Below are 72,089 nucleotides of genomic sequence, written 5' to 3' on the forward strand. Positions count from 1 at the left end.
CTCAAACACCCGGCTCAAACAGAGATGGATGCTATGTTAGCTAGCTGGCTATGGCTATCCAACACTGGAACTCTTCCAAGTCAAGGTAAGCTTTTGGTTTTATTAATTTATTGCCACCGTGGCCTGCCGGTATAACTGCTAAAGTGCTTGCTGACTGTACCCTGTACTGCATGATTGTAGCGGGTTTACTAATGGGTTAGTTCTATTAGCTATGTTGACTATGACGTTACATAATATGGTGAAAAGATGTAGGCTGTGTGTAGCGAGAAGGAATTACAACGAGCAAAGTGACCATGCTGTTTGTATGTGGCTGCTATGAAAGTGAACTGTGTTTGCGGTGATCAGAGGTGTATTCATTCCACTGATTCTGTTGAAAAATGTTTCTTAGAACGGAACGAAATGGGGATAAACACACCTGAATTTGTCCAATAGAAACTCTCATTTGCAACTGTTGGACTAATGATTACACCCTAGATCAGCTAGATGCAGGCAAGAGTGTGCAAGGCGGTATTGAATGTGTCACTGTCTGTAACCTTGATTACAAAACATTATCACGACCTGTGCAGCTACAGTATGTTGTAAACGTTCATTCATAGGCTAGATTGTAGCAACCTCATGATGGGTATAGGGAATTTCAAGTATCTTGTAGTAGCCCAAATCTATCGATGTTACATTGAGCTGGGTGAATGGAATATGAATGACAGTCATCAAATATGCTGTAATAGAAATAAGGCCATGCTTATTTTAAAAAATTGTCGGCCTCCCTCATCTTAAAACGGCACAGACTGCCACTGTAATGCACGGCCCCATGTCGCAAGGATTTGTACACAATTCCTGGAAGCTGAAAATGTGCCAGTTCTTCCATGGCCTGCATACTCACCAGATAAGTCACCCATTGAGCATGTTTGGAACGCTCTGGATCGACGTGTACCAGTTCCCGCAAATATCCAGAAACTTCGCACAGCCATTGAAGAGTGGGACAACATTCCACAGGCCACAATCAACAGCCTGATCAACTCTATGTGAAGGAGATGTGTCGCGCTGCATGAGGCAAATGGTGGTCACACCAGATACAGACTGGTTTTCTGATCCACGCCCTTGCCTTAAAAAAAAAAGGTATCTGTGACCAACTGATGCATATCTGTATTCCCAGTCAAGTGAAATCCATAGATTAAGGCCTATTGAATTTATTTAAATTGAATTATTTTCTTATGAACTGTAACTCAGTAAAATCTGAAATTGTTGCATGTTGCGTTTATATTTTTGTTTAGTGTTTCTTGGCCTACACTTTCTTGGTGACTTTGTAGATTTTCTTCAAGAAAATATAGGGCCTTCCTGTTGAATTTAGGCCAGTATTCAATTCGATCACGTTTTGTCAGCTACACAGCAAATTTGCAGGTGTTTAAAATCTTGGTGTCGAGGTAAAAAGTGTTATATTGGAGTGTTGATTCTAGTGGGGTTTACACCAGTGGGATTGAAATTGACACCACGTGCAGTAAATAAATGAAGTGTTAACCAGATGTAGGTGTTGTTACTCGACTGGTGAATTCATTTCCGTTAACTCTGAGTGAAAAATGCATGGGATGGGGCTCATCATATTTCCCAGCATGCTTTGCTGCAGGTTACTTTTTAGAATAGTTTGTATTAATATCTATGTTTCTGCATGCACATTGATTCATTCATTAATCTTATACTACACAAAGATAAATAACATTTTCTAAACTATCCAATTTACTTTATTTAACTAGGCAAGTCAGTTAAGAACAAATTCTTATTTACAATGACGGCCTACACCGGCCAAACCCGGACGACGCCTGGCCAATTGTGCGCCGCCCTATGGGACTCCCAATCACGGCCGGTTGTGATACAGCCTGGAATCGAACCAGGGAGTCTGTAGTGACGCCTCAAGCACTGAGATGCAGTGCCTTAGACCGCTGCGCCCCGATCTGTAAGTGGTTGGACTTATTTCACCTGTAATTGAGATGGTTATTCCAGTTCAGATAGTTTAGGTAGTCTCATTTATCAATCTTCCCTACCTTGGCAGTCATTCTAACTGCAGATTGCGGGTGATTAAAAGCTCAAATTTTGGGATATCCTAAATCTCGTTGGATTCCAATATGAATTATGTAACAATCTGCAAGCCAGCATAATATGACTTTGCCGATGTGGCAGACCACTGTGTTAGGGTAAAACTAGGCTGTCGAAGTATGGTATTGTCAAAAAAGTAATGTATTGTTATAAATTAAATGTTTATGATAAATTCACTTAGGCACTCTCTTGGTGAAGGGTACAGGACTGAAAGTCATCAAATGCAACAATCATGTCTATCACTAGCGAACAGTAAATGGGTGGTACAGGTACCCTTAGAATTCACTTGAAAGGCACCCTGGGAAATAAATATGCAAATAAGGCTCTACACCCTACAGTTAAAACGGCACCCAAAAACGAGTTACTGTAACACCAAAAGTGTTCATTTCCTAACACTGAGCAAGTGTAACAGCATCAGCTCTAATTAAGAATTTGTATCACCCATGGTGTTAGGGACCCAACACTCTTGCGGTGTTAGTTTAACAATATTTCGGTGGGTCACATATACACACTAAGAAAGTGTTACATTTAACACTATGGGTGTTAGAATTCTGATCAAAAATTTGCTGTGTAAGCACCTTTTAAAAGCAATATTCCCGCGTTCGCAGAGTTCGCATTCATTTGTCTCAAAGTCCGTTTTTATTACGTTATCTTTCCTCCTGACAGCCCAAAGTCTCTGCGCATGTGCGGGACCCTCCACTCCACGCAAAGTCTCCGCTCCACTCGCAGAGAACAGGCTACTCTGGAGAATGGTGCTTGTTTAATAAAAGTTAGATCAAAGCTGAATCAATGTTGCAAGATCACATAATGATAGTATTCTACATAACAGAACCGAAAATAATAGCATAGTATAACGTTACTGTAAGACATAAAACACCACCTTATTTCTTGAGATTTTAGGATGATTGTGCGATTGGTCACATTTCTCTCATGTGGCCAAAACTAAACGGCGCACAGCACTAGGCAAAATATGTGCTTTGATTGAAACTAAACACAGGTAGGCTATGCTACAGTTTGTAAACACCATCTGCTCTAAACTCGCTCAATGTACATAATTCAAAACAACACTGTAGGCTACTTCAAAACTGTAGCCTACGACTCAAGAAGATCTAAACGCATACAGTGCATTCGGAAAGTATTCAGACCCCTTGACTTTTTCCAAATATTTGTTACGTTATTCTTATTTTTAAATATATCTCATCAATCTACACACAATACCCCATAATGACAAAGCGAAAACAGGTTTAGACATTTTTGCAAATTACAAATCAAAAACAGAAATACCTTATTTACATAAGTATTCAGACGCTTTGCTGTGAGACTCGAAATTGCGCTCAGGTGCATCCTGTTTCCATTGACCATCCTTGATGTTTCTACAACTTGATTGCAGTCCACCTGTGGTAAATGTAATTGATTGGACATGATTTGGAAAGGCACACACCTGTCTATGTAAGGTCCTACAGTTGACAGTGCAAAAACCAAGCCATGAGGTCGAAGGAATTGTCCGTAGAGCTCCGAGACAGGATTGTGTCGAGGAACAGATCTGGGGAAGGGTACCAAAAAAATGTCTGCAGCATTGAAGGTCCCCAAGAACACAGTGGCCTTCATCATTCTTAAATGGAAGAAGTTTGGAACCACCACGACTCTTCCTAGAGCTGGCCGCCCGGCTAAACTGAGCAATCGGGGGAGAAGGGCCTTGGTCAGGGAGGTGACCAAGAACCCGATGGTCACTCTAACAGAGCTCCTCTGTGGAGATGGGAGAACCTTCCAGAAGAACAACCATCTCTGCAGCACTCCACCAATCAGGCCTTTATGGTGGAGTAGCCAGACGGAAGCCACTCCTCAGTAAAAGGCACGACGGCCCGCTTGGAGTTTGCCAAAAGGCACCTAAAAGGACTGTGACCATGAGAAACAAGATTCTCTGGTCTGATGAAACCAAGATTGAACTCTTTTGCCTGAATGCCAAGCGTCACGTCTGGAGGAAACCGGTCACCATTCCTACAATTAAGCATTGTGGTGGCAGTATCATGCTGTGGGGATGTTTTTCAGCGGCAGGGACTGGGAGACTAGTTAGGATCGAGGGAAAGATGAACGGAGCAAAGTACAGAGAGAGATCCTTGATGAAAACCTGCTCCAGGTTCACCTTCCAACAGGACAACGACCCTAAGCACATATCCAAGACATGCAGGAGTGGCTTCGGGACAAGTCTCTGAATGTCCTTGAGTGGCCCAGCCAGAGCCCGGACTTGAACCCGATCGAATATCTCTGGAGAGACCTTAAAATAACTGTGCAGCGACGCTCTCAATCCAACCTGACAGAGTTTGAGAGGATCTGCAGAGAAGAATGGGAGAAACTCCCGAAATACATGTGTGCCAAGCTTGTAGCGTCATACCTAAGAAGACTCGAGGCTGTAATCGCTGTCAAAGGTGCTTCAACAAAGTACTGAGTAAAGGGTCTGAATACTTATGTAATGTGATATTTCCGTTTTTTATTTTAAATAAATTTTGCTTTGTCATTATGGGGTATTGTGTTTAGATTGATGAGGATAATGTTTTTTTTTTAATCCATTTTAGAATAAGGCTGTAACGAAACAAAATGTTAAAAGTCAAGGGGTCTGAATACTTTCCGAATGCACTGTATCCCCATGAAACTGATTTGACACCCTATGGTTGGTATGCAGATGCAGCATGGACGTTTCACCGGTAAAATTTGACGTATTTTCATTCACGATTGACAGTGCGAAATGTTAAGGGAGGTTCTCAACGAGTAGAGCAGAGATTGTGCGCAAAGTACAGAATCCCCCACATGCGCAGATGCCACAGGACACCAGCCGCTGGAAAGCGGGGTCCAGAAAAGTTGGAACCGCAGCCTCGGTCTTATGTTATATCTCGGTTGTTCACACAATGATTGTCACATAAAGGGAAAACAATAAAATTATTGATTTGACATTTCACTCTTGAAGCTGACAGTTAAGTCCCATGTCACTTTCCAGCTTGTATGAAATTAGTGCGTTTTTATACACATAAAATGTACATATCTTACACCATTTTATTTATAGTCATTCAGATGACTTGCCTTTCTTCTAAAACGCCATTATTCAGGCTGGGATTCAATCAAAGGCGTGTTGTCAACAATCACATTTTCCCCGACGTTCGTAGAGAGATCGCATTCATGATAAATGCTGCAGATGATGTCTTAAGCGTAAATATAAAGTTGTAGTAATTTAAATGTGCAATACGCTCGATACCTTTGACTGAATTCCGGCTTTGGTCTTACTTATTTTAGCCCTGAGGCTTTCCCCTTACATATTGAGCCAATCTGACAACAAAAGAACGCCACATTGAAGAGAATGAGATTTCACACAATCCAGACAAAAACATCACAGGGTTTCAAAGATGAGAATGTTGCATGCCCATCGTAAGATGCACTGTTGTGATTAGTGTTATTGCATTTCTCCTTCTCCTCCTGAGCTACTATATACAGTGGGGAGAACAAGTATTTGATACACTGCCGATTTTGCAGGTTTTCCTACTTACAAAGCATGTAGAGGTCTGTAATTTTTATCATAGGTACACTTCAACTGTGAGAGACGGAATCTAAAACAAAAATCCAGAAAATCACATTGTATGATCTTTAAGTAATTAATTTGCATTTTATTGCATGACATAGGTATTTGATCACCTACCAACCAGTAAGAATTCCGGCTCTCACAGACCTGTTAGTTTTTCTTTAAGAAGCCCTCATGTTCTCCACTCATTACCTGTATTAACTGCACCTGTTTGAACTTGTTACCTGTATAAAAGACACCTGTCCACACACTCAATCAAACAGACTCCAACCTCTCCACAATGGCCAAGAACAGAGAGCTGTGTAAGGACATCAGGGATAAAATTGTAGACCTGCACAAGGCTGGGATGGGCTACAGGACAATAGGCAAGCAGCTTGGTGAGAAGGCAACAACTGTTGGCGCAATTATTAGAAAATGGAAGAAGTTCAAGATGACGGTCAATCACCCTCGGTCTGGGGCTCCATGCAAGATCTCACCTCGTGGGGCATCAATGATCATGAGGAAGGTGAGGGATCAGCCCAGAACTACACGGCAGGACCTGGTCAATGACCTGAAGAGAGCTGGGACCACAGTCTCAAAGAAAACCATTAGTAACACACTACGCCGTCATGGATTAAAATCCTGCAGCGCACGCAAAGTCCCCCTGCTCAAGCCAGCGCATGTCCAGGCCCGTCTGAAGTTTGCCAATGACCATCTGGATGATCCAGAGGAGGAATGGGAGAAGGTCATGTGGTCTGATGAGACAAAAATAGAGCTTTTGGTCTAAACTCCACTCGCCGTGTTTGGAGGAAGAAGAAGGATGAGTTCAACCCCAAGAACACCATCCCAACCGTGAAGCATGGAGGTGGGAAACGTAATTCTTTGGGGATGCTTTTTCTGCAAAGGGGACAGGACGACTGCACCGTATTGAGGGGAGGATGGATGGGGCCATGTATCGCGAGATCTTGGCCAACAACCTCCTTCCCTCAGTAAGAGCATTTTGAAGATGGAGTCGTGGCTGGGTCTTCCAGCATGACAACGACCCAAAACACACAGCCAGGGAAACTAAGCAGTGGCTCCGTAAGAAGCATCTCAAGGTCCTGGAGTGGCTAGCCAGTCTCCAGACCTGAACCCAATAGAAAATCTTTGGAGGGAGCTGAAAGTCCGTATTGCCCAGCGACAGCCCCGAAACCTGAAGGATCTGGAGAAGGTCTGTATGGAGGAGTGGGCCAAAATCCTGCTGCAGGTGTGTGCAAACCTGGTCAAGACCTACAGGAAACGTATGATCTCTGTAATTGCAAACAAAGGTTTCTGTACCAAATATTAAGTTCTGCTTTTCTGATGTATCAAATACTTATGTCATGCAATAAAATGCAAATTAATTACTTGAAAATCATACAATGTGATTTTCTGGATTTTTGTTTTAGATTCCGTCTCTCACAGTTGAAGTGTACCTATGATAAAAATTACAGACCTCTACATGCTTTGTAAGTAGGAAAACCTGCAAAATCGGCAGTGTATCAAATACTTGTTCTCCCCACTGTAAGCCATGTGCTCTGTATCTTGTGCTTACACGACCCATCTAATTTTGGTTCCTTTGCAAACACAGACAGGTTAAGAGAGATGGCTTGGGGTTGTGTTAAGATTAGTTTGGTTGATCCAGCCCGTCAGTCGGTCTCATTCTTGGGGGGCTTCGGTCTCAGTCTTGGGGGCATCGGTCTCAGTCTTGGGGGCTTCTGCTTCCGCCTTCTGTGCTTTCCTCCTGTTGCCCACCTCTTTCAGCCCCTCCCGGATCTGCTCTACTGCTTCTTCATCTCCTACGGACTGGGCCAGAGCCAGGGCCTCCTTGTACAGCTTCACAGACTCCTCAAACAGACCTGGACCAGGAGGAACACACAAGGATTGTGTTCATTCAACATGAAACGAAAGAAAAAGACTGAAACAGGAATTGGGTTTCTCCAATAAGAAACACTCCCTTTCGTTTTCTGTTACAAATACTTTAAACGTTTTCTGTTGCGCCTTAATGAACACGATAGAGATGTTCTCTGATATTAAGTGATAAGTCTTCACAGTACCTCCTTGAACTAAATGTTATCCATTAATGTTAATGCCTAAACAGTTACTTATGCAGCTGCACCGACTCATAAAACTGACCTGTGCCAGAAGGATAACATGCATAAAGAAACATATTATATGCCATTTAGACACTTTTATCCAAAGTGACTTAGTCATGCGTGCCACATTATTTACGTACGGGTGGTCCTGGGAATCAAACCCACTATCTTGACATTGCAAGAGCCATGCTCTACCAACTGAGCTACATTAATTTAGTAATTCCCAATAAAAGCTCATGTTATGAAATTGAAAACTCACTTATGTTGAGGATAGAGGAAACCAAGCCACTCCTAGAATTTCAGTCCTCATTTTTAGCCCTCCTTACCATTGTGCAGTAGGACGCCTGCCATGTTTCCCAACAACACGTGCTGGTCAGGGTGGCCGGCTTCTCTGCTCAGCTCCACTGCCTGCTTTACCAGGGGCAGGGCCTCATCGTGGCGGCCCTGCAGGTCCAGGATGGTGGCCAGGTCACTCAGCAGCACCAGCGACTGTAGAAGACCAAGAATAATATTACTTTCTTGTCAATTGTCTTTAACACCACAGTAGAGGTGATGGTAAGTCTTTAGGTCCCAACCCACTAGGTACCAACAGGTTGTATAAACAAGAATGACTAAACATTTAACAACTGGTACCTGTGGGTGGGTCTCTCCCTGCTCTTCCCGGCAAATCAGCAGGGCTCGCTTGTAGTCCAGTGCCGCCCGGCTCAGGCGGTGTGTGGCGGCCATGTAGCGAGCGTGGGAGTCCAAGGTCAGGCCCAGCAGGAGCCGGGTCTCCATCCGCAACTCCTCTGGAAAGAGGGAGAAACACAAGGAGGGATGCTGTCAGCAAGCAAGTTCAATATCAAAGGAAGGGTCACACAAGTTGAATGCACATTCGAAAGCAAGGTTACACAACTTTTCAGAGGATCACATCACACGAAGCAGACTAAATTCTTTGGTCCTTTAAAAATAAAAGCAGACGCTTTTATCCAAAGCGACTTACAGTCATGTGCGCATACATTTTTACGTATGGGTGGTCCCGGGGATCAAACCCACTACCCTGGCGTTACAAGCGCCATGCTCTACCAATTGAGCTACAGAGGACCACATAATGCAAATCCGTTGTCGGCAGGATTCGAACCTGCGCGGGAAAATCCCAATGGATTTCTAGTCCATCGCCTTAACCACTCGGCCATGACAACTATACAAAAAAAAAAAGTATTGTGTGCTATAGCTTGGAAAATAAATACATGTGACTCTGGATGACAACATAATGTTTGTTTCCAACATTAGGGCTGTTTTCCTAAAGATGTTAAATCTGCTTCGTGTTTCGTTTCCTTGCCACGATACTAACGAGTATTGCAATACTGGTATCGTCACAGCCCTACAACCTATGCCGCCACGGTAAATAATGTATGCCTGAGGCAGAAGCATTACCGCTAGACCAGCCAGGCCACGCACTCCATAGTTTCAAGCATGGTTGTGGCTGCATTGTGCACATGGGAATGCCAAGAGTGTGCAAAGCTGTCATCAAGGCTAAGGGTGGCTATTTGAAGAATGTCAAATATAAAATATATTTTGATGTGTTTAACACTTTTTTGGTTACTACAAGATATGTGTTATTTCATAGTTTAGATGTCTTCACTATTATTCTACACTGTAAAAAATTGTAAAAATAAAGAAAACCCTTGAATGAGTAGGTATGTCAAAACTTTTGACTGGTAGTGTATCTGCAGAGATGTGTGTCACCACCTGGGTGTCAGAAGGGGGGAAGGAGAAAAGTAGTTTATTTTTTTTAGTCATTTAGCATACGCTCTTATCCAGAGCGACTTACAGGAGCAATTAGGGTTAAGTGCCTTGCTCAAGGGCACACCGACAGATTTTTCACCTAGTTGGCTCAGGGATTAGAACCAGCGACCTTTCGGTTACTGGCACAACGCTCTTAACCACTAAGCTACCTGCCGCCCCTGAGTGTCATCCGCATAGCAATGATGGGAGAGACCATGTGAGGATATGATGGAGCAAAGTGACTTGGTGTATAGAGAGAAGAGGAGAGGGGGCCTAGAACCGAGCCTTGGGGGACACCATTAGTGACAGTATGTGGTGGAAACACAGATCCTCTTCACGTCACCTGGTAGGAGCGGCCTGCCAGTTAGGATGCAATCCAAGAATGTGCATATCCTGAGACGCCCAGCCCTGAGAGGGTGGAGAGGAGGATCTGATGGTTCACGGTGTCGAAGGCAGCGGACAGATCTAGGAGGATGAGAACAGAAGAGAGAGAGTCAGCTTTGGCAGTGCGGAGAGCCTCCATGACACAGAGGAGAGCAGTCTCGGTTGAGTGACCCGTCTTGAAGCCTGACTGGTTAGGGTCAAGAAGATCGTTGTGAGAGAGATCACAAGAAAGTTGATCAGAGACAGCACGCTCAAGTGTTTTGGAAAGAAAAGAAAGAAGGAATACAGGTCTATAGTTTGACGTCAGATGAGTCGAGTGTTGGTTTGAGGAGGGGAGCAACTCGGGCCATTTTGAAGTCAGAGGGGATGCAGCCAGTGGCCAGGGATGAGTTGATGAAGGAAGTGAGGAATGGGAGAAGGTCTCCAGAGATTGTCTGGAGAAGGGAGGAGGGGATGGGGTCCAGCGGGCAGGTTGTTGGGCAGCCAGACCTCACTAGATGGTCACAGGATGTCATCTGGAGAGAGAGGGAAGAAAGAGGTCAAGGCGTAGGGTAGTTCTGTGTGATTGAGACCAGTGGACTCAATAGGCTGAGTGAATGAGTGGCGAATGTCGTCAACCTTTTTTCAAAGTGGTTGACAAAGTCGTCCGCAGAGAGGGAAGAGGGGATGGAAGATTAAGGTGGGAGGAAAAGGTGGAAAAGAGTTTCCTAGGGCTAGAGGCAGAAGCTTGAAATGTAGTGGCTTTAGCAGCAGATACAGAGGAAGAGAAGGTAGAGAGGAGGAAATGAAAGGATGATAGGTCCTCCGGAAGTTTAGTTTCCTTCATTTTCGCTCAGCTGCCCGCAGCCCAGTTCTGTAAGGTCGCAATGAGTCACTCAGCCATGGAGCAGGAGGGGAGGGCCGAGCCCGCCGGGAGGAAAGGGGATAGTGCGAGTCATAGGCTGCGGAAAGGGAGACAGGAGGGAGAAGGATTTAGCAGAAAGGAGAGCTGATAGGATAGAAAAGGAGAGAGTAGTGGGAGAGAGAGAGAGCGAAGATTGCAATGGCACATGACCATCTGGGTAGGGGCTGAGTGGTTAGGGTTGGAGGGAAGGGAGACAGAAAAGAAAAGAAAACAAAGTAGTGATCAGAGACCTGGAGGGGGGTTGCAGTGAGATTAGTAGGCGAGCAGCCTCTAGTAAAGATGAGGTCAAGCGTGTTGCCTGCCTTGTGAGTTGGAGGGGATTGGGAAAGGTTGAGTTTAAAAGAGGCAAGGAGGGGAAAGAGAAAGTTGGAAAGAAATGAATCGAAGGCAGACGGCGGGAGGTTGAATTCGCCAAGTACGAAGAGCGGTGAGCCATCGTCAGGAAATGAGCTTATCAAGGTGTCAAGCTAATTGAGGAACTCTCCAAGGGCGCCTGGGGGGCGATAGATGTCAAGTGTTAAGCTTGAGTGGACAAGTGTCAGTGACAGCATGGAATTCAAATGAGGAGATTGACAGGTGAGGGAGAAAAGAGAAAATCTCCACTTAGGAGAAATCGCGATGACCAGATGCTCTCGGACTATGACAAAAAAAATATTCAGATGAAGAGCGAGCAGCTGGAGTAGCAGTGTTCTTTGGGGTGATCCATGTCTCCGTCAGGGCCAAAAAGTCAAGGGACTGAAGGGCAGCATAGGCAGAGATGAACTCGGCGTTCTTGACCGCAGATCGGCAGTTCCAAATGTTGCCAGAGACACGGAATTCCACATGGGTTGTGCGCAGGGTACAATAAATTAGAAGGGTTGCAGCCAAGGGTGCAACCCTTCTCTCCCTCTGTCAGAGAACATTTATTTGAGAACACGTTGTGATGGAGGAGCTAAGACAGCTGTTGGAGGAACGGATCAACCGCTTAGAAGATTTAGTCACCAGAGCGCTCCTCCGGTCGGACTGTGGGTCTTGTCTGGTAGGTGAATCAACAAATGCTAAGGCTAATATAGCAAAACAAGCTAACCTAAGGCTAGAGAGCTCTAAAGATGTCCCTATACTTGATAGAACGCAGTCAAAACTGGTGAACAGATCAGAGCAATTTCAGAGCGAATGGCTGAATGAAACGATAACACAGCTTGAAATACGTGAGAGTGAACAATTCATTGACTCTGTAGCAGCTACTCTAGTGGTCGAGCTACCAAACAGACACAGATTGGTATACAAGGGATTACTTCAAAGTTTGACCACATTGTCACAGACCTGGCTGACACTCTCCCCTGGACATGTGCTAATGCCACTGGATTAACCGCAGAGGCTTTTAAACCAGCCTTTCCCAATGACACATCTTACTGGCATAGCACCGGGGCTAGACCGAAGGCATCAACTCCAGCGGGGACTTGGTCTGATGTTGTGCGCCGCAGAGGCAAATCCAGCGAGAAATCAAATAAGAGAGCACCTACCCTCAATCCACCACCTGAACTTACACTGCAAAACAGGTACGAACCACTGACTCAGAACGAAATGTGTGTAAATGAACCTAGGGAAGCTAATCACAACACTAGCATTAGGGCTAATCAAAATCCAAGAAATAGCCCTAAAACCACTGATAGGATGAGGGAAAGAAGAAACTTTGCTAACTCCACGTTTGATATGCCAGATACTACATTGATTGGGGATGACATAACCAAGCATATCAGAATGGCAAAGACTGAAAATCTAACCATGGCTGACACATCGGTCAGAGAGCTACCAGAAATGTTGCCAGTTATTCTCTCTACACATCCAAGCAACATGCAGATTATTATCCACACTGGGTCTTTTGACATTCTACAAAGGAAAACTGGCTCTGAGATCCTGAAAAAGATTTTTCTATGCTACTGAAGAAAATAAACAACTTGTTTTCATCTCAGGCCCCATTCCAACCTTGGGGAAAGGAATTGAATCTTTTAGCAGACTAATTGGGCTGATTACATGGCTGACATCGGCATGCCTCAATCATGGGATAAGGTTTATTGACAATTTCAATATTTTTTGGAACTGTAAAGACCGCTTTAGACCTGATGGGGTTCATCCAAACATCATGGGATACCGGCTGCTTGGTGCCAACATACGTCATGCTCTTGAATGCCATTCACAAACAAGATCAGCATGAAGGACAGTACTCACAGGCAGAGTATCCACCCCCCCTCTCTTGTCCCTTTAACTAAAATCACCCAGTGCTTTCAGAAGTTGTCCTTGTCCCAAACAGGGGCACAACAACTCCCACCCCCCCCTCCACCACACTCCCCCTCTCCCTCTCTACCACACTTACCGTCTCCCCCTCCACCACACTCACCAATCAGGGAGCTAGTTCTAACCAAAGAGAGCAGAGCTCATCTTTCCCTTTGTCCCATTCCTCCCCTCTGTGTAAAACGAATGCTTAGACAACTGCCACATCGTCAACAACCTTGTTCTTTATTTCCACAGAGCACAGAATATACTCGGTGATGTGTTTCGGGTCCCTGCTATTGTGAAAATAGCAATGCCGACTGTTTTGAGTACAAGCTAGGAGCCAGTATCTCTATTCCTGTGTTGATTAGAAATAGAAGGAATCGTGAGCATGCACCCTATAAAGTAAACTTGTATAATCTGTTAACTGTAACACGTCAACCTACTAGTCCAGGAACCCCTATTATATCTATTAAGCTGGCTTTACTTAATATCAGATCTCTCGCCAACAAATCAAATCAAATCAAAATGTATTGGTCACATGCGCCGAATACAACAGGTGCAGACATTAGTGAAATGCTTACTTACAGCCCTTAACCAACAGTGCATTTATTTTAAAAATAAAACAACAACAAAAAATGTGTTGAGAAAAAAAAGAGCAGAAGTAAAATAAAGTGACAGTAGGGAGGCTATATATACAGGGGGGTACCGTTGCAGAGTCAATGTGCGGGGGCACCGGCTAGTTGAGGTAGTTGAGGTAATATGTACATGTGGGTAGAGTTAAAGTGACTATGCATAAATACTTAACAGAGTAGCAGCAGCGTAAAAGGATGGGGTGGGGGGGCAGTGCAAATAGTCCGGGTAGCCATGATTAGCTGTTCAGGAGTCTTATGGCTTGGGGGTAGAAGCTGTTGAGAAGTCTTTTGGACCTAGACTTGGCACTCCGGTACCGCTTGCCGTGCGGTAGCAGAGAGAACAGTCTATGACTAAGGTGGCTGGAGTCTTTGACAATTTTGAGGGCCTTCCTCTGACACCGCCTGGTATAGAGGTCCTGGATGGCAGGAAGCTTTCCCCCAGTGATGTACTGGGCCGTACGCACTACCCTCTGTAGTGCCTTGCGGTCGGAGGCCAAGCAGTTGCCATACCAGGCGGTGATGCAACCAGTCAGGATGCTCTCGATGGTGCAGCTGTAGAATTTTTGAGGATCTGAGGACCCATGCCAAATCTTTTTAGTCTCCTGAGGGGGAATAGGCTTTGTCGTGCCCTCTTCACGACTGTCTTGGTGTGTTTGGACCATGATAGTTCGTTGGTGATGTGGGCACCAAGGAACTTGAAGCTCTCAACCTGTTCCACTACAGCCCCGTCGATGAGAATGGGGGCGTGCTCAGTCCTATTTTTTTTCCTGTAGTCCACAATCATCTCCTTTGTCTTGGTCACGTTGAGGGAGAGGTTGTTGTGGTAGGAAAGGAGGAGGAGTGGCTGCCCTATTCAAAGATACATTCCAGTGCAAAGAAAATACACTAGGTAATTTTATTTCTTTTGAATACCTGTTTTACATTGAAGGGTACCCCCAAAATGTTGTTTTTAACCATTTACAGACCTCCACGATATTCTGCAAATTTTATTGATGATTTTGCTGAACTACTCTGTTATATCAGTTGATTATAACTTGTTTATTATTACAGGGGATTTTAACATCCACATAGATAATAGTACAGACAATAATGCCAAATAACTTTTTGCACTACTTGACACTTTTGATCTCACTCAACATGTGAAAGAGCGCACACACACTCAAGGCCACATTTTAGATCTGGTTATCTCTAAAGGTCTCGATATTTCCTCTGTCATGGTTAAAGACATGGCCCTGTCTGATAATTTCTTTGTCTTTTTTTAATCACTTATCACCCCGAATGTTCCAGTAAACTCAGTTTCTGTTAAGAAAAGGTACATTAATGAGAGTACCAATGCTCAGTTTATGGAAGCCATAACCATCTCTCCAATAATAAGTGCTGAGTAAGTTGATGTATTCCTGGATAATTTTAATGCCAAAATATTGAATGTCATGGATCGTGTTGCACCGGTAAAGGTAAAGAAAACTATGCGCAAACAGAAAACACCATGGAGAACCACCATGATGGTAAGTGCCCTGAAAAGAGAATGTAGGAAAGCGGAACTTCAAATTCACTATGACATCTATAAACAAAGCCTTGGTAGCTTCAACAATGAGTTACGCAGGGCCAGACAGCAACATTTAATCGGGAATGATCAACAAGAATATCAAAAATACCCGCACTCTATTTGTCATGGTCGACAAGCTTACAAACCCAATAAAGCAGATACCATCAGAACTCATGTCCACTGTGAAATGTAATGAATTTGCGTGTTTCTTTAGTGAAAAAAGTATAAGACCGACCATCAAAACTGCTCAGTCTAAAAAGGACTCTGTACCGTCACCACAACCACCAAGACATAACTTGGTTATTATGTCGCATTTTAATACAATTGATAAAAAATCCCTAGAAGAAACAGTTCGACATCTTAAAGCTTCCACTTGCTGTCTCGACACACTGCCATCAGATTTATTTCAAACAATTTTTAACTCTATAACAATGGACCTACAGCAAATAGTTAATAGCTCTCTGCAATCAGGCATTTTCCCAAAGTCTCTAAAAACAGCTGCCATTAAGCCTCTATTAAAAAAGAGAACACTGGATGCATCTATAATGAACAACTATAGACCTGTGTCAAATCTCCCTTTTATAGCAAAGATCATTGAGAAGGTTGTCTTCAATCAACTCAGCAATTTTGTGACCTCATGCGGTCTCTTAGACAAATTTCAGTCAGGTTTCCGACCTCACCACAGTACTGAAACGGCCCTGATTAAAGTTTTAAATGATATACGGCTGAATACTGATTCTGATAAAGTAAAAGTTCTGGTTCTATTAGATCTCAGTGCAGCATTTGACACTGTCGATCATGGAACACTTATAGATAGGCTGAAAAAGTGGGTAGGAATCTCTGGGACAGTCCTTGATTGGTTCAGATCTTATCTAGATGGCCGGAGTTACTTTGTCACCATTGGTAATAATGAATCTGATAGGGTGGCTATGACATGCGGAGTTCAACAGGGATCAGTTCTCGGACCGATTCTGTTCAATCTCTATATGCTACCTCTGGGCCAAATTGTACAGAACAACAACATTAACTACCACAGCTATGCTGATGATACTCAAATATACAGTGGAGAGAACAAGTATTTAATACACTGCTGATTTTGCAGGTTTTCCTACTTACAAAGCATGTAGAGGTCTGTCATTTTTATCATAGGTACACTTCAACTGTGAGAGACGGAATCTAAAACAAAAATCCAGAAAATCACGTATGATTTTTAAGTAATTAATTTGCATTTTATTGCATGACATAAGTATTTCATCACCTACCAACCAGTAAGAATTCCGGCTCTCACAGACCTGTTTTTCTTTAAAAAGCCCTCCTGTTCTCCACTCATTACCTGTATTAACTGCACCTGTTTGAACTATTGTATAAAAGACACCTGTCCACACACTCAATCAAAGAGACTCCAATCTCTCCACAATGGCCAAGACCAGAGAGCTGTGTAAGGACATCAGGGATAAAATTGTAGACCTGCACAAGGCTGGGATGGGCTACAGGACAATAGGCAAGCAGCTTGGTGAGAAGGCAACAACTGTTGGCGCAATTATTAGAAAATGGAAGAAGTTCAAGATGACGGTCAATCACCATCGGTCTGGGGTTCCATGCAAGATCTCACCTCGTGGGGCATCAATGATCATGAGGAAGGTGAGGGATCAGCCCAGAACTACACGGCAGGACCTGGTCAATGACCTGAAGAGAGCTGGGACCACAGTCTCAAATAAAACCATTAGTAACACACTACGCCGTCACAGATTAAAATCCTGCAGCGCACGCAAGGTGCCCCTGCTCAAGCCAGCGCATGTCCAGGCCCGTCTGAAGTTTGCCAATGACCATCTGGATGATCCAGAGGAGGAATGGGAGAAGGTCATGTGGTCTGATGAGACAAAAATATAGCTTTTTGGTCTAAACTCCACTCGCCGTGTTTGGAGGAAGAAGAAGGATGAGTACAACCCCAAGAACACCATCCCAACCATGAAGCATGGCGGTGGAAACATCATTCTTTGGGGATGCTTTTCTGCAAAGGGGACAGGACGACTGCACCGTATTGAGGGGAGGATGGATGGGGCCATGTATCGCGAGATCTTGGCCAACAACCTCCTTCCCTCAGTAAGAGCATTGAAGATGGGTCTTCAATGACAACGACCCAAAACACACAGCCAGGGCAACTAAGGAGTGGCTCCATAAGAAGCATCTCAAGGTCCTGGAGTGGCCTAGCCAGTCTCCAGACCTGAACCCAATAGAAAATCTTTGGAGGGAGCTGAAAGTCCGTATTGCCCAGCGACAGCCCCGAAACCTGAAGGATCTGGAGAAGGTCTGTATGGAGAAGTGGGCCAAAATCCCTGCTGCAGTGTGTGCAAACCTGGTCAAGACCTACAGGAAACGTATGATCTCTGTAATTGCAAACAAAGGTTTCTGTACCAAATATTAAGTTCTGCTTTTCTGATGTATCAAATACTTATGTCATGCAATAAAATGCAAATTAATTACTTAAAAATCATACAATGTGATTTTCTGGATTTTTGTTTTAGATTCCATCTCTCACAGTTGAAGTGTACCTAGAATAAAAATTACAGACCTCTACATGCTTTGTAAGTAGGAAAACCTGCAAAATCGGCCGTGTATCAAATACTTGTTCTCTCCACTGTATATGGCTCTCGAACCATATGACAACAGCTCAATAGACTCTGTGTCACTGTATAGAGCACATAAATACCTGGATGAACCAAAATTGTCTACAATTAAACCAAGATAAAACTGAGATTATTGTGTTTGGCAACAAAAATAAAAGAACAAGTATTAGTAAAGAGCTGGATTCTTGGGTCCTTAAAACCAGCGATCAAGTGCGTAATCTTGGTGTTCTGATAGACCTCACATTTAACAGTCATATCAAAGCGGTCCCCAAAACAGCATTCTATCATCAAAAAAATATAGCCAGAATCAAAGGCTTGGTGTCCCAAAAAGATCAAGAGAAGCTCATCCATGTTTTTATCTCTAGTAGGGTTGACTACTGTAATGGCCTCTTAACAGGACTCCCGAAAAAGCCTGTAAAACAGCTGCAGCTCATTCAGAATGCAGCTGCTAGAATGTTAACCAGGACCAAGAGAACGGAGCACATCACTCCGGTTCTTAAATCTTTACATTGGCTTCCAGTCAGTTACAGAATTGGTTTCAAAGTGGTGCTTTTAGTTTATAAATCTTGGAATGGTTTAGGACCCGAGTACATGTCTGATATGTTTGAAGAATATAAACCGAGCAGGGCTCTTAGATCCATGAACACAGGTTAGCTAGTAGAGCCCAGAGCCCAAACTAAACATGGAGAAGCTGCGTTTAGCACTTATGCTGTACACAACTGTAATAAACTACCAGAAGATCTTAGATGTGCCCCAAACGTATCCATTTTTAAATCCAGGTTAAAAAACACTTCTCTTTTCACGTGCCTACGACTGAGCCCTTAAACTTAACCACACTGTTTAGCATTATAGCTTCCTATGTTTTTATCCCATTTTTAATTTATACATTTTAATCTTTATATGTTATTATTTTTATTTTTTATTATTATGTTTTCATTATTTTTGATAAACATCTTTGTAAAGCACTTTGAATTGCTTCGATGTATGAATTGTGCTATATAAATAAACTTGCTTGCTACATCACTATGGAAGAGTGGAGTAGTTTCCATCAGGACGACTAGCGTTTTGGTGAGGAGGTGGGCCTGCTACAGCAGCAAGACAGAGTTTAGGAAAGTATGCAGACTACTGATGAGACATACTACTCAAATTCCAGTTCTTCATGAAATGCATGAGGAGCAATGGAGAGACAGGAAGAGAGAAGGGGTATGAGAGGCTGGGGAAGCCAGTGAGAAGGAAGATTGGAGAGAAGATGACAAAGAATCAATGGAAGAATGAAGAGGAGTTGGCAAAGAGGGAGAAAGAGGAGAGATGGAGGGAGGAGGCGATGATAAAGCAGAAAAAGAGATGGGAGGTTGAGAGAGAGAGATAAGGTTGGGGGATATGAGTGAGCCATCAAGAGAGAGAAGTGGCGAAGGAGACAATAGCGAAACTGATGTCGAACCACAGGAGTAGAAATGAGCTTCACATCATGGAGAGATCAGAAGGAGAAAGAGGGAAGAGTTGTGGAGGCAGGCAGGGGAGAGGATAGAGGGAAAGAAGAGAAAGATGCAGAGAAAGGAACTCAGTCTGCAGGAGCTAAAGAGTAATGAAAAGAGAAAAGAGAGGGATGATGGGAAAGAGAATGTATACCTTGAAAAAGTAATTGTACAAAGACTGAAGTAAGGGAAAGGATCAAGAGAGCTCAAATCAAATCAAATTTTATTGGTCACATACACGTGTTTACCAGATGTTATTGCGGGTGTAGCGAAATGTTTGTGCTTCTATCTCCGACAGTGCAGTAATATCTAACAATTTCAGGTTGAAGAGGCTCTGTTGCGCCTTCTTCACCACACTGTCTGTGTGGGTGGTCAATTTCAGTAGGTCAGTGATGTGTACGCCAAGGAACTTGAAGCTTTCTACCTTCTTCACCCCGGTCCCGTTGATGTGGATAAGGGGGTGCACCCTCTGCTGTTTCCTGAAGTCCACGATCATCTCCTTTGTTTTGTTGATGTTGAGTGAGAGGTTATTTTACTGGCACCACACTCCCAGAGCCCTCACCTCCTCCCTGTAGGCTGTCTTGTCATTGTTGGTAATCAAGCCTACTACTGTTCTGTCGTCTGCAGACTTGATGATTGAGTTGGAGGCGTGCTTGGCTACGCAGTCATGGGTGAACAGGGAGTACAGAGGGGGCTGAGCATGCACCCTTGTGGGGCCCCAGTGTTGAGGATCAGCGAAGTGGAGATGTTGTTTCCTACCTTCACCACCTGTGGGCGGCCAGTCAGGAAGTCTAGGACCCAGTTGCACAGGGCGGGGTTCAGACCCAGGGCCTCGAGCTTAATGATGAGCTTGGAGGGTACTATGGTGTTGAACGCTGAGCTATAGTCAATGAACAGCATTCGTTCCTCTTGTCCAGATGGGATAGGGCAGTGTGCAGAGTGATGGCGATTGCATCGTCTGTGGATCTATTGGGGCGGTAAGCAAATTCAAGTGGGTCTAGGGTGGCAGGTAAGGTAGAGGTGATATGATCCTTGACTAGTCTCTCAAAGCACTTCATGATGTCAGAGTTGAGTGTTACGGGGCGATAGTCGTTTAGTTAAGTTACCTTTGCTTTCTTGGGTACAGGAACAATGGTGGCCATCTTGAAGCATGTGGGGACAGCAGACTTGGATAGGGAGAGATTGAATATGTCCGTTAACACACCAGCCAGCTGGTCTGCGCATGCTCTGAGGACGCAGCTAGGGATGCCGTCTGGGCTGGCAGCCTTGCTAGGGTTAACACGTTTAAATGTTTCACTCACGTTGGCCACGGAGAAGGAGAACCCTTGGTAGCGGGCCGCGTCAGGGGCCCCCATGGGTGGGCGAAGGGGTTTAGCTTGTCTGGAAGGAAGACGGTCTCTGCGATGTGGCTGGTTTTCCTTTTGTAGTCCGTGATTGTCTGTAGACCCTGCCACATACGTCTCGTGTCTGAGCCGTTAAATTGTGACTCCACTTTGTCTCTATACTGACGTTTTGCTTGTTTGATTGCCTTGCAGAGTGAATAACTACACTGTTTGTATTCTGCCATTTCCTAGTCACCTTGCCATGGGTAAATACGGTGGTTTGCCCTTTCAGTTTTGCGCGAATGCTGCCATCTATCCATGGTTTCTGGTTAGGGTAGGTTTTAAATAGTCACAGTGGGTACGACATCTCCTATACACTTCCTGATATACTCAGTTACGGTATATTCGTCTAAATTACTTTCGCAAGCTACCCGGAACATATCCCAGTCCGTGTGATCAAAACAATCCGTGAATTCCGATTGGTCAGACCAGCATTGAATATCCTTAGCCCAGATACTTCCTGTTTGAGTTTCTGCCTATAGGAAGGGAGAAGCAAAATGGAGTCGTGGTCAGATTTGCTGAAAGGAGGGCGGGGGAGGGCCTTGTAAACATTGCGGAAGTTTGAATAACAGTGGTTTAGTGTTTTAGCAGCGCGGGTACTACAGTCAACATGTTGATAGAACTTCGGCAGCCTAGTCCTCAAATTTGCTTTGTTAAAAATCCCCAGCTACAATTAATGCAGCCTCAGGATATGTGGTTTCCAGTTTGCATAAAGTCCAGTGAAGTTCTTTGAGGGCCGTCGTGGTATCGGCTTGAGGGGGGATATAAACGGCCGTGGCTATAACGGAAGAAATGTATCTTGGGAGATAATACGGTAGGCATTTGATTGTGAGGTATTCTATGACGGGTGAACAAAAGTACTTGAGTTTCTGTATGTTACTATAATTACACCATAAGTCGTTAATCATGAAACACACACTTCCGCCCTTCTGCTTCCCGGAGAGATATTTATTCCTATCTGCGCGATGAACTGAGAATCCCTCTGGCTGGACCGATTCCAACAGAGTATCCCGAGAGAGCCATGTTTCCATGAAACAAAGTATGTTACAGGCCCTGATCGAAAGAAATCCTTGCCCTGAGCTCATCAACTTTGTTATCCAAAGACTGAACATTAGTGAGTAGTATACTTGGAAGCGGTGGGTGGTGTGCGCGCCTCCTACGTCGAACCATCAGGCCACCTTGAGTGCCTCTCCTCCGCCGGCGATGTTTTGGGTCGGCCTCTGGAATCAGTTCAATTGCTCTGGGGAGAGCGAACAAAGGATCTGCTTCTGGGAAGTCATATTCCTGGTCATAATGCTGGTAGTTCTGGTGAGTTCCCACCGCTCTGACATCCAATAGTTTTTCCCAGCTGTATGTAACAATGACAAAATATTTCCTGAGCTAATAATATAAAAAATATTATACATAAAAATAAAAAAATACCGCAAAGTTTCCTAAGAGCTAGTCACGAGGCTGCCATCTCCGTCGGCGCCATTGAGCAAAGAGTGCGAGCTGCAGAAAAGAGGGTGAGAATAGCCACAGAAAATGACAATGTCCAGACTGATGAAGAATGGACAGATCACGGTAACACGCAGACTGATAAAAGAAAAGATGGAGAGTATGTGAACGATGATCCGGAAATAAGAGAATACTCCACGAGGGGAAAGAGAGATGGGGATGAGCTAAAGAAAGGGGACCGCAAGAGTTTTTGGGAGAATGACAAGCGTGATGATGAATGGACAGACATTGATGATCGTGAGTTTTGAAGGGATAGTTCACCCAAATGTCGTAATTCTTGAATCTTCTTACCTGGGAAGTAATCTAAGGGTCAGGAGTGAATGCACCATACACTCCTTGTACCTTGCAGTCGCTCCTGGCTAATAGACCACTTCAAAACAGTAAGGAAAAAAAAGAAACAAAGAATTAGGAAATTTGGGTGAGCGGTTGCTTTAAAATAAAACAAAAAAAGGGAGAATTAAAAAAGAGGTCTTCCAAACTGATAAAGAATGGACCATATCTCAGACTGCCCATCTTAATATTTTATTTTTATTTTTATTGGCCAGTCTGAGATATGGCTTTTTCTATGCAACTCTGCCTAGAAGGTCAGCATCCTGGAGTCGCCTCTTCACTGTTGAGACTGGTGTTTGGCGGGTACTATTTAATGAAGCTGCCAGTTGAGGGCCTGTGAGGCGTCTGTTTCTCAAACTAGACACTAATTTATTTGTCCTCTTGCTCAGTTGTGCACCGGGGCCTCCCACTCCTCTTTCTATTCTGGTTAGAGCCAGTTTGCACTGTTCTGTGAAGGGAGTAGTACACAGCGTTGTACGAGTTTCAGAAGAAAGTTATTTGTTTCTGGCTATATTGAGCCTGTAATCAAACCCACAATTGCTGATCCTCCAGATACTCAACTAGTCTCAAGAAGGCCAGTTTTATTGCTTCTTTAATCAGCACAACAGTTTTCAGCTATGCTAACATAAATGCAAAAGGGTTTTCTTATGATTAATTAGCCTTTTAAAATGATAAACTTGGATTAGCAAACACAACGTGCCATTGGAATACAGGACTGATGGTTGCTGATAAAATGGGCCTCTGTACGCCTATGTAGATATTCCATTAAAAATCAGCCGTTTCCAGCTACAATAGCCATTTACAACATTAACAGTGTCTACACTGTATTTCTGAATGGACAAAAAAATTGCTTTTCTTTAGAAAACAAGGACATTTCTAAGTGACCCCAAACTTTTGAACGGTAGTGTATACACACACACGTGCGTTCGGAAATTATTCAGACCCCTTGACTTTTTCCACATTTTCTTACGTTACAGCCTTATTCTAAAATGGATTACATTTATTTATTTTCATCAATCTACACACAATACCCCATAATGACAAAGCGAAAACAGGTTATTAGAAATTGTTGCAAATATATTAAAAATAAAGAACAGGAATACATGATTTCCATAAGCATTCAGGCCCTTTGCTATGCTCAGGAGCATCATGTTTCCATTGATCATCCTTGAGAAGTTTCTACAACTTGATTGGAGTCCACCTGTGGTAAATTCAATTGATTGGACATGATTTGGAATGGCACACACACCTGTCTATATAAAGGTCCCACAGTTGACAGTGCATGTCAGAGAAAAAACCAAGTCATGAGGTCGAAGGAATTGTCTGTAGAGCTCCGAGACAGGATTGTGTCGAGGCATAGATCTGGGGAAGGGTACCAAAAGATGTCTGCAGCATTGAAGGTCCCCAAGAACACAGTGGCCTCCATCATTCTTAAACGGAAGATGTTTGGAACCACCAAGACTCTTCCTAGAGCTGGCAGTCCGGACAAACTGAGCAATCGGGGGAGAAGGGCTTTGGTCAGGGAAGTGACCAAGAACCTGATGGTCACTCTAACAGAGCTCTAGAGTTCCTATGTGGAGATGGGAGAATCTTCCAGGCCAACCATCTCTGCAGCACTCCACCAATCAGGCCTTTATGGTAGAGTGGCCAGACGGAAGCCACTCCTCAGTAAAAGGCACATGACAGCCCGCTTGGAGTTTGCCAAAAGGCACCTAAAGGACTCTCAGACAATGACAAACAAGATTCTCTGGTCTGATGAAATGAAGATTGAAATCTTTGGCCTGAATGCCAAGTGTCACGTCTGGAGGAAGCCTGGCACCATCCCTACAATGAAGCATGGTGGTGGCAGCATCATGCTGTGGGGATGTTTTTCAGTGGCAGGGACTGGGAGACCAGTCAGGGTCGAGGGAAAGATGAATGGAGCAGAGTACAGAGAGATCCTTGATGAAAACCTGCTCCAGAGTGCTCAGGACCTTAGACTGGGGCAAAGGTTCACCTTCCAACAGGACAACGACCCTAAGCATACAGCCAAGGCAACGCAGGAGTGGCTTCAGGACATGTCTCAATGTCCTTGAGTGAAAAAAGCAGTGCAGTGTCGCTCTCCATCTCACCTGACAGAAAGACTCGAGGCTGTACTCGCTGCCAAAGGTGCTTCAACAAAGTACTGAGTAAAGGGTCTGAATTCTTATGTAAATGTGATATTTCCGTTTTTTATTTTTAATACATTTGCACAGATTTCTAAAAACCTGTTTTTGCTTTGTCATTATGGGGTATTGTTTGTAGATTGATGAGATTATTATTATTTTTCATCCATTTTAGAATAAGGCTTTAACGTAACAAAATGTGGAAAAAGTCAAGGGGTCTGCATACTTTCCGAATGCACTGTATATGTATGTGAATTGTGTATACAGTATGGACACTATGTGAATAGAAAATGTCTGTATAGCAATAGTTATATAGGATGAGCCATGACTAGAATACAGTATATACACATAAAAGTGGGTAAAACGGTATGTTAACATTATTAAAGTGACCAGTGTTCAATGACTATGTACATAAGGCAGCATTCTCGAAGGTGCAGGGTAGGTTACCAGGTGGTAGCTGGCTAGTGACATTGTCTAAGGTTCAGGGCAGGGTACTGGGCGGAGGCTGGCTAGTGGTGACTGTTTAACAGTCTGGTGGCCTGGAGATAGATGTTTATCGGTCTCTCTGTCCCAGCTTTGATGCACCTGTACTGTCTCCGCCTTCTAGATGGTAGCGGGGTGAACAGGCCATGGCTCGGGTGGCTAAGGTCCTTTATGATCTTCTTGGCCTTCCTGTGATACCGGGTACTGTAGATGTCCTGGAGGGCAGGCAGTGTGCGATGATGCGTTGGGCTGACCGCGCTACCCTCTGGGGAGCCCTACGGTTGCAGGTGGTGCAATTGCCGTACCATGCGGTAATACAGCCCGACAGGATGCTCTCGATGGTGCATCTGTAGAAGTTTGTGAGCCAAATTTTCTTCAGTGTCCTGAGGTTGAAGAGGCGCTGTTGTGCCTTCTTCAACACGGTGTCGGTGTGAAGGGACCATTTCAGGTCCTCAGTAATGTGCACGCCGAGGAACTTGAAGCTTTTGTCCCTTTTCACTCCGGCCCCGTCGATGTGGATGGGGGGTGTGCTCCCTCTGCTGTCTCCTGAAGTCCATGATCAACTCCTTCATTTTGTTGACGTTGAAGGAGAGGTTATTTTCCTGGCACCACTCCGCCAGGGCTCTCACCACCTCCCTGTAGGCTGTCTCATCGTTGTTGGTAATCAGGCCTACCACTGTTGTGTTGTCAGCAAACTTGATGATTGCGTTGGAGACGTGGGTGAACAGGGAGTACAGGAGGGGGGCTGAGCACGCACCCCTGTGGGGCCCCCCTGTTGAGGATCAGTGTGGCGGAGGTGTTGTTGCCTACCTTCACCACCTGAAGTCGCCCCATCAGGAAGTTCTGCCACACACACCCACCCTCCCACACATCCACAAAACATACAATCTTATGCTATTACAGCAAAACAAATTATTTGAAGGTTTGGTCATTAGATACCTGACTGTTCCTCAGCAGGAAGTTCCTTGAATTTCTCCAACTTGGCTTCAAGGGATTCAGTGCAAAACTGGAAACCAGTCTCTGCCAAGTCATTCCTGAGAAGAAAGAAAAACATACATTTAATTTAAGGTTACACATCTTACATGGTGAACTGTGGTATGAAGAACTTGGGGGTGGTTCGTGAAATGTAGTCATATTATAATACTATACTACTACAGGACTATAACCAGGGATGGGCATGAATTACAATTACAAAATACAACTACAAAATACCAGAATGACCAATTTATCAAAATAAAATCATTTTGCAAAGTATTGTATTCATTTAAAATACATGTACCGTATTTTCCGCACTATAAGGCGCACTTAAAAGCCTTTAATTTTCTCCAAAAACGACAGTGCGCCTTATAATCCGGAGCGCCTTATATATGGATCAATTGGTTAATTGGTTGATCCATGCTGGTTGTACACGCCGCTCAAGGCGCTCTGTCAAAATGTTTCAGTATGAAAAACCAATAAAAACAATTTAATAATAATGAAATGTTTCAGTACGACTGGTACACTACACAGCCGCACCGCTTGCAGCATTACGGCTACCGTTGTCAGTAAACACTGGTACTGTGCTTACTCACAGTCCCACACCACTTGTCTGTGTATAAAGACCCCAAAATGGCAGCTTTCAAGAGACACGCTTACGACGCAGAGTTCAAGCTCAAGGCTGTCGGTCACGCAGTAGAATATATGAATAGAGCAGCAGCGAGAGAATTCAACATTAATGAATCAATGGGCTGATATATCAGTCTCAACTGTGGTCCAAGCTTTCACGAAGGCAGGAATAATCTCTAAACTGCAAGGCAACAGCAGCGACACTGACTCGGATAATGACGAGAGGGAGCCGGGCAGGTTGGATGCCGTAGTCGCCCAACTGTTCAATTCGGACACGGAAGAAGAAGAATTCGAGGGATTCGTGGACGGGGAATGAACTGAAAAAGTGAGCTTTACGTGTTATACGTAACTGAACAATGTTGAGTTATGCACTAACGTTTGATTTAGTGGTATCAGACTGTTTCTTTTACTATGTGTTTACTGAATCAGGGAAAAGTTCCCCTCCACGTTTGGGAGAAGAGTGAGCAAGGCTGGGAGATATTGTTAATATGCACATTAACGTTTGAACAACGTTACCATGGGAGTGAACGGAGTTGTCAGAACGCTTAATCCAGGCTCTGTCGTAGCTGGCCGCGACCGGGAGACCCATGGGGCGGCGCACAATTGACCAAGCGTCGTCCAGGGTAGGGGAGGGAATGGCCGGCAGGGATGTAGCTCAGTTGGTAGAGCATGGTGTTTGCAACACCAGGGCTGTGGGTTCAATTCCCACGGGGGGTATAAAAAATAATGTATGCACTAACTGTAAGTCGCTCTGGATAAGAGCGTCTGCTAAATGACTAAAATGTAAAATGTTAATGTTAATAAAGTTTGACTTTATCTGACTGTTTTGTTGACATTCCCCTTTAGCACAGCTCCATCTAGTGGATGCATAACGCAACCCCAGCCAATCGTTTGACTATCTTCTATTCTATGCGCCTTATAATCCGGTGCGTCCTATATATGAAAACAGTTCTAAAATAAGCCAGTCATTGAAGGTGCGCCTTATAATCCGGTGCGCCTTATAGTGCGGAAAATACGGGTATTTTGTATTTTAAAATACATTTGCAAATAGCCGGCCGAACAGCAACAACATTCTCAGTAACAGTTACAGAAACGGCTTACTTGCTATGACTGCGATATGTTGTCGTTTATCTACCTTAGTTGAATACACTGTCACTCTGGATAAGAGCGTCTGCTAAATGACACAAATGTAAATGTAAATACACTGTCACTCTGGATAAGAGTGTCTGCTAAATGACCAAAAAGTAAATGTATATGTGAAAATGAACAACCGCAAAGCACACGGTAAATGCTTCCTATGTCGCCACAAATGGAAATTACCTTCATTTGTAGTGCGCAATTTGCAACGCATCCGTGATACAGATTGGATAGAGCCCTTATATTTAGTTCATTTACCAGATGTGCTTATCACACCATCGTGCCATCATACTTTTGATACTAATGTAGGGTGAAAGGGGGCCACAAAATTGTGAACCGCTATTAAAAAAAGTATTTAGAAAATACAAATTACAGCTTTCGAAAGGATCTTGTTACAAAATACATTTGAGTGTAGTTCATCCCAGTGTAATACAACACACAAAATACTCAGAAGTAATTAAAATACGTATTTCAAATATAGAAATACTGCCCATCTCTGACTATAGCCAACCACAGAAAATTATTTCTCAACTTAAAAGCTTGGCTTTGGCTAGAAACCCTCTTTAATGGTGTAGCCTATCCAGAACCTATTTACATCTATTAAATGGAATTTGAAGCAAATGTGCCTCCTAATATTCAATTTTCCCTATCCAGCTGTTCCATTCTCTGTGTAGCCTGCTGCTAGAATAGACGGAGATGTATCGCTTAAGTCGCCACAAAATGGAATATAACGTTGCGAATAAAGTTTGGAATTACACAAATTCATATGTACCAGTGGAATACAGTGTTAATACTAATTGTAATGATTTAGCACTATAGCCTATTTATTGCCTTACCTCCATAACTTGCTACATTTGCACACACTGTATATATATTTTCTGTTGTATTTTTTTACTTTGTTTTTTTTACCCCATATGTAACTCTGTGTTGTTGTTTTTAATCGCACTGCTTTGCTTTATCTTGGCCAGGTCGCAGTTGTAAATTAGAACTTGTTCTCAACTGGCTTACCTGGTTAAATAAAGGTGAAATAAAATAAAAATAAATGTACAATATCTAAGGACTTGTATCACTATATGGAGAGCTTTTGCTTTTCTAAAAGGATGTATCTGGGTGTTTTTAGTGCCTTTTTTCATGTTTTTTTCAGAGCCCCCGTACTGCACAACAAAGGATGAGGAAGTGAATCACTGGTTGGTGTAAGTTTGTCAAAAACAAGTGAAATTGCCCAAAACAATTTCTGGACCCTTGCATAACACTCCATTTACATAAAAAAAGGACATTTGATTGTAAAAGAACAGAATTCTCCTTTAAACCTCAAGACTGATTCAATTGCTCCACTTTTGAAGTCCACTTACTTATTCTGGCCGGCATATATGGTAGCAAGCTTCAAGGACATCTCAATGACCCCATTGTCGTCCTTTGAACAGAAGGAGAAGGGAAAAAAACTGAAGTAGCAATAGCATTCAGTGTCTGGACAACAACGCACCATACGCCAAAACAATTCACCACCAATGGTTTCGGAATAGACTGAGCCAAAGCCTATTTATTCCAGACAGTCCTCCTTTGTTCAGATCGACAATAGACGGTAAAATGACAGATTATCCTCTTCATTTCAAAATCAGAAAGATGCTACAGTACCCAGTGACTCCGCTGTCCAGTTGTCACAACATTCCTCTACTATTAACCTCTTACTTAGACACATGACCAACCCTCACCTGTGGTGTTCCTCCGGACAACATGAAACTCATGGCCGCTTTGAACAGTTTCTCTGCCTGGAGGAGAAGAGCACAGGGGTCACTGGAAGTCAGCAAAACAGCTCAAAACACAATCTAGCATATTTACCTCTGCTCAATGGTCATTTCAATTAATGATATACTATTGATTCTTGAAGAATATACTTATGAATGCCTTATGAGTTTAGTAAAACTGAATGCCTTCACATCACTGGCTTTTTGTTCCACCGGTCCCAGTTCCTGGATAGATGTGGAAGGATGTGGGGACTGTGGTGTGAGGGAATGGCAGAGGCTCGCCTCATAGGGGACTGTTCCAGACTACTGTCGAGGTGTGGTGGTCTTTTCTGCCGCTTTTACAGTCGCCAAAGCATTACCCAGGTGGGTGCTACACTTTGATAGTGGATGATCAAGCCTACTTACGAAAGAGGAGACGAGGTGACTGATGAAGAGCTCTGAGCCTGTCTACCATTGTCTGACTGACGTTGTCTCCCTACCTGTCTGTATCATCGATGCTCCCTCCACTCAAGCTACTGCTACCGACTGCCTTACTGCCTTTCCGAACTGCCTAGACATTTGAAGCTGTGGAAAACCATCAACCTTGAACTGCCAGATCCCTACATTTGTTTTTGTTTTTAAAGCGACTTTGAGATTCTTGTTTGTAATGATAAGAGCTACACAGTGTATATAAAATAAAATGTATTATTACAGTAGACTCCGCAATATGACATCATCTTGACCTCCAGCTTACAGACATCAACAACAGGATTTTAAAAATGCCAAGACTTCCTCTATTGGCTCTTATCGTGCCCTCCTTTGAAGCATACATAGGGAAGCGCCAAGTGGCAGTCTTCTTGGCAGATTTAAACTTTGTTGTTGATTTCTATCAGCAGGAAGTAACCCCGCAGTGACTGACATTGTCATATTGCCGAGTGTACCTTTAAAAATAAATTCCAAAAGTGGGACAGCAAGTAGTTCACTGAAGAGTGGAGAAAGAGTGGTAACCTCTGCTATTACTCACATTATCCAGCTCACCTTGGACATAGGCAAGGTTTGCCATCTGTAGAGACAGGGGAAAAGAAAAGAATCTACTGCAGAGTTTTTATGCAAACTTTTTTGCTATGGCATTAAATTACAAATGCTTACAAACATGCCTGAGTAAGCATAACACACCTTATTCCATCAACATGTATTGAATGATACCTCAATATTAGCGCTATTGCAATATGGATCGATGTGTGTGCAATCTCACTATTGCAAGAGGCTGCGAAGTTAAGTGGACTCTGTAAATGCACAGCAGAAGTCATGACCAATCACGTTCCCCCAAGTGCGCTGTGTAGGCTAATTGAGCATCGGGTTTGAAGTGTTTTTAGCAACTTCACAACATGAGCACAGAAGAAGAGACTTTAAAAACATCTGTTTTTTTTCCCCATCAAGGCTTTTACCAGGCTGTAGGTATAGATGATAGCTTGTGTATTGTGAGTCTGGTGGGCCAGCGCAATTGCCTGGTGAAGGAATCCATTGGCTCCATGCAGCTGCCCCCGCATTATACCGAGCTGGAACAGAAGACACATCAATGTTACTCGGACATAATGTACAGAAAGACATGATACTTCTCTATGACAGAAGACAAACAGTTCACTCTGAATTGATGCAATTAAAAATGCTGTCATTGACATGACACTTGTGAGTTTTACTGAGTTACAGTTCATATGAGGAAATCAGTCAATCGAAATGAATTCATTAGGTCCTAATCTATGGATTTCACATGACTGGGAACACAGATATGCATCTGTTGGTCACAACAAAAAATAAATGGGCCTCAGGATCTTGTCACTGTATTTTTGTGCATTGAAATTGCCATCAATAACATGCAATTGTGGGGGGGGGGTTGTATCATTTGATTTACACAACATGCCTACCACTTTGAAGATGCAAAATATTTTTGGGGGTGAAACAAACAAGAAATAAAACTAACTTAAAACTTGGGCGTGCATAACTATTCAACGCCCCAAAGTCAATACTTTGTAGAGCCACCTTTTGCAGCAATTACAGCTGCAAGTCTCTTGGGGTATGTCTCTATAAGCTTGGCACATCTAGCCACTGGGATTTTTGCCCATTCTTCAAGGCAAAACTGCTCCAGCTCCTTCAAGTTGGATGGGTTCCGCTGGTGTACAGCAATCTTTAAGTCATACCACAGATTCTCAGTAGGATTGAGGTCTGGGCTTTGACAAGGCCATTCCAAGACATTTAAATGTTCCCCTTAAACCACTCGAGTGTTGCTTTAGCAGTATGATTAGGGTCATTGTCCTGCTGGAAGGTGAACCTCTGTCCCAGTCTCAAATCTCTGGAAGACAAACAGGTTCCCCTCAAGAATTTCCCTGTATTTAGCACCATCCATCTTTCCTTCAATTCTGACCCGTTTCCCAGTCCCTGCCAATGAAAAACATCCCCACAGCATGATGCTGCCAACACCATGCTTCACTGTGGGGATGGTGTTCTCAGTGTGATGAGAGGTGTTCGGTTTGCGTTTTCCTTGATGGCCAAAAAGCTCAATTTTAGTCTCATCTGACCATAGTACCTTCTTCCATATGTTTGGGGAGTCTCCCACATGCCTTTTGGGCAGCCCTCTCTTGGCAGGTTTGTTGTGGTGCCATATATTCTTTCAATTTTTTTATAATTGATTTAATGGTGCTCCGTGGGATGTTCAAAGTTTCTGATATTTTTTATAACCCAACCCTGATCTGTACTTCTCCACAACTTTGTCCCTGACCTGTTTGGAGAGCCCCTTGTGTAGTGGTGTTGCAGACTCTGGGCCCTTTCAGAACAGGTGTATATATACTGAGATCATGTGACACTTAGATTGCACACAGGTGGACTTTATTTAACTAATTATGTGACTTCTGAAGGTAATTGGTTGCACCAGATCTTATTTAGGGGCTTCATAGCAAAGGGGGTGAATACATGTATTATTTTTTTAAACAAGTTATTTTTTTCATTTCACTTCACCAATTTTGACTATTTTGTGTATGTCCATTACATGAAATCCAAAGAAAAATCAATTTAAATTACAGGTTTTAATGCAACAAAATAGGAATAATGCCAAGGGGGATGAATACTTTTGCAAGGCACTGTATGCTATTAGTACAGGTGGTCGCCTCTTGTCTTCCGTCTGTCTTCCATAAACATGCGCTGTAACATGGAGATATGGCTGTGTGGGAACACTAACCCTAACAACGTGTGTATCAATTTAACCTTTAGTTTTTTTTAAATGATTTCTCACTGATATTAAAGATAAGGTCCTTACGTTTCCAAAACCGTACCGCAAGCGCCGCGTGTTAATGTTCAGATTGAGCGTCTGGGATCTTAACAAAACTCCCCCATACAGAAGACACGTGCTACTGTAGCCCTCCTGTTTAGATTCTTGCAACAACAAAAACATTGATTGAGGAGATGCCTACAGCGATGATAATTATCTACCTTGGCTCTCTTCAAAAGTAAAATGATCTCATCTTCTTTCTTCTGGGCCTCAGTTCTGGTGTCCTCCTCAGCTTTGCTGAAGAAAGAGAACGCTATCACGAAGGAGAGAGAGGGATGCATTATAAAACATTGTCACTCAATGACTTAAATGACCGGTTATGAATCTTCACATGTTCTTGTAATTACATTAAATTATGAAGCACTCATAGCTATGCAAATCATATGCACATCAATTCAAAAGATGATTGATGATAGCCTCTTGACTGCAATTTAAAGTACTGACAATGACACCCACTAAGGAAGACTGCTGTACCATATCTAACATGACAATAACTTACTTACCAATTGCACTCCACATTGCATAAGTCCAGTTACTAGTAGCACGGCTATTTTCATCCCCATTGCTTTCGCAGTTGCGGTATAGCTGTGACCTTCTGTGCACAGTGGCAGCATTCGATTGAGTAGTCGCCGTTTTCAGACATTGCAATGATTGTGTACTAAAATTACATCGACTACTTAAAGACAGGTTGCGTAATCCCTCTGAAATAAATTGTTTTATTTGACTCCTATTAGCAAAGAGTGCACGATTGACAGCCGGTAACGCCATTTTATTTTAATAAATGACTAAATTCAGTCGGTCATGGCTAGAAGGGTTCCAGCTATTGGCAAATTTAAAGTCAAAAGTACAAAAATTAAAATAAAAAATGCAATTTAGCTAACCCTTTCCCTATCCTTAACATAATTAGCCTAACCTGCTATGTTAATTTTCACAAGCTGCTTCGTAAATTCTCCTTAACTGCTACGAAAAGTCAACTCTGACGTTCATTTGACAAAAGCTGTATACGTTCTAGCCAGACCAATTCCAGTCGGAAGTTTTGGAGGCAGAAAAAACGTAACTTCCGGTAATCAAATTAAAACGCAATCAACCACAAAGTGCATTTCTACATTATAGTAACAATAATATTATTCATTATACACATATTTTAGCATATTTACTGAATATATACATGTTTTTCTATTATATATGGAATTTATTTTGCAGGCCATGAAAAAATCTGACCCGGAAATGATTATCTGCGCTCATAGTCAACACGATTCAAACATTGCAACAACAACAAAAGCATAAAATTGCTTGTGCTGAAAACGTCTGTATTGGTCGGCTAATAAAGCAATAGTAAAGGCCCAGTGCACTACTTTTGTGGATTAACGAAATGTATGAGTGTTTACCAGCATTTGTAACTTGAGTGTGATAATTATCTGTACAAAACAGTTAATCTGATAATACTTGTGGAATATAAAATTACTTGATTGATATATGTTTTCCAGTTTCTGGGAATACATTGCAAATGCAATATATTTCTATTTGAAAACTGAAAAGGTCTACTCATTCCTTTTCCATTTTAGTAGACGCTCTTATCCAGAGCAACTTATCTTAATGAATGTATACATTTTAATACTTTTTCGTACTAGTCCCCTGTGGAATTGGAACCCACAACCCTAGCATTGCACGCGCAGTGGTCTAAGGCACTGCATCTCAGTGCTTGAGGCGTCACTACAGACCCCCTGGTTCGATTCCAGGCTGTATCACAACCGGCCGTGATTGGGAGTCCCATAGGGCGGCACACAATTTGCCCAGCATCGTCCGGGTTTGGCCGGTGTAGGCCGTCATTGTAAATAGGAATTTGTTCTTAACTGACTTGCCTAGTTAAATAAAGGTAAAATAAATAAAATAAAATAAAATGCTCTACCAACTGAGCCACATCACCAGAAACCACTTGATGTCTCAATGTACTCAATTACTGTATTGTGCATTATTTTTCTTCATGGTGATGGAAAGTCTACAGGTACAAACCTAGATGACCAGCATATGTACAATACAGTAATTTACATTAAGTGGTTTGTAAGGATGGTAAATTAATACTGCACAAATAGTGCTTGTTTTCCTTGTTATTTGATCAAGAAAACTATTTAATTTGATGTGGATGTTCTGTGTCATAACTTTGCACCTTTTGATGTAAATGTTTGAGGACAGGGTTTTGTTATTTCTGGATTCATTAGAATGACAATGGCAGAGAAAGGGACAGGGCAACAACTCTTACAATTCCAACTATTGAATCCTACAAGATATTGTTCTTAATTATAAACTGGGTGGTTGGTCGACAGCCGTGGTATATCAGACTTTATACCACGGGTATGACAAAACATTTATTTTTACTGCTCTAATTACATTGGTAACCAGTTTATATCATAGCAATAAGGCACCTCTGGGGCTTGTGGTATATGGCCAATATACCACAGCTAAGGGCTGTATCCAGGCACTCTGCGTTGTGTTGTGCGTAAGACCAGCCCTTAGCCATGGTATATTGGCCATATACCACACCCCCTCATGCATTATTACCTTTTTTGCCAAAGCAGAGATGCTGAATTTTTGTTGTTGTTGTCCAAGTCTATATTGGTCCGCTAATACTAGTGCACAATTTTTGTGATAAAATATTTTTGTTCCCCCTTGGAAGTACAATGATTTGATAGGTCTATCATGAATCCATGTTACCCACTACTTAAAAACACATTCATGTAGTAGTAGTAGCCTAGTATATGTAGTAATAGTAGTAGACCGTATAGTTTCTCCCCGCGCTGCATTCGACTGCATGGCATGCTTGGCGGCTTGTACGTGTCAAGGGCCTTTAGTCTCAGCAGGGCATAGAGTAATGTGAATGTGTTTGTTTCAATGTGAAGTATTTGCTGGTCCAACTACCTAGAGTGGGGGAAAAAAGTATTTAGTCAGCCACCAATTGTGCAAGTTCTCCCACTTAAAAAGATGAGAGGCCTGTAATTTTCATCATAAGTACACGTCAACTATGACAGACAAAATGAGAGAAAAACAATCCAGAAAATCACATTATAGGATTTGTAATGAATTTATTTGCAAATTATGGTGGAAAATAAGTATTTGGTCAATAACAAAAGTTTCTCAATACTTTGTTATATACCCTTTGTTGGCAATGACACAGGTCAAACGTTTCCTGTAAGTCTTCACAAGGTTTTCACACACTGTTGCTGGTATTTTGGCCCATTCCTCCATGCAGATCTCCTCTAGAGCAGTGATGTTTTGGGGCTGTTGCTGGGCAACATGGACTTTCAACTCCCTCCAGATGTTCTATGGGGTTGAGATCTGGAGACTGGCTAGGCCACTCCAGGACCTTGAAATGCTTCTTACGAAGCCACTCCTTCGTTGCCCGGGCGGTGTGTTTGGGATCATTGTCATGCTGAAATACCCAGCCACGTTTCATCTTCAATGCCTTTGCTGATGGAAGGAGGTTTTCACTCAAAATCTCACGATACATGGCCCCATTCATTCTTTCCTTTACACGGATCAGTCGTCCTGGTCCCTTTGCAGAAAAACAGCCCCAAAGCATGATGTTTCCACCCCCATGCTTCACAGTAGGAATGGTGTTCTTTGGATGCAACTCAGCATTCTTTGTCCTCCAAACACGACGAGTTGAGTTTTTACCAAAAAGTTCTATTTTGGTTTCATCTGACCATATGACATTCTCCCAATCCTCTTCTGGATCATCCAAATGCACTCTAGCAAACATCAGACGGGCCTGGACATGTACTGGCTTAAGCAGGGGGACACGTCTTGCACTGCAGGATTTGAGTCCCTGGCGGCGTAGTGTGTTACTGATGGTAGGCTTTGTTACTTTGGTCCCAGCTCTCTGCAGGTCATTCACTAGGTACCCCCATGTGGTTCTGGGATTTTTGCTCACCATTCTTGTGATCATTTTGACCCCACGGGGTGAGATCTTGCGTGGAGCCCCAGATCGAGGGAGATTATCAGTGGTCTTGTATGTCTTCCATTTCCTAATAATTGCTCCCACAATTGATTTCTTCAAACCAAGCTGCTTACCTATTGCAGATTCAGTCTTCCCAGCCTGGTGCGGGTCTACAATTTTGTTTCTGGTGTCCTTTGACAGCTCTTTGGTCTTGGCCATAGTGGAGTTTGGAGTGTGACTGTTTGAGGTTGTGGACAGGTGTCTTTTATACTGATAACAAGTTCAAACAGGTGCCATTAATACAGGTAACGAGTGGAGGACAGAGGAGCCTCTTAAAGAAGAAGTTACAGGTCTGTGAGAGCCAGAAATCTTGCTTGTTTGTAGGTGACCAAATACTTATTTTCCACCATCATTTGCAAATAAATTCATGAAAAATCCTACAATGTGATTTTCTGGACTTCTCAATTTGTCTGTCATAGTTGACGTGTACCTATGATGAAAATTACAGGCCTCGCTCATCTTTTTAAGTGGGAGAACTTGCACAATTGGTGGCTGACTAAATACTTTTTTCCCCCACTGTATTTCCTATCCTTTTCTCCAGACCTCCAGCAGCCAACACTTTCCCGAAGAAGAGGTTCCCCCTGAGCAGCAGCAGCAGCACTGTGAGTAGGAGTGGAGCCCCAGGGCAGGAGGATCCAGAGCCCACACAGATTACAGAGAAACAGGGACTCAGGACCAGTCAGGAGGAAGAGCAGTTGCAAAACATGAGTCTGATACCACATAGGTTGTAGAGTTAATCTTTACCTGTCCCTGTGTGGACAATGAATGTGTTCAAGACAGCAACAGGGACTCCCTACCCACCAACACAGCTGAAGAGATCAAAACAGAACCTGATGAAGAGTACTAGAGTATCAGAACTAACCAGTAACTCCGCTATTCTCTGCAATAAATTCAGACCGTTCTGCAGTAAAGGACCAAGTTCTTATATGTGCACAAAGGCAAAAGAAAACGGAGCTGAAAGAACCATTGATGACTCACACAGGGAAGATGCTACAGGTGTCGTGTGTGTGGGATGGGCTTCATCAGAGCAATACATTTCAAAGAGAGGATAAATGATTCAGGTGTTCCGTGTGTGTTTTAAACAATCAAGCCTTCTAATAAGACTTCAGAGAATTCACACAAGGGAGAAATCATTGCCAAATACAGTGCCTTCGGAATATATTCAGACCCCTGGACTCTTTCCACATTTTGTTACGTTACAGCCTTATTCTAAAATGGATTAAATATATATTTTTCCTCAGCAATCTACACACAATAACCCATAATGACAAAGCAAAAACAGGTTTTTAGAAATGTTTGCTAATTTGAAATTGAGCTCAGGTGTATCCTGTTTCCATTGATTATCCTTGATGTTTCTACAACTTGATTGGAGTCCACCTGTGGTAAATTCAATTGATTGGACATGATTTGGAAAGGCACACACCTGTCTATATAAGGTCCGACAGTTGACAGTGCATGTTTGAGCAAAAACCAAGCCATGAGGTCGAAGGAATTGTCCGTAGAGCACCGAGACAGGATTGTGTCGAGTCACAGATCTGGGGAAGGGTACCAAAACATTTCTGCAGCATTGAAGGTCCCCAAGGACAGAGTGGCCTCCATCATTCTTAAATGGAAGAAGTTTGGAACCACCAAGACTCTTCCTAGAGCTGGCCGCCCGGCCAAACTGAGCAATTGGGGGAGAAGGGCCTTGGTCCGGGAGGTGACCAAGAACCCAATGCTCACTCTGACAGTGCTCTAGAGTTCCTCTGTGGAGATGGGAGAACCTTCCAGAAGGACAACCATCTCTGCAGCACTCCAACAATCAGGCCTTTATGGTAGTGGCCAGATGGAAGCCACTCCTCAGTAAAAGGCACATGACAGCCCGCTTGGAGTTTGCCAAAAGGCACCTAAAGGACTCTCAGACCATGAGAAACAAGGTTCTCTGGTCTGATGAAACCAAGATTGAACTCTTTGGCCTGAATGCCAAGCGTCACGTCTGGAGAAACCCTGGCACCATCCCTACGGTGAAGCATGGTGGTGGCAGCATCATGCTGTCAGGATCGAGGCAAAGGTGTACGGAGCAAACTACAGAGAGATCCTTGATGAAAACCTGCTCAGGACCTCAGACTGGGGCGACGGTTCACGTTCCAACAGGACAACGACCCTAAACATACAGCCAAGAGAACGCAGGAGTGGCTTCGGGACAAGTCTCTGAATGTCCTTGAGTGGCCCAGCCAGAGCCCGGACTTGAACCCGATCGAACATCTCTGGAGAGACCTGAAAATAGCTGTGCAGCAACGCTCCCCATCCAACCTGACAGAGCTTGAGAGGATCTGCAGAGAGGAATGAGAGAAACTCCCCAAATACAGGTGTGCCAAGCTTGTAGCGTCATACCCAAGAAGACTTGAGGCTGTAATCACTGCCAAAGGTGCTTCAACAAAGTATTGAGTAAAGGGTCTGAATACTTATGTAAATGTAATATCTGTTTTTTATTTGTCATTATGGAGTATTGTGTGTAGATTGATGAGGGCGAAAAAAACAATTTAATCTATTTTAGAAGAAGGCTATAACGTAACAAAGTGGAAAAAGTCAAGGGGTCTGAATACTTTCTGAATGCACTGTATGTTGCAAAGCCTTCGACTGCAATTACAAACTAGACAGGCATGTGAAGAGTCACACAGGGGAGAAATATTTCAGTTGTCCTGTGTGCAGTAAATGCTTCTCAATTCCAAGTTATGTAAAAATTTAAAAGTGTTCACACAGTGGAGAAATCATTCCAGTGCAAATAATGTGGAAAATCCTTCGTCGCCAATAGACAACTGGTAGTTCATACGAAGATTCACACAAGGGAAAAATCACACAAGTGTCCTGTGTATCCAGTTTGGATAAGCATCAGATTATGCACACAAAGAAACCATTTCAGTGCAACGAATGTGGAAAATCCTTCAGAGTGACAAAACTGGTCGTTTATATGAAGATTCACACAGAGGAGAAATCACACAAATGTCCTGTGTACAGTAAATGCTTTTTCAGGTTAACCGATTTCAACATTCATCTGAGAATTTACACAGGTGAAAAACGTCATCTCTGCAAAGAATGTGGCAAATCCTTCAGAGCATGTACCATACTCATCAGGCATATGAAGAATCACACGGGAATTTTTTTATTGCTGCAATGAAGGTGGCAAATGCTACAAAGGAAACCAAAGTCTAACAGTGAATATCTGGACGCACACAGGGGAAAGACACGATAATTGCCCTTAATGTGAGAAATCTTTTATGTATGTTAATATTCTAAAACGCCACCAGTTACTTCACGCTAAAGAGAATACCTATTGCTGTCATGAATGTGGCAGATGCCTAAATATCAAGGAGTACTTGGACAGGCATATGAAGATACACACAGAAAATAAATAATATTGCTGCAATGATTGTGACAAGTGCTACAAACGAAAGCAAAGTCTAACAGCGCATATGATGACTCACACAGGGGAGAAATCATATTGTTGCAATGAATGTGGTAAATGGTACAAAGGAAAGCAAAGTCTAACAGTTTATATGATGACTCACAAAGGGGATAAATAATTTAGCTGTAACAGAAGAAAATACCTGGTTAAAGGGTAGGAAGTATGAGTTCTTACTCACATAATTAACAACACAGTGTGGTCAAAGACTTAGTAACTTAGGTAACCAGATCGTAACTACAACTATCAATACAAACGTACAGTTGAAGTCGGAAGTTTACATACACCTTAGCCAAATACATTTAAACTCAGTTTTTCACAATTCCTGACATTTAATCCTAGTAAAAATTCCCTGTTTTAGGTCAGTTAGGATCAACACTTTATTTTAAGAATGTGAAATGTCAGAATAATAGTAGAGTGATTTATTTAAGCTTTTATTTCTTTCTGTCAAGGGCGTCAGTGAAATGCGGTAGGCGAAGTCAAACGCAGGACACAGAGCTGATCAGAAAACGTACTTTACTCGAAGGTACTCTGAGATACAACAACCTCCACACAGGGAGGGAAACAACCCGCACACTAATGACTGCCGAAAACATAAAACAATCACACACAACACACAGTGTAAGACAGAGGGTTAAATAGGGAAGACAATACTACATAATGGGAAACAGATGTAACCAATAAAGACAGAACAAGTCGAACATGGAAACATGGATCGGTAGCAGGTGACGACGAACGCCGAAGCCTGCCCGAGCAAGGAGGAGGGGCAGCATCGGCTGAATCCGTGACACTTTCATCACATTCCCAGTGGGTCAGAAGTTTACATACACTCAATTAGTATTTGGTAGCATTGCATTTAAATAGTTTAACTTGGGTCAAACGTTTCGGGTAGCCTTCCACAAGCTTCCCACAATAAGTTGGGTGAATTTTGGCGCATTCCTCCTGACAGAGCTGGTGTAACTGAGTGAGGTTTGTAGGCCTCCTTCCTCGCACACACTTTTTCAGTTCTGCCCACAAATTTTCTATAGGGTTGAGGTCAGGGCTTTGTAATGGCCACTCTAATACCTTGACTTTGTTGTCCTTAAGCCATTTTGCCACAACTTTGGAAGTATGCTTGGGGTCATTGTCCATTTGGAAGACCCATTTGCGACCAAGCTTTAACTTCCTGACTGATGTCTTGAGATGTTGCTTCAATATATCCACATAATTTTCCTTCCTCATGATGCCATCTATTTTGTGAAGTGCACCAGTCCCTCCTGCAGCAAAGCACCCCCACAGCATGATCCTGCCACCCCCGTGCTTCACGGTTGGGATGGTGTTCTTCGGCTTGCAAGCCCCCCCTTTTTCCTCCAAACATAACGATGGTCATTATGGCCAAACAGTTCTATTTTTGTTTCATCACACCAGAGGGCATTTCTCCAAAAAGTACGATCTTTGTCCCCATGTGCAGTTGCAAACCGTAGTCTGGCTTTTTTATGGCGGTTTTGGAGCAGTGGCTTCTTCCTTGCTGAGTGGCCTTTCAGGTTATGTCTATATAGGACTCGTTTTACTGTGGATATAGATACTTTTGTATCTGTTTCCTCCAGCATCTTCACAAGGTCCTTTGCTGTTGTTCTGGGATTGATTTTCACTTTTCGCACCAAAGTACGTTAATCTCTAGGAGACAGAACGCGTCTCCTTCCTGAGCGGTATGACAGCTGCGTGGTCCCATGGCGTTTTATACTTGCATACTATTGTTTGTACAGATGAACGTGGTACCTTCAGGCGTTTGGCAATTGCTCCCAAGGATGAACATGACTTGTGGAGGTCTACAAAAACATTTTCTGAGGTCTTGGCTGATTTCTTTTGATTTTCCCATGATGTCAAGCAAAGAGGCACTGAGTTTGAAGGTAGGCCTTGAAATACATCCACAGGTACACCTCCAATTGACTCAAATTATGTCAATTAGCCTATCAGAAGCTTCTAAAGCCATGACATCATTTTCTGGAATTTTTCAAGCTGTTTAAAGGCACAGTCAACTTAGTGTATGTAAACTTCTGACCCTATGGAATTGTGATACAGTGAATTATAAGTGAAATAATCTGTCTGTAAACAATTGTTGGAAAAATTACTTGTGTCATGCACAAAGTAGATGTCCTAACCGACTTGCCAAAACGATAGTTTGTCAACAATAAATTTGTGGAGTGGTTGAAAAACGAGTTTTAATGACTCCAACCTAAGTGTATGTAAACTTCCGACTTCAACTGTAGATATGTTTGGGGTTATTACATATTTATTAACTTATTTCCAGATATCTTCTAAACTACCCACAATGCACTATTTCTCAACGTCATATGGAGAATCTACTCTGTGCTAGAGTTCGTATGCTAGCTCGGTAGCTAGCTCAAGCTGGCTAACGTTAGCATCCTCATTTACATTTACATACTTTGTGGCTGTTATCTAGTGGGAACCCATTAGCACGGCAGGCTCTGGTGCCTTCTTGCCGTGAGATGAAAACGAAAGAGAAAATCCTAACTTCCTGCTCTAATTGTGTAGTACCTCGTCTATTCTGCTTTTTGTTTTGTCAACTTTTCAGCATGTTCTCTGTGAAGTAGGCTACGGGAATTTTGTAACTTTTTCCACCTTGGCTTAGTGCTAGCGTGCTAGCTGTCTGACATTTGGAATCTATCTATATTTGGATCTTTCTCGCTTGACTTGGACTGAAATAGGTGCCGGTACTCATTTTGGGTGCTAGTACTGATTTATATTTAGGTGCAGGAGCTCCACAATACTTTTGAGCTAATATTCTATAAGAGGAACAGGAGCTCAAGCAGTAGAACATTTTGAGGTGCCGGTACTGCCCAAGTCAAGCACTGGTATAGCTATTGGATTTCCCTCACTGACTCTCCCTCAGCCTCCCCTCACTTTGGTAGCGAACTCAGCCTGCACTCTTTTAAACGTTTTACCATTGGATGGGCCCCAGCCATCAATCTGTAAGTCTCTGCTCTTTTGGGAAACATCACAGCACAGCGTAAAAATATATGGCACTGGATGGTCTTCAGAGATAGATGGGAGGGTTGAGGGTAGCTGAAGGCTGGGACTAAAAACAAACAAAAGATAACTAATGTAAAATATACTGTCCGTATAATGTATATTTACATTTCACATTTACATTTTAGTCATTTAGCAGGCGCTCTTATCCAGAGCGACTTACAGGAGCAATTGGGTTAAGTGCCTTGCTCAAGGGCACATCGACAGATTTTTCACCTAGTCGGCTCGGGGATTAGAACCAGCGACCTTTCGGTTACTGGCACAACGCTCTTAACCACTAAGCTACCTGCCGCCTACATATATAGAATGTATAAGCTGGAAGTAGAAGCCTAAGTATTGTTGTCTATTAGTTGAATACCTAATACAGGACTCACACAGGGGAGAAATCATATGTGTGTCATGTGTGTTGAAAACGCCACAAGCGAATTCACACCGAAGGGAAAACACATTGTTGCAACATTTGTGGCAAATGCTTTACTGAGATGGGATCCCTATTCACAAGAGAGCAGCACCAATGATGTAGTGGCAAATGAACACCTATTGAGTTGATGGGCAGCAAGTAGCATAAATGGTTATGTACAGTGGGGGAAAAAAGTATTTAGTCAGCCACCAATTGTGCAAGTTCTCCCACTTAAAAAGATGAGAGAGGCCTGTAATTTTCATCATAGGTACACGTCAACTATGACAGACAAATGGAGGAAAAAAAATCCAGAAAATCACATTGTAGGATTTTTAATGAATTTATTTGCAAGTTATGGTGGAAAATAAGTATTTGGTCACCTACAAACAAGCAAGATTTCTGGCTCTCACAGACCTATAACTTCTTCTTTAAGAGGCTCCTCTGTCCTCCACTCGTTACCTGTATTAATGGCACCTGTTTGAACTTGTTATAAGTATAAAAGACACCTGTCCACAACCTCAAACAGTCACACTCCAAACTCCACTATGGCCAAGACCAAAGAGCTGTCAAAGGACACCAGAAACAAAATTGTAGACCTGCACCAGGCTGGGAAGACTGAATCTGCAATAGGTAAGCAGCTTGGTTTGAAGAAATCAACTGTGGGAGCAATTATTAGGAAATGGAAGACGTACAAGACCACTGATAATCTCCCTCGATCTGGGGCTCCACGCAAGATCTCACCCCGTGGGGTCAAAATGATCACAAGAACGGTGAGCAAAAATCCCAGAACCACACGGGGGGGACCTAGTGAATGACCTGCAGAGAGCTGGGACCAAAGTAACAAAGCCTACCATCAGTAACACACTACGCCGCCAGGGACTCAAATCCTGCAGTGCCAGACGTGTCCCCCTGCTTAAGCCAGTACATGTCCAGGCCTGTCTGAAGTTTGCTAGAGTGCATTTGGATGATCCAGAAGAGGATTGGGAGAATGTCATATGGTCAGATGAAACCAAAATAGAACTTTTGGGTAAAAACTCAACTCGTCGTGTTTGGAGGACAAAGAATGCTGAGTTGCATCCAAAGAACACCATACCTACTGTGAAGCATGGGGGTGGAAACATCATGCTTTCTGTCTGCAAAGGGACCAGGACGACTGATCCGTGTAAAGGAAAGAATGAATGGGGCCATGTATCGTGAGATTTTGAGTGAAAACCTCCTTCCATCAGCAAGGGCATTGAAGATGAAACGTGGCTGGGTCTTTCAGCATGACAATGATCCCAAACACACCGCCCGGGCAACGAAGGAGTGGCTTCGTAAGAAGCATTTCATGGTCCTGGAGTGGCCTAGCCAGTCTCCAGATCTCAACCCCATAGAAAATCTTTGGAGGGAGTTGAAAGTCTGTGTTGCCCAGCGACAGCCCCAAAACATCACTGCTCTAGAGGAGATCTACATGGAGGAATGGGCCAAAATACCAGCAACAGTGTGTGAAAACCTTGTGAAGACTTACAGAAAACGTTTGACCTGTGTCATTGCCAACAAAGGGTATATAACAAAGTATTGAGAAACTTTTGTTATTGACCAAATACTTATTTTCCACCATAATTTGCAAATCAATTCATTTAAAATCCTACAATGTGATTTTCTGGATTTTTTTTCTCATTTTGTCTGTCATAGTTGACGTGTACCTATGATGAAAATTACAGGCCTCTCTCATCTTTTTAAGTGGGAGAACTTGCACAATTGGTGGCTGACTAAATACTTTTTTCCCCCACTGTATACAACACTTGGTGTTATAGGTGAGTAAAAGCTATTCCCAAAATAGAAATGTGTGTAATCAGTGCTGTAGAGAGCACATACAAATCCACTGTGTAAAATTTGCCAGTGTAAAGCTGGAAAGGCTTATTCTATCTGATATCTTAAGAGAACATTCCCCCAGGTTACAACTCTTGGTTGATTAGAGACAACTAGTGTGACAACTAGTTCAGGATTTGGGATTGTAGGAGGAGGGAGGGAAGTGGGTTCATATGGTCCACAAAACCGTGTATTTCCTTTCTATTTTTTGTCGATACATTGCCCATTTGTAACTTTATTCAAAAAATTGACATTTGCATGTTTATACCTTTCGGCCATTATGCTTTATATTGGTATCAATAAACAAAAATTAAACACAAAAAAAACATTGTTGTTGTGTCTATATCGCAAAGCAAGTCAGTCCCTATGATCAAATGTCACTTAGGGCATTTTAATCACTGTGTCCCATCAACACTCAGAAGATTATTGAATGACTTTCAAACAGAGAGTTAGTTGCTCAATCTTTTTGGACCTGTTTTCTATCTGCACTCAAAGGATATTTGTTGAAGGGATTGTTCAGTAAATATGTGAAATATAAATATGTTAAATTGGGAGTCATTTTGAAAGCCTTCCCCCTTAGACACTGTAGATAGAGGACTAGTGCCCAAAAGCCAATTTTAGCATGTGAAACACCATTCAGGACTTTCACCATTTCAAAGTAATCAACTGGGTTGGACTTCCAATGGGTTAAGGAAGGATCACGATTCCATATGGGTCATCAGGAGGGATCAGACAATTAATTATACAGTGGCTTGCAAAAGTATTCACCCCCCTTGGCATTTGTCCTATTTTGTTGCCTTACAACCTGGAATTAAAATGGATGTTTGGGGGGTTTGTATAATTTCATTTACACAACATGCCTACCACTTTGAAGATGCAAAATATTTTTTGGGGTGAAACAAACAAGAAATAAGACAAAAAAAACAAAAGCGTGCATAACTATTCAACGCCCCAAAGTCAATACTTTGTAGAGCCAACTTGTGCAGCAATTATAGCTGCAAGTCTCTTGGGGTATGTCTCTATAAGCTTGGCACATCTATCCACTGGGATTTTTGCCCATTCTTCAAGGCAGAACTGCTCCAGCTCCTTCAAGTTGGATGGTTTCCGCTGGTGTACAGCAATCTTTAAGTCATACCACAGATTCTCAATTGGATTGAGGTCTGGGCTTTGACTAGGCCATTCCAAGACATTTAAATGTTCCCCTTAAACCCCTCGAGTGTTGCTTTAGCAGTATGCTTAGGGTCATTGTCTTGCTGGAAGGTGAACTTCCGTCCCAGTCTCAAATCTCTGGGAGACTGAAACAGGTTTCCCTCAAGAATTTCCCTGTACTTAGCGCCATCCATCATTCTTTCAATTCTGACCAGTTTCCCAGTCCCTGCCGATGGAAAAACATCCCCACAGCATGATGCTGCTACTACCATGCTTCATTGTGGGGATGGTGGTCTCGGGGTGATGAGAGGTGTTGGGTTTGCGCCAGATATAGCGTTTTCCTCTATGGCCAAAAAGCTCAATTTTAGTCTCATCTGACCAGAGTACCTGCTTCCATATGTTTGGGGAGTCTCCCACATGCATTTTGGCGAACACCATACATGTTTGCTTATTTTTTTCTTTAAGCAATGGCTTTTTTCTGTACACTCTTCCATAAAGCCCAGCTCTGTGGAGTGTACGACTTAAAGTGGTCCTATGGACAGACACTCCAATCTACGCTGTGGAGCTTTGCAGTTCATTCAGGGTTATCTTTGGTCTCTTTGTTGCCTCTCTGATTAATGCCCTCCTTGGCTGGTCCGTGAGTTTTGGTGGGCGGCCCTCTCTTGGCAGGTTTGTTATTCTTTCAATTTTTTAATAATGGATTTAATGGTGCGCCGTGGGATGTTCAAAGTTTCTGATATTTTTTTATACCCCAACCCTGATCTGTACTTCTCCACAACTTTGTCCCTGACCTGTTTGGAGAGCTCCTTGGTCTTCATGATGCTGCTTGCTTGGTGGTGCCCTTTGCTTAGTGGTGTTGCATACTCTGGGGCCTTTCAGAACAGGTGTGTGTGTGTGTGTGTGTGTGTATATATATATATATATATATATATATATATATATATATATATATATATATATATATATATATATATACACACACAGTGGGGAGAACAAGTATTTGATACACTGCCGATTTTGCAGGTTTTCCTACTTACAAAGCACGTAGAGGTCTGTAATTTTTATCATAGGTACACTTCAACTGTGAGAGACGGAATCAAAAAAAAATCCTGTTAATCACATTGTATGATTTTTAAGTAATTCATTTGCATTTTATTGCATGACATAAGTATTTGATACATCAGAAAAGCAGAACTTAATATTTGGTACAGAAACCTTTGTTTGCAATTACAGAGATCATACGTTTCCTGTAGGTCTTGACCAGGTTTGCACACACTGCAGCAGGGATTTTGGCCCACTCCTCCATACAGACCTTCTCCAGATCCTTCATGTTTCGGGGCTGTCACTGGGCAATACGGACTTTCAGCTCCCTCCAAAGATTTTCTATTGGGTTCAGGTCTGAAGACTGGCTAGGCCACTCCAGGACATTGAGATGCTTCTTACGGAGCCACTCCTTAGTTGCCCTGGCTGTGTGTTTCAGGTCGTTGTCATGCTGGAAGACCCAGCCACGACCCATCTTCAATGCTCTTACTGAGGGAAGGAGGTTGTTGGCCAAGATCTCGCGATACATGGCCCCATCCATCCTCCCCTCAATACGGTGCAGTCGTCCGGTCCCCTTTGCAGAAAAGCATCCCCAAAGAATGATGTTTCCACCTCCATGCTTCACAGTTGGGATGGTGTTCTTGGGGTTGTACTCATCCTTCTTCTTCCTCCAAACACGGCGAGTGGAGTTTAGACCAAAAAGCTCTATTTTTGTCTCATCAGACCACATGACCTTCTCCCATTCCTCCTCTGGATCATCCAGATGGTCATTGGCAAACTTCAGACGGGCCTGGACATGCGCTGGCTTGAGCAGGGGGACCTTGCGTGCGCTGAAGGATTTTAATCCATGACGGCATAGTGTGTTACTAATGGTTTTCTTTGAGACTGTGGTCCCAGCTCTCTTCAGGTCATTGACCAAGTCCTGCCGTGTAGTTCTGGGCTGATCCCTCACCTTCCTCATGATCATTGATGCCCCACAAGGTGAGATCTTGCATGGAGCCCCAGACCGAGGGTGATTGACCGTCATCTTGAACTTCTTCCATTTTCTAATAATTGCGCCAACAGTTGTTGCCTTCTCACCAAGCTGCTTGCCTATTGTCCTGTAGCCCATCCCAGCCTTGTGCAGGTCTACAATTTTATCCCTGATGTCCTTACACATCTCTCTGGTCTTGGCCATTGTGGAGAGGTTGGAGTCTGTTTGATTGAGTGAACAGGTGTCTTTTATACAGGTAACGAGTTCAAACAGGTGCAGTTAATACAGGTACTGAGTGGAGAACAGGAGGGCTTCTTAAAGAAAACCTAACAGGTCTGTGAGAGCCGGAATTCTTACTGGTTGGTAGGTGATCAAATACTTATGTCATGCAATAAAATGCAAATTAATTACTTAAAAATCATACAATGTGATTTTCTGGATTTTCGTTTTAGATTCCGTCTCTCACAGTTTAAATACTTGTTCTCCCCACTGTATATACAGTATATATATATATATATATATATATATATATATATATACTGAGATCATGTGATCATTTGACACTTAGATTGCACACAGATGGACTTTATTTAACTAATTATTTGACTTCTGAAGGTAATTGGTTGCACCAGATCTTATTTAGGGGCTTCATAGCAAAAGGGGTGTATACATATGCACACACCACTTCTACATTATTTATTTTTTAGAATTTTTTGAAATAAGTTATTATTTTAATTTCACTTCAACAATTTGGACTATTTTGTGTATGTCCATTACATGAAATCCAAATAAAAATCCATTAAAATTACAGGTTGTAATGCAACAAAATAGGAGTAACACCAAGGGGGATGAATACTTTTGCAAAGCACTGTAAAAGCCAATTTATGCTTGATCCCAAAATGTCGCGCAGAGCCTCCGGAGGCTTGCAGAGGACAAATCGAGCTCCGTACCGCATCACCGTGCGCCTCCCAAATTGTGTAACAATGCGGAGGGCTCCGTATAGCTCCGCATTGACATGATTGGTTGACGTTAGGTGGGGGCGGGAGGTCCTGTATAAACACAAACTCACTTCCTTGACAACTTCCTTCACAACAGCTCTGCTATGTTCCGCGAAGCGCAAGAAGTATAAATGCTCTGACTTCTGCGGAGGCCAAATCGCAGTAAATGCTGTATGGCCACTGCAGATGTCAGATTGACAATGCAGAGCCTTTAAGTCAGTGGCACAGATATAACTATCCAAGCAGAATATACATCTCCTTTTAAATGTTGATGTTTGGTTGCGTTGACAACCAAACACAATTCAATAGCAATATTTGAAGTACAATAAATAGCGTACCAACTTGTTGACAAGTTAACAAACAATATGTTGTATTTACGTCTCCAACTAAAGATCACAGTTAAAGATTAAACCAGTTGCTCAGATGGAACTATCCAAGCAGTAGATACAGTGCTTTCAGAAAGTATTCATACCCCTTGACTTATTCCACATTTTTGTTTGTCATACCCCATAATGACAGTGAAAATCCTTAAAGTTGGTTGTTGATCATTGCTAGACAGCCATAGATTTTCAAGCTGCCACTCAGGAACATTCAACATCATCTTGGTAAGCAACTCCATTGCATATTTGGCCTTGTGTTTTAGGTTATTGTCCTGCTGAAAGGTCAATTTGTCTCCTAGTGACTGTTGGAAAGCAGACTGAACCAGGTTTTCCTCCAGGATTTTGCCTGTGCTTAGCTCTATTCCATTTATTTTTATCCTAAAAAAAACTCCCTAGTCCTTGCCGATGACAAGCATACCATTAACATGATGCAGCCACCACCATGCTTGAAAATACTTTATGAAGAGTGGTACTCAGTGATGTGTTGGATTGGATTTGCCCCAAACATAACACTTTGTATTTGGGACATAAAGTTCATTTCTTTGCCACATTTTATGCAGTTTTACTTTAGTGCCTTTTTGCAAACAGGATGCATGTTTTGTAATATTTTTATTATGTACAGGCTTCCTTCTTTTCACTCTGTGATTATTTTAGTATTGTGGAGTAACTACAATGTTGTTGATCCATTCTAATTTTTCTCCTATCACAACCATTACACTTTTAATGGGCAATGTCTGCCTTTTTTTTTTTTTTTTACCTATCTACCAATAGGGGCCATTCTTTGCAAAGCATTGTAAAACCTCCCTAGTCTTTGTGGTTGAATCTGTGTTTGAAATTCACTGCTCGACTGAGGGACCTTACAGATAATTTTATGTGTGGGATACAGAGATGAGGTAGTCATTCAAAAATCATGTTAAAACACTATTATTGCACAAAGTGAGTCCATGCAACTTATTATGTGACTTGTTAAGAAAATTTTTACTCCTGAACTTATTTAGGCTTGCCATAACAAAGAGGTTGAATACTTATTGACTCAAGACTTTTCAGCTTTTAATTTTTTATTAATTTCTAAACATTTCTGAAAACATAATTCCTCTTGGACATTATGGGGTATTGTGTGTAAACCAGTGACAAAAAATCTCAATTTAATCCATTTTAAATTCAGGCTGTAATACAACCAAATTTGGAAAAAGTCAAGGTGTGTGAATACTTTCTGAAGGCATTGTATGTGGTCTAAATAGTGACGGCAGGGCTAGTTCAAACTGCAGGACTTGGTGACTAGATCATGAGAGACAATAATGAGTAAAGATGCTCAAACAAGCATGTGTAATAAAATCAAATAAAAATGTGGTGTAGATCTTACCGTGAAATGCTTACTTACAAGCCCTTAACCAACAATGCAGTTCAAGAAATAGAGTTAACAAAATATTTGCTAAATAAACTAGTAAAAAATTAAATTAAAAGCAATACAATAAGATTACATAACAATAACGACGCTATATACATGGGGTACCGGTACAGAGTCAAAGTAAATAGTCCGGGTGGCCGTTTGATTAATTGTTCAGCAATCTTCTGGCTTGTGGGTAGAAGCTGTTAAAAACCTCTTCATCACGAGGTTCCCCATATCCGGGGTACTCCTCCCGCAATCTCAAACAATGGCATAGTACGGTTTTTAAACATGTGTGAATACCTGAATGTTATACACTACTGGAACGAGAAGCGTCTCAACTGTGAATCTAGCTAAACTGTTGTTGCCCAAATTAAACAATATTCCGACTCCAAGCAAATATATAAGCATATAGCAAAACCAGTACTTTATTTTGAAACCGTGCATGCCCGTATATTCGTAGACAGATAACGTATTTTTCTCAACCTATCTACACAAACGATACACCATTCAAAAGCTGCTTCCTCACAGATTCCAACAGTGATAGCTGTGTTCCTCTATGACCAACACTCACTAAACTATTAATCAAAGAACGTCAATAACAAACTTCCATTTTTTTTATCACAACAACAAACTGCATCTTACTTTTGTTGTTTCTGTTACCAAAAGTAGTGTCTGATCGAATAAAACCACTTGAAAATATACTCTAGGGTCTTTCTCTCATTCCGAGTTGATTTCAATGAGTTTCCATCGTTTTACATGGCCAACAATGTGTTTGAAGATGAAGTCAGTAGTTTGGTTCAATCACAACAGGCACTGTTTTGTCGCCATCCTCTGGATATATAATGCAATCCCGGTGGTTTGTAATTGTTCTCATTTAATTCTACAGATCCAGAGCTTTCGATAGAGGGGTCACATGTCAAAATCGACCAACCGGTTGTTGAAATATCCAAGTGCGCACCTCATTGTCTCATATTAGTTGACTTGCTGCGTTACGCACGGTTACGCAGAGCGCACCACAACACTAGAATTTCGGAGGTAAAACGCAAAGTTTATTCAAATATGGCAGGCTCTAGTAACAAATATACAGTTACAGAGGCGTTATTAATTGTAACAGATGAAAGTTGGACTCCATGTCTCCCCATTGACTCTGAATCAGACGATGAGGACCTGCTTAGACCGGACGAACCAGACCCCAACGACGAGAACGAAGGTTATCGTGTCCAGGGCCCTACTCAAGTATGTAATCCCATTGTTATTTATTACTTCTAATACTATTATTACTAATTTATTGTATGAGTACAAAACATACATTCTAAAATATCTATTTGAGAAACTGAAGCTCAACGTAAGTTAGCGCTAGCTTAGCTTAGAGGCCCACGCGCAAGTTGACTTACAATAGAACGCTGTCACGATCGTCTTGAAAAGGAGTAGACCAAGGCGCAGCGTGAGAAACAAACATGACTTTAATTAGTTAAAGTTTCTAAATACAAACAAAACACGACTCGTGAAGTCCACGGTGACACTGACCGAACACGGAACAAAAACCCACCAACACAAAGTGAAACACAGGCAGTTAAATATGGCTCCCAATCAGAGACAACCAGCCGACAGCTGACACTCGTTGCCTCTGATTGGGAGTCACACCGGCAAACATAGAAAACAGACAACCTAGAACACCCAACAAAGAAACAGAAAACATAGAATGAACACACCCTGGCTCAACATAATGAGTCCCCGAGCCAGGGTGTGACAGTACCCCCCCTAAAGGCGCGGACTGCGACCGCGCCTAAATACGAGCAAAAACAGGGGAGGGCTGGGTGGGCATTCCTCCTCGGCGGCGGCTCCGGCTCCGGTCTTGCCCACCACCCTCCAACAAACCCCCCATAGCGCCCCTGGTCCGGTCTGGCCCCGCTGGCTGGAGCTGGACTGGACGTAGCAGGAGCGGTAGGCTTCAGCTCCTTAGTGGAGCAGTTGAGCGGTACCTGAATTGGCACCGATGACTCAGGCACGGGTTGTGCCGGACTGACGACTCGCTCCCCTGGCTTGGTGCGAGTAGCAGGAACGGGCTGGACCAGGCTGACGACTCGCACCCCTGGCTTGGTGCGAGTAGCAGGAACGTTCTGGACCAGGCTGACGACTCGCACCCCTGGCTTGGTGCGAGTGGCAGGAACAGGCTGGACCAGGCTGGCGACTCGCACCCCTGGCTTGGTGCGAGTGGCAGGAACAGGCCGGGCCGGGCTGGCGACGCGCACCGTAGGTTTGGTGCGAGTGGCAGGAACAGGCCGAGCCGGGCTGGCGACTCGCACCCCTGGCTTGGTGCGAGTAGCAGGAACGGGCTGGACCAGGCTGACGACGCGCACCGTAGGTTTGGTGCGAGTGGCAGGAACAGGCCGGGCCGGGCTGGCGACGCGCACCGTGAGGTTTGGTGCGAGTGGCAGGAACAGGCCGGGCCGGGCTGGCGACAGCGCACCGTAGGTTTGGTGCGAGTGGCAGGAACAGGCCGGGCCGGGCTGGCGGCGCGCACCGTAGGTTTGGTGCGAGTGGCAGGAACAGGCCGGGCCGGGCTGGCGACGCGCACCGTAGGTTTGGTGCGAGTGGCAGGAACAGGCCGGGCCGGGCTGGCGACGCACACCGTAGGTTTGGTGCGTGGAGCAGGAACAGGCCGGGCTGGGCTGGCGACGCACCCCGTAGGCTTGGTGCGTGGAGCAGGGACAGGCCGGGCTGGGCTGGCGACGCACACCGTAGGCTTTGTGCGTGGAGCAGGGACAGGCCGGGCTGGGCTGGCGACGCACCCCGTAGGCTTGGTGCGTGGAGCAGGGACAGGCCGGGCTGGGCTGGCGGCGCACACCGTAGGCTTTGTGCGTGGAGCAGGAACAGGCCGGGCTGGGCTGGCGACGCACCCCGTAGGCTTGGTGCGTGGAGCAGGGACAGGCCGGGCTGGGCTGGCGACGCACACCGTAGGCTTTGTGCGTGGAGCAGGAACAGGCCGGGCTGGGCTGGCGACGCACCCCGTAGGCTTGGTGCATGGAGCAGGGACAGGCCGAACCGGGCTGTGGAGACGGATAGGAGCCCTGGAGTGAAGAGCGGCCACAACCCGTCCTGGCTGAATGCCTACCCTCACACACTCTGTGTGAGGCATCCGCACAGGACGTACAGGGCGGTGTATCCGTAACCTGGTGGCTTCCAGAATCCGCCCCTCTTTTGCCTCCGTCAGCCCCGTCGTCCATGTCGTGTGCCCCCCCCTAAAATTTTTTTGGGGTTGCCTCTCGTCAGTCTCACTCCATGGCCGGCGTTCCTCCCATGTCCAGTCTGCCTGCTCCTGGACACGCTGCTTGGTCCTTGTATGGTGGGTTTTTCTGTCACGATCGTCTTGAAAAGGAGTAGACCAAGGCGCAGCGTGAGAAACAAACATGACTTTAATTAGTTAAAGTTTCTAAATACAAACAAAACACGACTCGTGAAGTCCACGGTGACACTGACCGAACACGGAACAAAAACCCACCAACACAAAGTGAAACACAGGCAGTTAAATATGGCTCCCAATCAGAGACAACCAGCCGACAGCTGACACTCGTTGCCTCTGATTGGGAGTCACACCGGCAAACATAGAAAACAGACAACCTAGAACACCCAACAAAGAAACAGAAAACATAGAATGAACACACCCTGGCTCAACATAATGAGTCCCCGAGCCAGGGTGTGACAAACGCTATGTGTATTATTTCTTGTCACTGAATTATCACTTTAGTCAACATTCTCATAGTTCGAACTATTTATTTTAAATATCTGACTGTTTTGAGTCAGATTTGTCAATGAATGAATACAAGTGTGTTTTAGTCATGATTTTATTTTCTCTTTTGTCTTGTTTGTACAGTGAAGATGATTATAGGGGTGATGAGCCACAGCCAGAGCATCTGCCTCCTCAGCCACAGCTTCCCCTTCCTCAGGCAGAGCCTCCTCTTCCTCAGCCTGGCCGCTTGTCTAGACCACGCACTTCTGCTCCCCTCCCTCGGCCACGGTCTTCATCGGACACTGAGTCCCCTGTAAAGAGCCCTCAACCCAAAAGAAAAGGAAAAGCTTTCTCAAAGTCAGCGTGGTGGAGGTAGGCCTGCCACTCCAAGAGTCGGGGAGGAAGAAGAGGAAGAAGAAGATAGGTGGCATAATAGAGAAGAGAAAAAAGGGTCTACATTTTGTGTGACAACCCACCCAAGGACAGCATATCATTGTTTATAGTTTTGGGATGTGTGTAATTTTTGTTTTTAAATTTGTTGTTTATAGTTTCTAATAAATCTGCTCAGTTTGGAGTCAAACTTTCCCATTGTATGGTTTATTTTAATGGGAACATGTATAGAGGTCTGGGAGAACATGGGAAACAACATCAAAACAGTTGTATTTTGATGGAATGTACACATATGTTAGTAAAATTAAATGCCTTTTGCTGTCTGGTACCTGATAAAAGTCAAATGGCACTGATGGTGCCCAAATCTACCCAAATGTCTCCATTTGGTAATCCGCCTAAACATACTTCAACTAAAACCCCTACAACTTTGGTTTACTTTACTTTATTGGCATCAAACTTCATAAGTACTCATCAGATATTGGGCTATGGTCCCATAGTGTTTAGGAGCTGCAGCTGCATAAGTCCAATAAATTATTCCCTATAATATCTGAAGTTACTTTCAGGCGGAATCAAAACCTCCCAATTTATGCTGTGTTCTAGCTTCATGTACTCTGACACAGTAATACCCACATTAATTATTTCAATTACTTCAATATACATCTCACATGTGTTACCTTTCTTTTGCTACCAAGATTATGTTGATAGCCCTTGTCGTTTTGGAGATATACTCTATTCAATTTGGGCATGCATTTTCGAGGCAGGCACTTTAGCCAGGTGCCTAGTGATGAAGAGGTTAAGGAGCCTTTTGGACCTAGAATTGGCGCTCTGGTACCGCTTGCCATGCAGTAGCAGAGAGAACAGTCTATGAATTGGGTGACTGGAGATTTTGACAATTTTTTGGGCCTTTCTCTGACACCGCCTACTATATAGGTCCTGGATGGCAGGAAGCATTGCCCCTGTGATGTATTGGGCCGAACGCACTATCCTCTGTAGCGCCTTACAGTCGGATGCGAGCAGTTGATATACCAGACGGTGATGCAACCGGTCAGGATGCTCTCGATGGTGCAACTGTAGAACTTTTTGAGGATCTGGGGACCCATGCCAAATCTTTTCAGTCTCCTGGGAGGGAAAAGGTGTTGTTGTGCCCTCTTCACGACTGTCTTGGTGTGTTTGGACCATGATAGTTTGTTGGTGATGTGGACACCAAGGAACTTGAAACTCACGACCCGCTCCACTACAGCCCTGTTGATGTTAATGAGGGCCTGTTCGGCCCTCCTTTTCCTGTAGTCCACGATCATCTCCTTTGTCTTGCTCACATTGAGGGATAGATTGTTGTCCTGGCACCACACTGCCAGGTCTCTGACCTACTCCCTATAGACTGTCTCATCGTTGTCGGTGATCAGGCCTACCACTGTTGTGTCATCAGCAAACTTAATGATGGTGCTGGAGTTGTGCTTGGCCACACAGTCGTAGGTGAACAGGGAGTACAGGAGGGGACTAAGTACGCACCCCTGAGGGGCCCAGGTGTTGAGGATCAGCGTGGCAGATGTGTTGTTGCTTACCCTTACCACCTGGGGGTGGCCTGTCAGGAAGTCCAGGATCTAGTTGCAGAGGGAGGTGTTTAGTCCCAGGGTCCTTAGCTTAGTGATGAGCTTTGTGGGCACTATGGTGTTGAACGCTGAGCTAAAGTCAATGAACAGCATTCTCACATAGGTGTTCCTTTTTTCCAGGTGGGAAAAGGCAGTGTGGAGTGAGATTGAGATGGCGTCATCTGTGGATCTGTTGGGGCGGTATGCGAATTGGAGTGGGTCTAGGGTTTCTGGGATGATGGTGTTGATGTGAGCCTTTCAAAGCACTTCATGGCTACCGACATGAGTGCTACGGGGCGGTAGTCATTTAAGCAGGTTACCTTTGCATTCTTGGGCACAGGGACTATGGTGGTCTGCTTGACACATGTAGGTATTACAGACTCGGTCAAGGAGAGGTTGAAAATGTCAGTGAAGACACTTGCCAGTTGGTCTGCGCATGCTCTGAGTACACGCCCTGGTAATCCGTCTGGCCCTGCGGCCTTGTGAATGTTGACCTGTTTAAAGGTCTTGCTCACATCGGCTACGGAAAGTGTGATCACACAGTCGTCCAGAACAGCTGGTGCTCTCATGCATGCTTCAGTGTTGCTTGCCTCGAAGCGAGCATAAAAGGCATTTAGCTCGTCTGGTAGGCTCGCATCACTGGGCAGCTCACGGCTGTGTTTCCCTTTGTGGTCCGTAATAGTTTGCAAGCCCTGCCACATCCGACGCGCATCAGAGCCAGTGTAGTAGGATTCAATCTTAGTACTGTATTGACGCTTTGCCTGTTTGATGGTTCATCTGAGGGCATAGGGGGATTTTTAATAAGCGTCCGGATTAGTGTACCGCTCCTTGAAAACGGCAGCTCTAGCCTTTAGCTCGGTGCGGATTTTGCCTGTAATCCATGGCTTCTTGTTGGGATATGTACGTACGGTCACTGTGGGGATGACATTGTCGATGCACTTATTGATGAAGCCGGTGACTGAGGTGGTATACTCCTCAATGCCATTAGATGAATCACGGAACATAATCCAGTCTGTGCTAGCAAAACAGTCCTGTAGCGTAGCATCCGCGTCATCTGACCACTTCCGTATTGAGCAAGTCACTGGTACTTCCTGCTTTAGTTTTTGCTTGTAAGCAGGAATCAGGAGGATAGAATTATGGTCAGATTTGCCAAATGGAGGGCGAGGTTGAGTGCGGTTTTAGTGCCAGTGTCGGTTTGTGGTGGTAAATAGACGGCTACGAATAATATAGAGGAGAACTCTCTTGGTAGATAGTGTGGTGTACAGCTTATCATGAGGTACTCTACCTCAGGCAAGCAATACCTCGAGACTTCTTTAATATTAGACATCGCGCTCCAGCTGTTATTGACAAATAGACAAACACCCCCGCCCCTCGTCTTACCAGACGTAGCTGCTCTGTCCTGCCGATGCACGGAAAACCCAGCCAGCTCTATATTATCCGTGTCGTCGTTCAGCCACGACTCGGTGAAACAAAAGATATTACAGTTTTTAATGTCCCTTTATTAGGATAGTCTCGACCGTAGATCATCCAGTTTGTTTTCAAGTGATTGCACGTTGGCCAATAGAACCAATGGTAGTGGCGATTTACTCACTCGCCTACGAATCCTCACAAGGTATCTGTAGTGGGTGTTCTTCAACTCTAAAATGCACTAGACTGTGTAAGACAAAATCCAGAAAAAGAAAAGACAACAGGCAAATGCAAATGTGGTCCCAATGTCTAAATAGTGACAGCAGGGCTAGTTCAAAGTGCAGTAGGATGGTTCTCCTCACAGGTGAGTGAATCAGCCCATGCTTGGTGAATAGCACTTGGTTGATCTCTGGGAGCAGGACACAGGAGAGCTGAATAGATAATGTGAGGCAAAAGTGTGAAAGATAAGTGAGGGAGGCCCCACTCTCTCGCTTCTCCAGATGTTTAGTTCATTTTATTCCGATCTCTTTTGCATTATTGTAGCCTTTTCTGTAGCCTGTCAACTATGTGTCTGTCTATCCCTGTTCTCTCCTCTCTGCACAGGCCATACAAACGCTTCATACCGCGTGGCTGCTGCCATTCTAATCTGGTCTTTCCTCATCTGATCATGTGTTCTCGCATACCCGAGAGCATCTGGTCAACGCAGCGGTGGCACAGGAATCCTCATCTCTCCCAAGTGGACATTCTCTCTTTTCCCCCGACCCATCAGTCTATGTCCTCATTGGAATTCCATGCTGTCACAGTCACTAGCCCATTCAAGCTTAACATCCTTATCATTTATCGCCCTCCAGGTTCCCTTGGAGAGTTCATCAATGAGCTTGACGCCTTGATAAGTTCCTTTCCTGAGGATGGCTCACCCCTCACAGTTCTGGGTGACTTTAACCTCCCTACGTCTGCCTTTGACTCATTTCTCTCTGCCTCCTTCTTTCCACTCATCTTTACTAGATGATGTTCTTCTACTAATCTCACTGCAACTCCCCTCCAATTCTCCGACCACTACTTTGTATGCTTTTCTCTCTCGCCCCTACTCAGATGGTAATGTGCCGTCGCAACCTTCGCTCTCTCTCTCCCGCTACTCTCTCCTCTTCCATCCTATCATCTCTTCCCTCTGCTAAATCCTTCTCCCTCCGGTCTCCTGATTCTGCCTCCTCGACCCTCCTCTCCTCCCTTTCTGCATCTTTTGACTCTCTATGTCCCCTGTCTTCCCGGCCGGCTCGGCCCTCCCCTCCTGCTCCGTGGCTTGACGACTCATTGCGAGTTCACAGAACAGGGCTCCGGGCAGCCGAGCGGAAATGGAGGAAAACTAGACTCCCTGCGGACCTGTCATCTTTTCACTCGCTCCTCTCTACTTTTCTTCCTCTGTTTCTGCTGCTAAAGCCACTTTCTACCACTTTCTAACCCTAGGAAGCTCTTTGCCAACTTCTCCTCCCTGCTGAATCCTCCTCCCCCTACCCTACCTCCTCCCTCTCTGTGGATGACTTCGTCAACCATTTTGAAAAGAAGGTTGACGACATCCGATCCTCATTTATTAAGTCAAATGACACCGCTGGTCCTGCTCACACTGCCCTACCCTATGCTTTGACTTCTTTCTCCCCTCTCTCTCCAGATGAAATCTTGCGACTTGTGACGGCCGGCCGCCCAACAACCTGCCCACTTGACCCTATCCCCTCCTCTCTTCTCCAGACCATTTCCGGAGACCTTCTCCCTTACCTCGCTCATCAACTCATCCTTGACCGCTGGCTATGTCCCTTCCGTCTTCAAGAGAGCGAGAGTTGCACCCCTCCTCAAAAAACCTACACTCGATCCCACCGATGTCAACAACTACAGACCAGTATCCCTTCTTTCTTTTCTCTCCAAAACTCTTGAGCGTGCCGTCTCTAGCCAACTCTCCTGCTATCTCTCTCAGAATTACCTTCTTGATCCAAACCAGTCAGGTTTCAAGACTGGTCATTCAACTGAGACTGCTCTCCGCACTGCTAAAGCTAACTCTCTCTCCTCTGCTCTTATCCTTCTAGACCTATCTGCTGCCTTTGATACTGTGAACCATCAGATCCTCCTCTCCACCCTCTCCGAGTTGGGCATCTCCGGTGCTGCTCACTCTTGGATTGCGTCCTACCTGACAGGTCGCTCCTACCAGGTGGCGTGGTGAGAATCTGTCTCCGCACCACGTGCTCTCACCACTGGTGTCCCCCAGGGCTCAGTTCTAGGCCCTCTCCCATTCTCTCTATACACCAAGTTACTTGGCTCTGTCATATCCTCACATGGTCTCTCCTATCATTGCTACGCAGATGACACACAATTAATTTTCTCCTTTCCCCCTTCTGATAACCAGGTGGCGAATCGCATCTCTGCATTTCTGGCGGACATATCAGTGTGGATGTCGGATCACCACCACAAGCTGAACCTCAGCAAGACGGAGCTGCTCTTCCTCCCGGGGAAGGACTGCCCGCTCCATGATCTCGCCATCACGGTTGACAACTCCATTGTGTCCTCCTCCCAGATTGCAAGGAACTTTGGCGTGACCCTGGACAACACCCTGTCGTTCTCCGCTAACATCAAAGCGGTGACCCGATCCTGCAGGTTCATGCTATACAACATTCGCAGAGTACGACCCTACCTTACACAGAAAGCGGCACAGGTCCTAATCCAGGCACTTGTCATCTCCTGTCTGGATTACTGCAACTTGCTGTTGGCTGGGCTCCCTGCCTGTGCCATTAAACCCCTACAACTTATCCAGAACGCTGCAGCCCGTCTGGTGTTCAACCTTCCCAAGTTCTCTCATGTCACCCCGCTCCTCCGCACACTCCACTGGCTTCCAGTTGAAGCTCGCATCTACTACAAAACCATGGTGCTTGCCTACGGAGCTGTGTGGGGAACGGCACCTCCTTACCTTCAGGCTCTGATCAGATCCTACACCCAAACCAGGGCACTATGTTCATCCACCTCTGGCTTGCTAGCCCCCCTACCTCTACGGAAGCACAGTTCCCGCTCAGCCCAGTCAAAGCTATTCGCTGCTCTGGCACCCCAATGGTGGAACAAGCTCCCCCACGACGCCAGGACAGCGGAGTCACTGACCACCTTCCGGAGACACATGAAACCCTACCTCTTTAAGGAATACCTGGAATAGTATAACAGTAATCCTTCTACCCCCCCCATAAAAAAAAAAATAAAGGGGGAAAAAGGGTGGTTGTCCCACTGGCTGTCCTAAATTGAATGCACCAATTTGTAAGTCGCTCTGGATAAGAGCGTCTACTAAATGACTTAAATGTAAAAAATTTACAAAAGTGAGAGACAAGAAGGAATAAAATAAATTAGCACAGCAAAGGAATGTAGTTTGTGAGCTAGAAAATGAACATCCTGACAGTCTGAGGCAGGGTGCCCTACAATCATCCTCATCCTCCTTTCTTCTTCACAAAAAATAAACTTGAGGAGGCGGGCGAAGTGGAGGGACGTATGAACCCCTGACGCAGGGACTCGGAGACGTATGTCTCCATCGCCTCCGTTTCAGCCTGCGACAGGGATACACATGACTCCTGGGAGGCACAGCGTCTACCCGGAGGTTTATCGCACAATTCCCCGCCCGATGAGGTGGTAATTTGGTCGCCTGCGTTTTGGAAAACGCGTCCACCAAATCGAGGTATTCGGGGGGAATGCACACGGTGGAGGTAGTGTCTGGTCTTTCCACCGTGGTTGCACCAACGGAAACAGCTAGACACCTACCCTGACACTCTCGCAACCACCCTGTGAGAACCCTCTGCGGCCATGAAAAGGTGGGGTTGTGTAGTGCTAACCAGGGAAGACCTACCACAACAGGGAAATCTGGAGACTCAATAATAAAAAAGGTGACTTGCTCTCTATGGGTCTCGTAAGTAACCATAGTGACTGGTGCTGTAACTTCCCTAATGAACCCGGACCCTAATGGTTGACTGTCAAGTGCTCTGATGGGGAGTGGAATGGATAGGGGAACCAATGTAATGCCTAGACTATGTGCAAATGACCTGTCCATAAAGCTCCCAGCTGAGCCTGAATCGACCAGCGCCTTACACTGGGGAACTACTGTGTAATCAGGAAAGTGGATGTGTAGGGTACAGTGCACAGCAGAGGGTTCTGAACGAGTGTGGGTGTTCGATACCTAGGGTGACGCGAGAGTGCCCTGCCTGCCATCTCCAGACCCAAAAGAATGCCAACAACAGCGTGCAGGAGAATGTCCTCTCGCCCCTTCCAGGATGTCCTCGAGCAGCCAGCATTTTGTCCAACCGGATGGCCATGTCCACCAGTTAATTGAAGGACAACAGGCTAGCTCCCTTCGGACGTCCGCTCGTTCCACCCGGACCCAGCTGCTAGAGTCCAAAACTTCAGGGCGAAGACCTGCGCAGTCCTCGTCCCCCTGCCTCAGGTGGACCAGCCGCTCGCCCGCCTCTCTACCATTGGGCGGGTGATCGAAGACGGCCCGAAAGAGGCGAGCGAACTCCCCGTAGTTGTCCAACTAAATTCAAGGTTTTTGGGCAAATTCCTTTGGCAATAAGCCTCGAAAGGAGATCAGAGAGGAAGTCTGCATGTTCTAGGGCCTCGTTTGAGAAATATTAACATCCTCCTCATGACACCCAAGCACACCAATGCATATAATCTAATAGAAACCCTGAAATGCAAGGAACTCCAGCTTCTATCAAAGGAGATTTACATTTTAGTAATTTAGCAGACTCTCTTATCCAGAGCGACTTACAGTTAATGCATTCATCTTAAGATAGCTAGGTGGGACAACCACATATCTCAGTCATAGTAAACACATTTTTCCTCAGTAAAGTAGCTATTAGCAAAGTCAGTGCTAGTAGGGGGGAAAAAGTCAAGTGCGAATGTTAGCTCACGAAAGGCATTTATTTAAAAAAAATGTGTGGGAGGGGGGAGGAGTTTTTTTTTGAAGAGGTATGGTTTCAGATGTTTTCGGAAGATGGCCAAGGACTGCTGTCCTAGCTTCAGGGGGAAGCTGGTTCCACCATTGGGGTGCCAGGACAGAGAAGAGCGTTGACTGGGCTGAGCGGGAGCTGTCCTCTCATAGGGGTTGGAGGGTGAAGGGACCAGAGGTGGCAGAATAGAGTACTCGGGTTGGGGTGTAGGGTTTGGCCATAACCTGAAAGTAGGGAGGGGCAGTTCCTCTTGCTGCTCCATAGGCAAGTAACATGGTCTTGTAGTGGATGCGAACCAGTGGAGTGTGTGGAGTAGCAGGGTGATATGGGAGAACTTGGGAAAGTTGAACACAAGGCGGGCTGTGGCATTCTGGATTTGCAGGGGTTTGATGGCACAAGCAGGGAGCCCAGCCAACAGCGCGATGCAGTAGTCAAGACAAGAGATGACAAGTGCCTGGATTAGGACGTCCGGCGCTTCCTGTGTGAAGTAGGGTCGTACTCTACGGATGTTGAAGAGCACACGTGTCAAACTCATTCCACGGAGAGTGTCTGCGGGCTTTCGGTCCGCCCTTGTACTTGATTTGATGAATTAAGGTAACTTATTAGTAAGGAACTCTCCTCGCCTGGGTGTATAGGTCTTCACTGAAATGAAAAACCAAAAATCCACAGACATTCGTCCTCCGTGGAATGAGTTTGACACCCCTGTTGTAGAGTATGAACCTGCAGAAGCAAGTTGATGTTTGCATAGAACAACAGGGTGTAATCCAGGGTCATGCCAAGGTACTTTGCGCTCGGAGGGGTCACTGTGGAGTTGTCAACCATGACTGAGAGGTCTTGGAGCGTGCAGGCCTTCCCCGGAAGGAAGAGCAGCTCCGTCTTGTCAAGGTTGAGCTAGAGGTGGTTGGCCGACATCCAAGCTAAGATATCTGCCAGGCATGCATAGATGCGTGTCGCCACCTGGGTGTCAGAAGGGGGAATAGAAAAGTAGTTAAGTGTCATCCACATAGCAATGATATGTGGATCACATACCATGTAAGGATATGATGGAGCATGGGTGTCAAACTCATTCCTTTTTTCCTTTCAATTAAGCCCTAGACAACCAGGTGTGGGGAGTTCCTTACTAATTAGTGACCTTAATTCATCAATCAAGTACAAGGGAGGAGCGAAAACCTGCAGACACTCGGCCCTCCGTGGAATGGGTTTGACACCTGTGGTGTATAGAGAGAAGAGGAGAGGGCCTAGAACCGAGGGCTGGTGGACACCAGTAGTGAGAGTACATGGTGCAGACACAGATCCTCTCCACGTCACCAGGTAGGAGCGGCCTGCCAGGTAGGATGCAATCCAAGAGTGTGCAGAGCCTGAGACGCTCGGCTCTGAGAGGATGGAGAGAGGAGGATCTGATGGTTCACGGTGTCGAAGGCAGCAGATAGATCTAGGAGGATGAACATAGAGGAGAGAAAGTCAGCTTTGGCAGTGCGGAGAGCCTCCGTGACACAGAGGAGAGCAGTCTCGGTTGAGTGAACCTTCTTGAAGCCTGACTGGTTAGGGCCAAAAAGATTGTTTTGAGAGAGATAGCGAGAGAGTTGGTCAGAGAGTTGGTCAGAGACAGCACGCTCAAGTGTTTTGGAAAGAAAAGAAAGAAGGTATACCGGTCTGTAGTTTAAAGTCAGAGGGGTCGAGTGTTGGTTTCTTGAGGAGGGGAGTTACCATTTAAGTCAGAGGGGACGCAGCCAGTGGACAGGGATGAGTTGATGAGGGAAGTGAGGAATGGGAGAAGGTCTCCAGAGATGGTCTGGAGAAGGGAGGAGGGGATGGGGTGGAGCAGGCAGGTTGTCAAACCTCACTAGTCACAGGATTTAATCTGGAGAAAGAGGTAAAGGCGTAGGGTAGTTCTGTGTGAGTGAGACCAGTAGACTCAATAGGCTGAGCGGATGTCGTCAATCTTCTTTTCAAAGTGGTTGACAAAGTCGTCCACAGAGAGGGAGGAGGGGGTGGAGGATTAAGGAGGGAGGAGAAGGTGGAAAATAGTTTCCTAGGGTTAGAGGCAGAAGCTTGAAATATAGAGTGATAGAATGTGGATTTAGTAGTGGATACAGAGGAAGAGAAGGTAGAGAGGAGGGAGTGAAAGGATGATAGGTCCTCCGGAAGTTTAGTTTTCCTCAATTTTCGCTGCCCGCAGCCCAGTTCTGTAAGGTCGCAATGAGTCACTCAGCCACGGAGCAGGAGGGGAGGGCCGAGCCGGCCGGGAGGAAAGGCGACAGTGCGAATCATAGGATGCGGAAGGGAGGAGAGTAGGGTCGAAGAGGCAGAATCAAGAGACAGGAGGGAGAAGGATTTAGCAGAAGGGAGAGATGATAGGATAGAAGAGGAGAGAGTAATGGGATAGAGCGAGTGAAGATTGCGACTGCGCATGACCATCTGGGTAGGGGCTAAGTGGGTAGGGTTAGAGGAGAGGGAGACAGAAAAGGAAACAAAGTAGTGATCCGAGACCTGGAGGGGGGTTGCAGTGAGATTAGTAGGTGAACAGCATCTAGTAAAGATGAGGTCAAGCGCATTGCCTGCCTGTGAGTGGGAGGGGACTGGGAAAGGGTGAGGTCTAAAGAAGAAAGGAGTGTAAAGAAAAAGAGGCAGACGTCTTGAGGTTGTAGTTGCCAAGTACAATGAGCGGTGAGCCATCGTCAGGAAATGAGCTTATCAAGGTGTCAAGCTCATTGAGGAACTCTAAGGGCACCTGGTGGGTGAGAGATGACAACAATGTTAAGCTTGAGTGGACAAGTGACAGTGACAGCATGGAATTCAAATGAAGAGATGGACAGGTGAGTGAGGGAGAAATAGAAAATCTCCACTTAGGAGAAATTAGCCCTTAGCCACCCCCGCAACGACCAGATGCTCTCTGACTATGAGAGAGGCCCGGTTCCCCGATAGTGATTGAACTTAGGCTTACGAGTGTTTTAACTCTGCATCTTTCCTACAATGGCTGAAGATGTAACATGCGTTTCCCAAAACACCACGCAGAGAGAAAGGTCGCTAAGTGTGTCCTTTGAGCATGTGTCGATACAGATGGGATCGAAAGAAAGGGAATGCTGCTCTCGAATCAGCTTTCTCCATTCATATTTTTCCTTAACGTTAGAATTATTTCACCATATTGACGATGGATCAGCTCCTAGAGAGATATTACCATCTACGGCAGCAAATATTTGAATGCTTACCCAATAAAATGCATTAAATCACTGATTTGGCACATCATTTTGCACGTTAGGCTACATATCATGAAATATATTGAGCCAAGAGTGTGCAAAGCTGTCATCAAGGCAAAGGGTAGCTACTTTGAAGATTCTAAAATATAAAATATATTTTGATTTGTTTAACACTTTTTTGGTTACTACATGATTCCATATGTGTTATTTCATAGTTGTAATGTATTCACTATTATTCTAAAATGTAGAAAATAGTAAAAATAAAGAAAAACCCTTGAATGAGTAGGTGTGTCCAAACTTTTGACTGGTACTGTATATATTTACAAAATGACCAAGTAGGTGACCTGGAAGGCAAAACAAATCAAAATGACATATTCATGTAAGAAATGGTCTGATATCAAACTCTTGGTTCAGACCTCTAGAAGACATGTTACACAAACAGTGAATCCAATACAATTATCTTCTCAATAATAGATAATCAGTATCTCCCACCCTCCTAGGAGTCTTAACATGTTCGATGCCAATGTATCTCAAAGAACTGATGTTGTGACGAGCCTCCATGAAATGCGCAGCCACAGGGTTTCTCTGGTGAAGGGTCCTGATATTACTCCTGTGTTCTGCTATCCTTGTTTTCAGAGCTCGTTTCGTTTTTCCTACATAGCATAGACCACAAATGCACTTGATCAGGTATATCACATTTTTTGTGGAACATGTAATCATGCCCTTAATCTTAATGGCCTTGCCCGTAATAGCTAACCAAACAAAAACATTTTTACATTTTTACAATACGTGTTTGTGCTGTCATGTGCATTAGTAGCACAATTTCTAATTTATTTACATTTGTTTTTACAGTTGAAGTCGGAAGATTATATACACCTTAGCCAAATACATTTAAACTCAGTTTTTCACAATTCCTGACATTTAATCCTTGTAAAGATGTCCCGTCTTCGGTCAGTTAGGATCACCACTTTATTTTAAGAATGTGAAATGTCAGAATAATAGTAGAGAGAATTATTTATTTCAGCTTTTATTTATTTGATCACATTCCCAGTGGGTCAGAAGTGTACATACACTCAATTAGTATTTGGTAGAATTGCCTTTAAATTGTTTAACTTGGGTCAAATGTTTCGGGTAGCCTTCCGCAAGCTTCCCACAATAAGTTGGGTGAATTTTGGCTCATTCCTCCTGACAGAGCTGGTGTAACTGAGTCAGGTTTGTAGGCCTCCTTGCTCGCACACGCTTTTTCCAATTCTGCCCACACATTTTCTATAGGATTGAGGTCAGGGCTTTGTGATGACCACTCCAATACCTTGACTTTGTTGTCCTTAAGCCATTTTGCCACAACTTTGGAAGTATGCTTGGGGTCATTGTCCATTTGGAAGACCATTTGCGACCAAGCTTTAACTTCCTGACTGATGTCTTGAGATGTTGCTTCAATATATCCACATAATTTTCCATCCTCATGATGCCATCTATTTTGTGAAGTGCACCAGTCCCTCCTGCAGCAAAGCACCCCCACAGCTTGATGCTGCAACCCCAGTGCTTCACGGTTGGGATGGTGTTCTTCGCCTTGCAAGCATCCCCTTTTTCCTCCAAACATAACAATCGTCATTATGGCCAAACAGTTCTATTTTTGTTTCATCAGACCAGAGGACAGTTCACCAAAAAGTGTACAATATTTGTCCCCATGTGCAGTTGCAAACCGTAGTCTGGCTTTTTTATGGGGGTTTTGGAGCAGTGCCTTCTTCCTTGCTGAGCACCCTTTCAGGTTATGTCGATATAGGACTTGTTTTACTGTGGATATAGATACTTTTGTACCTGTTTCCTCCAGCATCTTCACAAGGTCCTTTGCTGTTGTTCTGGGATTTATTTTCAGTTTTCGCACCAAAGTACGTTAATCTCTAGGAGACAGAATGCGTCTCCTTCCTGAGCGGTATGAAGGCTGCGTGGTCCCATGGTGTTTATACTTTTGTTTGTACAGATGAACGTGGTACCTTCAGGCGTTTGGAAATTGCTCCCAAGGATTTTTTTCTGAGGTCTTGGCTGATTTCTTTAGATTTTACCATGATGTCAAGCAAAGAGGCACTGAGTTTGAAGGTAGGCCTTGAAATACATCCACACGTACACCTCTAATTGACTCAAATGATGTCAATTAGCCTATCAGAAGCTTCTAAAGCCATGACATCATTTTCAGAAATTTTCCAAGCTGTTTAAAGGCACAGTCAGCTTTGTGTATGTAAACTTCTGACCCACTGGAATTGTGATACAGTGAATTCTAAGTGAAATAATCTGTCTGTAAAGAATTGTTGGAAAAATTAATTGTGTCATGCACAAAGTAGATGTCCTAACCGACTTGCCAAAACTATAGTTTGTTAACAAGACATTTGTGTAGTGGTTGAAAAACAAGTTTTAATAACTCCAACCTAAGTGTATGTAAACTTCCGACTTCAACTGTAAATACACAGGGGATAATGGGGAAAAAATGGGAGCCACCTGGTGGAGGGTGGAGACAAGCACAAGACAGGTGAAACAGATCAGGGTGTGACACCTAGAGAGGAAAACTATGAAGACAGACAGACAGATAATAGTCAGGGATGTTTAATTGTAATAAAATGAAGCCTGTTTCTTTGTGATGTCTGTCCTCAGATATGGAGCGCTGTGAAAGCCTGTCTGCAGATGAAGAGGTCCCAGTGAATGTCCCAAGAGACTGATGGCACATCCTTGTATGCCGTGGGTTGAATGTGTACTTATGTTAGCAAATGTTGTATCCAACAATACAGTTAAAAGTCACACACAGTGTAGGCTACACACTTATTACATCTGTAGCAGGCCAATCCTTCTCCTGGAGGTATGCTGGGTGTGCAGGCTTCTGTTCCAGCCCAGCACTAACACAACTGATTCAATTTATCAAACCTAATGAGTTGATAATACTGTGTATTATTGCTGGGCTGGAATATAAGTCTGCTCACCAGTAGATCAGGGAGTGGAGCAAGGTTGGCCACCTCTGGTATGGACTTTTTTGTTCACCCAAAATTATGCTTTAGTAATAATAGCCCACTTACTAAGATGTCTAACTTTTACCAACAAGATAGATTATTTGTACATTTTGAAATTATATTTCAATGTTTATCCATCGAAGTGAATAAACATTATTCAAGATGAACTTGTGTCAATGTTCATTAATTACAGATCACAATTCTGCAATAAAAAGGTGTTAAGGGGATCTGTCTCTAATTTATCTGTGTTGCTTTCTCAAATTAACATGACCTATTTGTCCAGATGTGAGCTCTTCAAATCAGTTTTATTTGATTGTCACTCTGTCTCAGGATATCAGCCAGGTGAACCCATTTTTCAGCTGCTTATCATAATGGCATGCATCACCAATGAAGCCATAGGCCTACATAACTGGCCTAATGGGTATGTGCAATCAACATGCCCCTTGTGCCCCTGATAGGCCTACATCTCATTTCAGATAGTCTACAGTAGCCTAGACAAGATGTAAGCTAAATGTAAACTGAACGATTTAGCAGCTTGCTTAGTTCAAATTAACAGACTCATTTATTCAACATGAACAGCAAGACGATTTCGAGGTAAGAAGTGCTTGTGTTTCCCAATAGCTTGCTGGAATAGGCTACTGAGGATGGGGTCATAATTTCAATCACTGATTGAAATATTAATATGTATATGAACTGAATATGCTTGTCAACAACAGCCAGTGTTTATTTTTTTGGGAAATGTTTTACCTGTAGCCTAATCTGACTACTGTTACCTGTAATGAATACTCAGGGAGAAAAAGGTGTAGTCACGCACAGAGTGCGGCAGGTGTTTATTTCGCCTTCGCTGGTAAAGTTGTCACGACAAGCGCGTGTGCTGCTCTCTCTCCTCTCGCTCACGTGACTCAGCCAATAGCTGTACCACAGATAGAACACTTAAACAAATATTTGGCTGTAGTGTTCTCTCAACACACACACACACACACACACACCTCCGGCCCTCCCTACCACTCACTTACTCAGTAACAGCCTGCTCACTGCCTGACAGTCAGCAGCAAGTCACAGTGAAATATACATGTGTAAGAGAAATGCCAAAGCGGCCGCGGTGCAAATTAAAAATATCCCCCCAAAAAACAGCCCAGCGACATCGTTTTCAAAGTAGCCCAATTTTGCTCAAAAATCGCGGACATGGCAACCCTGACAGGAACTAATGACAGGCGGAACTATGTTTCATGAATGGTAAATTTTCAAGCAAATGTAACAGGTCAAAGAATTACAGATTTTTGCAACCGTTCATTTTCTATTTTTTATTTTATTTTGTGAGTTGATTTCACCAAAATATTGTATTGTTCAGCATTTCGTGTAGTTTACAGATATTGGGAGAGTTAGTTGTGTAAGTGCGCCCTCTAGAGTGTTGGTTTGGTTACATGCGGAGGGGTCTCATGCTTTTCTCAGTCTGCATTGTACTCGACTGAGAGAGGTATGTGTTCACTTCGGCGTGATATAAACTTGATATACCTGTTAAAACTAAAACGTTTCAGTGCACATAGTAACTTGTATGTATATTATATGATGAGTGTACGTACATTTAATCAAGCTGTGTCGTGAATTTAGCTGTTTTTGAGAGTTTGAGAAATTGCTAACTTAGCTAACCTCGTGTTTTGTTTAGCTGTAAGTTAGCAATCGTCATTCTATCCTCTTGTGTTGAAGCCCACGTTGTTCTTTTTATGTTAGGCGGATTCTGGTCGAGGGTAGAGTTTTGAACATTTTCTCTCCTTGATGTTGAACAGGTATGTATTCCTATATCAGGTAAAAAATATGTGTTCATTTAAAATGTTTTCATGTATTGATTAGTGTTTAATGGCACTGAAAAGCTCAAATGTGAAGGATTACATGTTGCTTCGTGCATATTACTGTATGTATTACCTATTTGAAAGATGGTTTATGTCATGTTGCACAGTATTAATGTAAAGGCTAAAAGCTCAGAGTTTTTGGCAGAGATAACATGCAATATGACACATACATAAGATATACACCAGATGCGATGTTTATTTTCCAATTATGTTGTATTTTATTCCTTGGATTTTTGAATGTGATTATATGCAGTCTGCATTGTACTCGACTGAGGCGGATTCTGGTCGAGGGTAGAGTTTTGAACATTTTCTCTCCTTGATGTTGAACAGATTGAGAAAGTTGTACACAATAAAGTG

At 43.9% G+C, this 72,089-nt stretch overlaps 1 protein-coding gene and 1 non-coding gene across 2 annotated transcripts; both read right to left on the reverse strand.

The window, feature by feature from the left end:
- Window positions 1-7,114: 7,114 nt before the first annotated feature.
- Window positions 7,115-33,978, reverse strand: LOC121534921 (tetratricopeptide repeat protein 19, mitochondrial). The gene is made up of 10 exons (XM_041841543.2): window positions 33,465-33,978; window positions 33,123-33,214; window positions 31,088-31,198; window positions 30,664-30,702; window positions 29,628-29,684; window positions 29,268-29,329; window positions 26,113-26,207; window positions 8,383-8,537; window positions 8,076-8,238; window positions 7,115-7,512 (listed from the first exon to the last, which is right to left on the reverse strand). Exons 1-10 carry the CDS (start codon window positions 33,727-33,729, stop codon window positions 7,313-7,315), a joined length of 1,239 nt encoding a protein of 412 aa, XP_041697477.2. The 5' UTR covers window positions 33,730-33,978; the 3' UTR covers window positions 7,115-7,312.
- Window positions 8,849-8,930, reverse strand: trnas-aga. Its single transcript has one exon. It is a non-coding gene; the product is annotated as a tRNA-Ser (tRNA).
- Window positions 33,979-72,089: the final 38,111 nt, after the last annotated feature.

Source organism: Coregonus clupeaformis, chromosome 21 (assembly GCF_020615455.1).
Source record: "Coregonus clupeaformis isolate EN_2021a chromosome 21, ASM2061545v1, whole genome shotgun sequence".
In the NCBI taxonomy this organism is placed as follows: Eukaryota; Metazoa; Chordata; class Actinopteri; order Salmoniformes; family Salmonidae; genus Coregonus; species Coregonus clupeaformis.

Excerpts from the sequence above, each read along its gene's own strand:
- LOC121534921 (XM_041841543.2), bottom strand. The coding sequence starts at position 33,729 with ATGGCGTTACCGGCTGTCAATCGTGCACTCTTTGCTAATAGGAGTCAA. Across the intron at positions 29,685-30,663 it reads TCCAAGGTGAGCTGGATAAT|GCAGAGAAACTGTTCAAAGC; the intron begins GTGAGTAATAGC and ends CTTCTCCTCCAG. Across the intron at positions 8,538-26,112 it reads TCCTGCTGAGGAACAGTCAG|AGGAGTTGCGGATGGAGACC; the intron begins GTATCTAATGAC and ends CCCTCTTTCCAG.